The sequence below is a fragment of the Rattus rattus genome, chromosome 3 (assembly GCF_011064425.1).
Source record: "Rattus rattus isolate New Zealand chromosome 3, Rrattus_CSIRO_v1, whole genome shotgun sequence".
NCBI classification, from domain to species: domain Eukaryota; kingdom Metazoa; phylum Chordata; class Mammalia; order Rodentia; family Muridae; genus Rattus; species Rattus rattus.
The window spans coordinates 53,048,668-53,120,540 of NC_046156.1; the positions used below are offsets into that span (position 1 = coordinate 53,048,668).

The following is a 71,873-nucleotide window of genomic DNA, read 5'->3' on the forward strand; positions in this document are numbered from 1 at the left end:
ATAACATTCGAAATGTATATAAGAAATACTCAAGTTAATAAAAAAAAAAAGTGATGTATTTGGGGTCAGATTGTAGTGATTGATCTTTATTGGCATCTTATCTGGAGTTGAAATCACCTAGGAGACACATCTCCAGGTGTGAGTTTTAAAGTGCTTTCCAAAGGTGTTAAAATGAAGAAGGGTCATCCTGAACACAGGGTCACCATCCCACAAGCTAGGGGTCTGGACTGAATAAAGGAGAAAAGGAGAAAGATGCTGGTCTTAGTGAGGGTTCCTATTGCTGGGAAGAGACACCATGGCCACAACAACCCTGTAAAGGAAAGCATTTAATCGCACCTGGCTTATGGTTCAAAGGTTTAGTTCATTGTCGTCAGTACGTCTTTAGTTTACTGCATGGTGGCAAGCAGGCAGACTTGGTGCTGGAGAGGAAGCTGAGGGTTGCACCTCTTGATCTAAAGGCAGCAGAAAGTAACAGTGACACTTCTGAGACCTCAAATCTCACCACCACCACCCCCATAACACACTTCCTCCAACAAAGCCACACACCTGCTCCAAGAAGTCCACTCGCAATAATAGTGCCAGGCCCGGTAAGCCTAGGGGGCCATTTTCTTTCAAACTGCCACACTGCTGAACACAGCACTCTGTTTCCCGATGATGTAACCACCGTGCTGGCTCCTGCCAACACACCTTCCCTGCCGTGATGCACTGCACCCTCTAATTAAGAGCCAAACAAACCCTCCCTCCCTTTAGCTGCTCCTGTCTGGTAGGAGGAAAGCAAGTGATACACATTCTCAACTTTAAAACCCTCTAGTCTTTTAAAACTTCTTTCCAGGTAATCAGGTCCTTTAATAATGACAGCCACTCACAGAGGAAGGAGGCAGGGAGGTGGGAGAGGAGATCCAACAGCACAGTGTCTCCCACTCCCATTCCATTTTGGGCCCCCACATCCTCCATAGAAGTGAGATATGCACAAGTCTTATTAATGGGTCTCTGGGCAACAAAGAACGAGGCCAAAGAGGCTAAATATCGCGACAGTGACCAGCAGCAAGGAGACTCTAGGCTGAGGCTAAGGCGAGATAAGGTCAGGTGGCAGCTGGGGAGCAGACTGTACCTCAGATTGACATGAAAGCAACATGCAAAACGCTCAGATGTGTGTTAGACACAATGTGCTTTCCAAAACATTCATTCTTGCTCATTCTAGCGACTTATAGACAGATGACAGATAGGTAGATGATAGGCAGGCGGTAGGTAGGTATATAGACACATAGATAATACATAGGTGGTTGTGATTATATTTTCCTTTGTTATATAGATAGCTATCTTTCTTTTCACTTGAGGTGACATTTTTTCATTTGAGGTGCAGTCTGGACTACATCTCCTGGTAGAGCCTGTGACACAGACCAAAACGATGAAAGCCGCCCATCCTAGCCACAATCACCAGTAGAAGCATAAATGTATAAAACACTGGGCAAAAGACATACCTATAATCTGAGCACTTCTGAAATAGAAGCAGATGACTTGGAGTTAAAGACAAGCCTGGGCTACATAACAAGATCCATGCTAGCCTGGGCTACACAGCAAGGTCCATGCTAGCCTGGGCTACATAACAAGGTCCATGCTAGCCTGGGCTACATAGTGAAACCCTATCTGAAACAGGCAAAAGAAAAAGAATGAACAGGGACTAAGTCCAGCCAAAGATACCTTTTGTCTTTTGAGACTTTTCTCAGTCTTAAAAATATTGTGTGATCCTTCCCATTGAATGTGGCAGGTCATGAAATGGGACCCATAGTGACTGTCGCCTGTGGAGAAAGAAAGTGTGACAGAGAACAGAATCCCACACACAGGAGACAGAGTCTCAAGCCTCACAAAGAGAAACTTGACCTTGGTAAATTTTTGGGAAGCTAGATCAAGCCACATCTGAAGTCAGATTTCACAGGCTTTTCCATTGCACGAGCCAACATAAATGTCTTTTCCTTTGGCCAGTTTGGCCGGAGCTTGCTGTCCCTTACATCTGGAGGAGGTCTGATCACGATATAAGATAATGACTTCAGTTATTTTATTTGGGAAGCATGAGTCCCGATTATGGTGTAAGATAGTGGTTTGAGTTATTTTATTTGGAACGCGTAAACGCAGGAAAACAGGACTTTTCGGGGTCAGCGAGCTACACAAGTCTAACTCAAGGTCCTGGGTATTCCAGGTCCCAAATTGAGATGGGGGTGGTTTTGCTGTAATAGGAATGGGCATGAAATATTCACTTCAAGAGTGAAAAGAAAAACAGAGTGCACCGTGGCCAAAAGAAAGGGGGACACGTAACATCCGATCTCTTTCCAAAGAAACAGAAATCCTGGCCACTTTGTTCAGGACAGATGGGGTCCTCATAGGACCCAACAGAAGCAGTGAAGCAGGGACTGGGGGCATAGATGCTTCTAGCGTGTGCTTGCTCCAAAGGGCACTTACCAGGGAATTGCCTAGAAATGGCGGTCCAGCCAACAGCCACAACCGGACCATTCCTTTCCCTACAAATATGTCTCCCTTTGTGAGCAACAAGGACCCATTCAGCCAACTGTGCGGTGCTTCAGCTGAAATAACAGACGTAGGAAACGCCTAATTGGCTTTCATCAAATCAAAACTATGGAGCAGCGTGGTCCAACCGAAGCGCTCTCTCTGGCTGGAGAGTGGAAATTACTTTCTGCTTAATGTCAGGCTGTGTGTGGAGAAGAGAGAAGTAAAGAGAAAAGGAGAGGAAGACCAAAACCTTTGGACCATCTTTAACCCCTTGGTAAGGCCATTGCCCAGCAGGACAGAAAGGGATTTGGCCTAGGCATGGGAAGAGGAAGGATGGCGGAGGCAAAAAGGCAAGAGTGGGCTGAGAATACAGTGTCATTGGTACGGTGCCTGTCTGGCAAGCATGAGGAACTATGTTCAACCTGGTGGCTTCTAATTCCTCTGTTGAGGAGAGAGACCAAAGGTTCCCTAGGACCCACCACCCAGCCAGTCTAGCCTAACTGATCAGTTCCACCATCAGCAAAAGTCCAGTCTCAAAGGAAGCAGACCATGTACCAGAGGATATCACCTGAGGTTACCCTTTCTCCTATACACTCACAAAACAAAGGAGATATTGGTTAAAAAGAAAGTTAAAGTCAGCCAGCTTAAATCCCAGTGCTCAGGAGGAAGAGGCCGGTGGATGTCTTTTGAGTTCAAGGCCAGATTGGTCTACATAGTGAGTTCCAGTACAGCCAGGGCTATGTAGAAAGCCTCTTTCTCAAGAAACAAAACAAGACGGGGTTGGGGATTTGGCTCAGTGGTAGAGCGCTTGCCTAGGAAGCGCAAGGTCCTGGGTTCGGTCCCCAGCCCCAAAAAAAAAAAAAAAAAAAAAAAAAAAAAAAAAAAAAAAAGAAACAAACAAGACAAAATCATGGTCAACTAATACCATCTCCTACCCATCTAACAGGACAAAAATTACATTTAGAAATAATAATTGGGGTGGTGCAAACCTTTAATCTCAGTACTCAGAAGACAGAGGCAGGCTGCTCTCTGTGAGTTTGAGGCTAGCCCAGTCTATAGTGCAAGTTCTTGGTCAGCCAGGGCTGTAGTGAGACTCTGTCAAAAGAAATGGGACAGAGAAATCGATGGCACTTTACTGTTCGTTGCTCTGTGATGATGACGTTGTTTAACAATTTCAAAGATGATGGTGAAGAGAGGAATATGTGACTCACTCCAAGACACAAAGCATTATTCAAGAGCTCTGTGACTAATGAGTGTTTGGAGCATGAGAGGAGGAGTTAAAAATAATTTGAATTCTTGGGAACCTCACTGGATGGTTTCAGAACCCTGTAATTTATCAATTTCCAGGAATTTCCCCTCTAACATTTCTTTCAGGTCCTGTGAGGTTTGAATTCTGCACCCTGGCACATCAACCTCGGGGCAACATGTGGGTTTCACATAGAATGAATCAAGGGAGATGATCAGAGCCCTCTGTGTGCTTTTTCTGACAGCAATATTGAGTGAACTCTCAGGGTCCCATAGACTTCCATCTGACTTTCTCATTACCATCAAGAAAAACACACGACCCTAATTATCTGGTCCTCAGAAAAGACTTTAGTAAGTGATGCAAAAGTCCTCTAAGTTACATTGGCCTAGTCTAGGGACTCATTTCTGTCACCCACCAGCGCTGTAGTAAAAGATTGAGAGACCGGGCTCCAAGACTCTGGACAAGCTACTTAGCTATTCTTTTCTGAAAGCACTGAAATCTGTTACCTTATCAGCAAAATGGACTTCAGAGATTTCTTGTGGAGATAACCAATACATTGTACCCAGTGGGAAGTCGACACTTAGTAACTGGTCCACAGTGTTTTCATTGTTAGCGCGTGACCTTGATCCAGGCAGCCTCTCTGAACTTGCTCCTTCTCTTGAAAAGCTAGAAGTGGTAATAATTACCTGTCCGATGGTTATGAGAATTATATATGTGAAGATTACAAAGTGTATATGCAAAGTGTCTGGCTCGGTGTCTCAAAGGTAGTAAGCATTCAATATTAGGTTTCTTTCTTCCTCCTCTGAGACCTACCTCCACTGCCATCCAGGATAATGATTTAGTGGCTCCATCATAACCACACTGGTCCCACGTTCAGCTAAAAACCAATCTGTTCCTGGAGGTGGCTCTTTGAGCTGCCTGCCAGTTTTTAGAATCCCCTACCTGATGGGCTTTCTGCCTACACCCATAAAAGGAAAAGCTCCCAGTGCACCAACGAGACTGCCTGGAAAGAAACAGACAATTGCAGGACTCACCAGTCAACACTAGAGGGCGCAATAAGCTCAGGAAAGCAGTGAGAGCCACACCCAAAAATCTAGGAATTTGCCTGATTCCCCGGCCGCTCGGGTTCAAGCAAGAAGATTAAGAGTTGCTCAGAAAGGCCTTCGTGGGGGACGGGGGGGCACAAAAGATGCGAGGGAAATGGAGTGAGCAGGGATGAAACACCTTCCCTTCAGCTTTGGCCTGGCCCCAGACTAGAGAGCTTCTGGCCTCTGGTCTTTGAGAGTGGGTAGGACACAGCACACTTCGCAGTTCCTCCAGCTATTTCATCTGGCTCACCCAGCATCGCCCAGTGTGCCCTGGGTCACAGCTAAAAGACTACTCCAGAATATAAGAATCCAGTGTGTTTAGTTGTTAGAGCAGAGACCCACAGGGAGAAAGAGCTTCAGAAAGGTCTCCGGGTGGTTTACAAAATCCCATGTGGAGGGGTTGGGGATTTGGCTCAGTGGTAGAGCGCTTGCCTAGGAAGCGCAAGGTCCTGGGTTCGATTCCCCAGCCCCGGGAAAAAAAAAAAAAAAAATCCCATGTGGAAATTGATGAACTTCTTTAATGTATGCATCTTACTGATTCACAGCCTGGAGTTTGAGACAGAGGCGGTCGTTTTAGAAGTGAGGACACTGAGGGACCCACGCTTTGGGCAGTTGTCCTTTAACTTCTAGTATTATTATTATTATTATTATTATTATTATTATTATTATTATTATTATTGCATTAGTGTTTTGCCTGCATGTACATGTATGATGGTGACAGATCCCCTGGAACTGGAGCTACAGAGAGTCACTGTGCTTCATCATCACTCGCTGTTTGCTCTGCTCTTGTTTCTCTTGTTTTGTTTTTATGTGGTGCTTGGTATCTAACCAAGGGCCTTGTCCCCCCCCTCCCCCATTTTAAAATTAAATCAAACTCACACAACTGCAAGAGAGCTACTCAGCCCCAAGCATTCCATACATCGTTTTAAATTTTTTATTTTATTTTACTTTTTATGTCTATGAATAGTTTACCTTCGTGTATGTCTGTGCATTGCATGCATGTCTGGTGTCTTGGGAGGCCAGAAGATGGTGGAACTGAAACTTTGAAACTGATGCTGTGAGTTAAAACGTGGGTGCTAGGATTGGGATCCTAGTCCTTTGGAGAAGTCGGTGTTCTCAGCTACTGAGCCGTCTCTCCAAATCCCATAAATCAAAAGAATTTTCATTATGTTTATTCATGTATTTATGTGTGTGCATGTATTGCAGTGACTTGAGCATAGAAGTTTAAAAATGGGATGGAGAGATGGGTCAGTGGTTAAGAGCTGGCTGCTCTTCCAGAGGACCCAGGTACCCCAGGTTCAAATCCCAGCACCACAGGACAGCTCACAATTGTGTAACTCCGGTTCCAGGGGATCTGGCACCCTCGCATATATGTAGATGTGGGCTCCAATGCACATAAAAGTTGTAAAAAAAAAAAAGGGGCTGGAGAGATGGCTCAGTGGTTAAGGGCACCGACTGCTCTTCCAGAGGTCCTGAGTTCAAATCCCAGCAACCACATGGTGGCTCACAACCATCTGTAATGAGATTTAATGCCCTCTTCTGGTGTGTTTGAAGACAGCTACAGTGTACTTATATATAATGAATAAATAAAGCTTTAAAAAGAAGTTGTAAAAAGAAGTTAAAGGACAGTGTGTAGACATTCATTCTGCCTTTCTCCCACATGGGTTCCAAGAACAGAGCTGAAGTCATAAGGCGGCAGGTGCCTTAAACCAGCCATCTTGCTGGCCCACAAACCAAAAAGATATTGCTGCACTCTCTATTGTCCCAGCCCACTGAGCATGGTGGAGGGGAGAGACAACATAGCAATTATGAGGGTGTACTCTGTACTTATCCAGTCTAACCTCCTTTACTCTACCATCGCCTCCCAAACACTTAGAACGTCTACCTTCACAGCTCTCCCATTTCAGAAAACCTTGACCCAGTTCCTCAATTGTGGATCTCTTTGTGCTCAATTTCCAAATCTGGAAAAATGGGAATAATAATATAATATTCTTCCTAGGGCACAGATGCTTTATGTAAATTAACTCTACAGTACTGGGATATAATTTAATATTTAGTTGGCATAATATATATTATAAGCCATTATATCATACATAAATATATGTCAGAAGACATACTCTCACGCGCGCATGCACACACACACACACACACACACACACACACACAGTGGCTTTACAATCACAGCCTGCAATGATATTCAGGAATCTTTCTATTTCTTTTGTGCCATTTACCACAGTGGAGTTAGAATTAAGTGGAGAAATTGTCGACTAGATTTGTACTAAGCTGATCCTCTTAAGAATTACTGTCTACCCAGACCCTCCGAATGTGGACTAGTTTGGAAATAGGGTCTTTGTGAATGTCATGAGTTAAGATGAAGATAAGTCAAGCACAGGGCCCACGCTTATTAATCCAGCTACTTGTGATTTCCAGGCCAGCATGTCTACAGAGACTCCAACAGTCACAGGACTCTCTAAATCCCGTATATCTAGTGTCTTTATGAAAGAGGACATATAGAAACACCGGGACAAAAGGGAAGGCAGCTAGGTTGTGATAGAGGCAGACAGAAGTTGGGGTGATGACTGGAGCCACAAATCAGGAGTCGCTCATGGAATGGGTGTCTCACAGCCCCCTGAGGAACACAACCTGTCAACAGCTTTCAGACCTCTGGCCTCCAGACAGAGAGAACATGTTGTGTTGTTCTAAGCCGCCCACTTGGCAGTGATTCGTTAACAACAGTTTATGACAGAGCAGTGATCAGCCCCGGATTTTCTTCATTTCCAGTCTAACCTCTTTTACTCTCTCATTGCCTTCCAAGCCAGCAACAAACACTTAGGACATCTACCTACGACATTTGCCAATTGAAGCGGGGGAAAAAAAACTCAACCCAAGCTGTAATCTTCTAGTACTTAAATGACATAAAGTTATTGCCGGACACATGAGAACCATTTAGTAAATATTAATGAACAAGTTGATAATACCAAATACCAAAACACAGCGGACTGTGTTTGCCTATTCAAGACATCATGAGCCTATTTCCACGCTCTATGTGCCAAGGACCCTAAACTTACAAGTTTTCTACATTAAATCACACAGTTCCAGAACCCACTGCCACTATTGAAGGCTGAAGGTTATGAAAGGCTCGGAAGCCCTGCCTGTTCACACTACCTCACGGGTGATAAGTTGAAAGCCATCTTAACATTCTCTGAGTCTTACAAGGCAAGGATGATCTCATCCTGTTGAGCCTTTCTACACTTGCTCAGGAACTGGCTTAAAGGAACCGGGAGAGTTGGGAACTGCTCAGTGCTGTAAAGGATGTGGGTCACATGGTACTGTTTCCATTAGGTCAGCTTTGGAGTAGAATGGGTGGTGGTAGATTAATAGCTACAAAGGGAGGGAGAGGAAGGCTGGGCGAGCTGATTCATTGGAGCAAACCTTGGAGTGAGTCAGAATCCAGCAGAAAAATAGCCTGTTGTCCCACATCTGCCTCATTGTCTGGCAATGAGACACTTCCTCCCTGCATGCCCACAGGCAAAGCAAAGGAAGGAGGAAATGGATTCTTTTCAACCCCCCGCGGTACTATCCCTGTACCTAATCCTGTGTCTTTCAATCGTTTTGGACATTGTGTTCTATTCTGAGAGGTCTCCTGTAGCCCGTGGTGGTCTGCAACACTGTGTAGCCAAGAAGGATCTTGAATTCCTGGCTCTCCTCTGCCTCCACCTCCCAGATGATGGGATTTACAGGTGTGCACACCCTATCCAACCAGACTGTCTTTCTGAATACAGAGCGCGATATCTTTGCAAAATTCTTCTTGCTCTAGGTCACTGTTCCCAAAGCACCTGGGCTGTACTGGAGCATCTCCGCATGCTGTCTTCAAGCCAGCAATGGCTAGGGGAGGGTACAGAGTTATTGGCTTCGCTCTGCTGCTGCGTTAATCACTATCTTTCCTCTGAACAGGTCCCCCGTGGGAACGGGTGGCCGGCTAGCAGACTATGGCACAGATTGGAGTTAGTCTTGTAATCTTTCTTTTCCAGTTATTAACTCTATAACCTTCTGCTGGATCTCTTGGTTTCTTTGAATATCTCCTCGTCATAATCACTCATGGTGATGTCCACTATACAGGGTATGACAGCACTGACACGGATATCATATGGATGAACATAACACTGTGTTGACAGGAAATACTGTTTTACTTCCTCTAAACCATGATTACTCAGGCTGGGCATCTCTCTACCCAGACTGTAAACTGCACCTGTCTCGAGGACTGTGTTTGCCTAGGGCAGTGGTTCTCAACCTTCCTAGTGCTGCTGTCCTTTAATATAGTTTCTCACGTTGTGGTGCCCACTCAACCATAATTTCGCTGCTACTCACAGCTGTAATTTTGCTGTTATAAATTGTAATGTAGGTATTTTGTTTACAGATAAAGGTTATCCGAGGGGTCGTAACCCACAGGTTGAGAACCACAGGCAGAGGGAGTATTAAATTCCTAATATTCTCCTGCTGATAATTGTGAGGATTAGGAATAATGTATTCAGAGTAGTATGTTACTTGTGCACTTAAATACTTGTTTTCTTTTTCTTATATGTACTTGTTACAAATTCTTTTTTTTTTTAAAGATTTATTTATTTGTTTTATGTATATGGGTACACTGTAGCTGTCTTCAGACACACCAGAAGAGGGCATTAGACCCCATATTACAGATGGTTGCGGGCCACCATGTGGTTGCTGGGAATTGAACTCAGGACCTCTGGAAGAGCAGACAGGGTTCTTAACCACTGAGCCATCTCTCCGGCCCTACAAATTCTTTAAAACAATGTGGTCAATCACTTGTGAGCTGAAGTACAGGCTACGGTAGAGTGCGTTCTCTTCCCTCCAGGTTATCCGGTCTTGTTTTTATCACTAAGATCTGCATTCCTGTGTTCACAAGGACAGGCATTCCCCCTCATCCAACTGTTTTGTTTTGGCTTCGTTAAAAACGCATTCCCCACGGTATGACGGGGCCCAAACATATAAAAGAGGGCCCCACATACATGAAAGGCAAGCACAGTGTGGGAAAACTGCGCGTACGTTTGCAATTATTTGGCTTCGCCCTGAAAGGCAGGTCGGCAGGGGTTATGCCCTCCTCTACCGGGTGCTGTCCTGTTTGTTCAACCCCAGAGTCTCCCTTTGTGTACCTAGTGTGATGTGTTAAAGAAGATGGTCGTGTGCCCTTGCTTTCCAGCACCACACCCAAAAGTCAGTGCAGAGAGAGAGAGAGAGAGAGAGAGAGAGAGAGAGAGAGAGAGAGAGAGAGAGAAGCAAAGAAGACACGTTACTAGGTTTTCAACAACTAATTCTAAAACAAACGCTAAAACTCACTTCTTTTATTCACATTTTGGATAAACCCCCAATTAAGCCACCACAAGGTGTTCTCAGGATCCTGAAAAGTTGAAGAGCCCAGGCGGAGAGCAGAGCGAACTCAGACTCCAGCCGACCAGAGGTGGTACTTCCTCCCGGAAGTGACGCCAGTTCAATCCCAGCCTGGCTCTCCCAAACAAAAGGGATCTTGCAGCCCCAGGAGGAGCCGGGATGACTTTGGAGAAGCCCAGCCTTCAGGCGGCGAGGATTGGCTGCAGAGCCGCAAGGGCAAGACTATGATTGGCTATGGTATCTGCCGGTCACTGCCGCCGGCGGATGAGGGGGCGGGTCCTGGGAGGCTGGGGATGGGGAGCGGGCGGCGGAGGCGGCGGCGGGGAAGGATCCCGGAGCGCCGAGGCCAGGTACGGAGCGCGGGGTCCGGGCTCTGCGGTGCTGGGTGGCCGGGTCTCCGAGAGAGCCTCCTGGCCCGGAGCGTGTATGGCTTTCAGCAGCAGTCCCTGTCGGGGTAGGGATGGTCCCTTAGGGGGCGGGGCCGCCGCCTCCAGATCCCGGGATTCCCCGAGGAGGCGTCGCGGCATCCTCCAGGGTCCTCGCGACTGTTCATTGTCTCTCGCCAGCCTCCGCCCCTTAGCAGGGGTCTCCCCCTGACCTGTCTCACTCCATGTCGCCTTTTGCCCAGCCCTAGCCTCGGAGAGGGACTGGTGGGTGCAGTTTCTAAGCTGCAGCCCCCACCCCTATATTGGACCCCCGCAAGTCCAGGCATCCCTTCCCACACCTGCCCCTGCTGGCAAGCCTGGGTCCAGAACTAGGGTGCTGTATACGATCTAAAAAGAAAAAAACAACAACAAAAAAAAAAAAGCGTTGTTCTTATGAGGGATGGGCGAGGGGGAGGGAAAAAAAGACGAGACCCAGACAGACACCTCCAACAGCCAAAGCGGCCTTCTCCCCTCTTTAGCTTTTCCCATCCCCCAGCCTCTGATTGCTCCTACGGTCCCCCCAGATCCTGTGTTGTCTTGTTGAGTGTTGAGAGTTCCCCGGCTTAAATCATGTATTACCTTCTTCCCTTCGCCCTTTGTACCTTCCTCGCCCTTTATTTTTCTTGTGGGAGAAGCCAGCTTTTGGGGGATTTTTAGGTTTGAGTTGCCTTTCAGTTTTGCTTTCTACCCGGTTTCTTCCCTGAGAACTTAATAGGAAAGCATCCGCATATTTCATAGCAAGGTGGGTGTGTTAGCTTTCAGCAGAGTTAGCCTTGTGTGGGTAGGAATGCAGTGTGTATTGTTTGACAGTCAGTTATTAATACCATATTTTCAAATGAAACGGTGTGGAGGAGTCAGTAAATGCCTTTGCAGTAGGAATCCCCATCTCTCAGTTTGTAGTGGGCTGGTCCGTTGCTCCGGGAGACTGCAGTTAACCTTGAAGGTGTACGGCAGGTTGAAACAAAAGACAGGAAGTATTTGAACAAAATTCAGGTTCAGTTGGCTAGGTTTATAATTAATCTGGTCCTGTGGCCTCTGAGTACTGTCTCACCCCTGTTTTATAATGGGATTTTATCCTCAAAGAAAACGTATCTACATGTGATATGATATGTCTAGTGTGCCCGCATCATCAACCAAAATTTAAAGCATTAAAATAAAAGGTAGTTTTCAATTTCAGAAACAAGAGCCTTGTGAATTCTGTTTTCATGTCTCTGTAGACCCTGTAAGGATCCACTAAAGTCTTCAGCATTTTAGCAGTTGAAAGGTACAAATGACTGTCCTGATGTTAATGTCATCGAATCTCTAACCACTAGCTGTGGCTAGCAGTACCACCTATTAATTTTTCTATATTTTTGGCATTTTAAATTTTGATCTTGAGTTCACTTTACTGTTGGTTATTTATAGCCGACAGATGTGAGGTGCAGAGTTGCAGTCACAGAGGGCGATTGTAGTGGCTGTTGTCTGTAGCCTTCCTGAGTAGACTTCCTGAAGGTAATTAGTTTTGAATAGTCAGGTTCCAGAGCCACTCTAGGGCTCTGTGATTGTTTCCAGACACCTAGAGAAAGGAAGCACAAAGAAGAAACTGTATACAGGGTCTCTCCTGCAAACACAAAGTTTATTGCCATAGGAAGGAGAGATCCATTATCCCAGAAATAGCATCAGGGGTTTAAAAAAAAAACTAGAAGTAAAATAGAAAACCCCCAAAAGATGTATCTTATTACATGAGTGGAGAACAGGAAATAAATCCAGGTAGGAGACGTCGGGAAACCTAAGGAGTAGTGATTTCCAGGACCCTGACAAACAGAGGAAAAGCAGAATAAAGCCACTGATGTTTTGGCACAATAAACAAGAGCTGCTTAATATACCTTTGATCTGGAGGGCTGGTTTTGTTTTGTTTCATCAAGAGTGCTACTGTGTCTCCTTATGCTTCTGAAAACTGTGTAGCCCAGGGTGGCTTCCCCTCCTGTTGGGATTACAGCGTGTACTATGATGTTCAACTCTGATAGAATTCTTTCCGATAACCTTTTCACTGTCATTTTTGGTCATGTTAGATGAAAAAAGCATTGTGTGCAGACAGTTTGTGTGTGTAGGTTTAGTGCATTTCATTAAATTATTCTTTGACTGCATAAAGTTCTTGTAGCTTCCACGGTGCCTAATAGGAACACTGAATTTAGTTTAAAGCTCTCACATAAGAGTCAAACTAGACAGATAACAAACTGATAAAGTATGGCACATCTTGTTAAACCATCTTCTTGTCTTTGTGTAATTTGATTTTTCCTTATCTGACATGATAGGAAATTGCAATATCTGAAGTGGCTAAAATATTGACTTTCCTATGAGAAAATATCTCTGGTTAGGTACTATATATATGTTTACTGTCATGAATTCTGAGCCAGACTTACAAACATGATCAATTGTAGTTATTTTAAAGATATATATGTATAAGAATCTGACCTAGTGGAGGTGGGGTGAGTTCTGGAGAACACTCTAGGAACTGTTGGTTAATTTTTATTGTAGTTTCTGAGTATTTGATTTGACCCTAGTGTGCTGGCTAGTTTTATGTCAACTTCACACACGCTAGAGGCATCTGGGAAGAGGGAAACTTCAGTTGAGAAAATGTCCCTATCTGATTGGCCTGTGGGCAAGCCAGTAGGGCATGTTCTTGATTAGTGGTGGTTGTTGAGAGTGCCCAGCCCACTCTGGGCGGTGCTCCCCTTAGGCTTGAGTCTGAGTGCTATAAGAAAGCTGGCTGAGCAAGCCAGTAAGTGGTGTTCCTGATCCTCCATGGCTTCTGCCTCATTTTCTCAGTCCAGGTTCCTACCTTGAGTTCCTGCCTCAGTGCTGGAGTGTGACCTAAGAGTTGTAAGATGAAATAAACCCTTTCTTTCCTCCCTAAGTTGCTTTGGATTGTGGTATTTTATTATATCAGTAGAAACCCTAACTAAGACAACTGGTCTCCTTTAAGGTTTTTGGGAGGCTTTGTTTTGTGCTTCCCTCTTAACCTTGTGCTGGGTGGGGCTTGAACTTCAAACCTTCCACCTGAGCCATACCCTCCAACCCCCATTTCTGTGCTTTGGTTTACCCTAGTGGTATTAACAGTGCACAGGACATCACGGGTCCCTAACAGTAATCATTCAGACTCTCGTGGGGAGTGCCATATCCTTGGTTTGTTACAGATCTGTTCAGAATCTGATCAGAATCACATGGATGAGGCTACCAGTTAGTTTTCTTACAAGAGTTCAGCTCTCGGTTGTTCTTTGGTGTTTCTTAGAGGCTGCCATTGCACTGTTTAGTGCTGTGAGGTGAAGAGAGGCTATTTCTAGTTCAAAGCCCCTCAGTTGTGAGCTAGAAACAGAAGACTTTTCTAGTTTTAAACATTGTTTGAACCTACTGTGTGCACATTTGTATAGTCTACTAAGCAAGGTGCGTCCTAGGAAACAGTCATCAACAGCCATTGACGTTGTTATTAGCACTTGGCGTGTGGGTTATGGAAGTTCATGTGCACACCCCTTTCTGCTCTCTGGAGGTGAGGCAAGAGACTCTCCTTCCAGACCACCCTCGTCCAAATGAAAGAGAGAAAGAAGAAAAAAGTCTACTTTAGCAAAAGTGAAGTAGTGTTTGTTGGTTGGTTTTGTTTTAGATTTGTCTGTAAATAGCTATGGTTTAGGCTGGAGAGACACTCAGTGTTGCTCTTACAGAGGACCCAGCTTCAGTCTTAGGACCCACATGGAGGCTCGTAGCCATCCTTAACTGCAGTTCCAGAGGTTCCAACCTTCTGACTTCTACTAGCACTTAGGTACACTGTAGGCAAACCACTCATATACATAATAAAATAAGACAAATCTGAATAGCTGAGGTCCCTAAATGGAGGGAAACAGTTGCATAGGTCATCATATAGCACATCTGAGTCAATGATTTTTTTTTTGATAACATGTAGTTGTGCATTCAGATCTCATTTGCGCGTGTGTGTGTGTGTGTGTGTGTGTGTGTGTGTGTGTAAAAAGGCAAGAGATTCAAATTACCAGTTGTTCCACTCCAAATGCTGCCATCCTGCAACTTAAGAATGGTTTTGTGTGTTCTGTGCTTGCTATATTATCTTCTATAAGACTTAAGACATTTTTGACGATAATTTTGATTTAAAGCATTTTTTCTTACTTTTGAAGACTACCTTCCCTACTAGTGTAAAAGAAAGGAATAAGTTGAAAACCAATCAAGAATGGACGGGGAAGAAATAAGGATGGGGAATTGAGAATGGATGTGGAGGGCGGCAAGGGTTTGGGGACTGAAGACAAGGACTTCATGTCGTAGCTTTGGAGTAAAGAAGGCAAAGTCTATCCAAACTCAGTGTATCAAGTGCATCGATGCATTCCATCTCAACATGTCTTTGCTGCTAAAAGGATCCCGACTTTACAGCCACAAAGAAGACAACCCCTAAGTGTTCATACATTTAATAGGAACGAGAAAGGAAAATTAGTGAACACAAAAACTTAGACTCCTGACTCAGAGCCTAGTGAGCATTTAGATGCGTGGGACCATGTGTGGAGTCCAGGAGACCGGGTAGGGGTGCCGAGGATATATTGCTCTAACAAGGCACAAGGGACTAGGGAGTTGGCTCTGTTAGTCGGTGCTGATTGCATAAGTGTGAAGACCAGAGTTTTGCTCTGCAGCACCCTCACAAACAGCCAGTGCAGCTGCAAGCCTGTGGGCTCAGCACTAGGGAACCAGAGACCAGAGGATCCCTGGGGCATGTGACCAGCTAGCCTTGCCAGCCAGGAAGTTCCAGATTCCATGACAGACTGTCTCAAATATGAGGCGAAGGGTGATTTAGGAGATACCTGCTGCTGGCCTTTGGCCTCCACATGCACACACGTTTGCACACATCCAAACATGTCTCTCATACACACAGAGACAGACACATCAGAAAAGGAAAAAGGTGATAGGGATTACAGACACTAAGAAAAGGAGGACATAGAAAATTATGGGGAAGTGGGAGGAGAGTGCAGGCTGTGAGGGACGATGTGCCTTTATTTATTTATTTATTTGTTTGTTTGTTTATTTATTTATTTTACACTGTAGCTGTCTTCAGACACACCAGAATAGGTCATCTGATCACAGATGGCTGTGAGACACCATGTGGTTGCTGGGATTTGAACTCAGGACCTTTGGAAGAGCAATCAGTGCTCTTAACCACTGAGCTCCAGCCTCTGATGTGCCTTTTTCTTTCCTTTTTTTTTTCTTTCTTTTCTTTTTTTTTTTTTTTTTTTTTTTTTTTTTTTTTTTTTTTTTAAACTGAGCCTGGGTCTCACTAAATAATTGCCCAAGCTTGAACTCACTCTGTAGTCCAGACAACCCTTGAAATTGAGATCCTCCTGCCTCAGACTCCCAGGTAGCTGGGATCATGGGTCTGTGCTACCAGGCCAGGCTGTAGTCTGTTTTAAGTGGTCTAGTGTTAAAGGGTACAACTCCAGGCCTGTACATCAGCCTTACCCCATGTCTGTAGATGGGAGACACCAAAGTAGTTGTTTCTAAGATCCCACGTCCTGAGCCCTTGGCTCTCAGCATGCTTGCTAGCTGACTCCCACAGGTTCCTCTTGGGGGTACTTAGTTCTTACTCAGCCTGTCTCATCTCGAAGTCATCATTTCCCACTAAAGCCAGTTCCTGTTCTAACATCCCTGTTTCTATTGACCACATTGTCATTTGTCACTGAGTCTCCAAACCTCTGCTGAGTTTGGATTATTTCCCCTATTTACCCCCTAAATGGAATCAGTCTCCAAGTTACTGTAAGTAAATTCCTCCCACTTCCTCCTCCTCTTTCTGCCAGACAGAATAGCTGTTCACAGAATTCTGAATCTTGTGAAGCAGCTAAGTAGATGTGTAAATGGATAAATTGATAGACTAGAGTGGGATAGCGGCTCCTGAGTTCGGAGCTGTGTTCATTTCTGTTGCATGTCTGATGTCAGCATTAGCTGTGTATTTTTAGTAACCCTATTGCAAGTTAAAAGTTGTAACTTGATGAAAAGCTGTAAAAAATTTTCATTAGAAGCGGAGACATACTTTTGCCTTTCATTTTTGTTGCAAAAGGCACAAAGGGCTGATCCAGGCAGAAGAGTATCCTTATCCATAAAGCGGCTTTTTAGGGAACCGGAGATGCCATCTTGCCCTTGGATCAGGTCAACCCGCTGGGTTGGGATCAAGAGGGAATAATTTGTTTGACTTGTAAGTCAGACATATGAGTGTAGACAGCGATGCTCCATGGGAAAGGAGCATGAACAACAAATGATGGAAATCCGCCTTGGGTGGACTCAGATGGATGCTCCTCGGGGATGCAATGTCACGCAGTGTATAGTGGTGATCTACAGCTCAGGCGTCAGTGTCCCAGGAGACTGGTTCCCCTGAGGGACCTGGAGCAGAGGACATTTCTGTTTGTTGGAAGTATGCAGGTGACAACAAACTGTTAAAGCTATACTTAAGTTAGAGCAGTGTTTCTCAGCCTGTGGGCTTAACCCTTTGGGGGTCAAACTACCCTTTCACAGGGGCTGCCTAAGACCATTGAAAAACAGATATTTATATTACAATTCATAACTACCAAAATTATAGTTATGAAGTAGCAACGAAATCATTTTATGGCTGGGGGTCACCACGACATGAAGAATTATGTTTAAGGGTCACAGTATTAGGAACGTTGAGAACCACTGCCTTAGGCTTGTGTGCAGGTTTTTGCAGATCAGGACAAAGGCTGTAGCATAGTTTAGACCCAGATCGTCCTGGCTCTTCGGTTAGTCCTCTAGACTGGGATTTCATCTTTGCAGTCCCTATGGAGCCAGTGCCTTCATCCAGCGTAGCAGTCGAAGGGTTTTTCCATTCAGGCAGCCTCAAGAATTGTGACCCATGAAGCATTTTACTGGAAATAAAACCAGCCTACACATCCATTGTTCCCTTGCTCTGGTTTTGTTTCAGAAAAGCAGAGTTTTCTGGGACTCAGTGGGTAAGATTAAAAGATAGACAGCTATGTTAGGCTTCAATCTGATTTCATTTAAACTAACTATCAGGTACCAAATTAGCTCAAACTTCTGATAATCTGGTGTTTAAAGATATACGTCATCTCCTAACATTTCAATGAAAAATGTTTTTAAAAACTATTACTAATTTTCATTCATACCCATTCCAGAAGCTAAAACTATGTGGTTCTTCTGGTGTGGTCTTATGTTGGTAATAGTGAAAGGGTGTAGTCAGATACTCAGGTAGACAGACAGGGTTGTCTTTCTGAAGCTAAGTCTTACTGGGTAGTCCTGGCTTGCCTTGAACCTGTGGTAATCTTCTGCCTCAGGCTCCTGAGTGCTGGGATTACAGATATACCCCACTGTGCCTGGTTAACAGAGCTGTTTCTTCAGTAGTTCTGCCTGGAATTCTTATACAGAGGAAGAAATACTTGCTTGTTTATGGGCATAAGGCTGCTTCCAGTGCTCTTCAGTACACATGTAAATCTTGCTGACAACATATGAGAGAGAATGAGAGGGAGATGAATAGATACATACACAGAAGACCCCAAGGACCCCACCAAACCAGAGCTTGATCACAGTATCTGAAACAGCAAGTTAGACTAGATTTTAGAAATGAGAGGTGGAGCCAGCAGAATGGCTCAGTGGTTAGGGACATTTCCTGCCAAGTCTGATGGCCTGTATTCAGTCCTGGGTACCACATGATAAAAGGAGAGAACCAGCTCTGGCAAGTCGTCTTCTGAACTCTATACAAAAACTATGGCATGTGCACACATGCACACACACAAAGAAATGGGTGGGTGGGTGGATAGAAGGAAGGAATACAAATTTTAAGTGGTCGGTGCTTGACCTGGTTCTCGATAACTGTGCTCATGTAATCCTCATATGTAAAAGAAGCCAAACTAGATTATTTCTGAGGTCGTTCCATCGCCTAAGGCTGGTAAAGTGAGGTCCATGAGCAGTAATTTCCAAGGAAGCCTCTGGAGTCAAATTTTCTAGGTTCAAATTCAGTTTCTTCCACATACTAGCTACAGGACTGTTTAAGCAAGTCGTTCAGCCACTGTGCCTCTGCTTTGCCGTTATGATTGTGATACCGTATGTCAAGCACTTAGAAATGCCTGGCATATATCCCTGTTTAGCTCAATAAATGCTTATCTTTTTTTCCTTCTTGTTTGAAGTCTTAGAAAGTTATGCTGTAGAGGGCTGATGTGCTGGTGATGAATGTTTTGTTTTCACAATAAGCTTTTTTACTGTGAGCCTTCAGAGTCTGGGGTCCTTGAATCTGCCTTGCACTCAGTACCCCAGGGCTTCAGTGCTGACCTTGAAGAAGTATCTGCAGAGCTGGACCCTAGAGGTGCCCTCAGGGCTAGGTAAATAGATGTATTGGTCGTCAGCACCATTGTTATTCTCCCTTTGTGCATGAGTCAGATGTCTTTCAGGATAATTCACAGGGTCCTGAAATGCCCAATCTCTAAACTGTTTTTTCAAACCATTCTTTTTATTGTAATGCTGTTTACCGCATGGCTAGGGAAAAAGGTACAGCCATGGGAGGAAGGGTGCGATAACCGTACGTCCTCCCATGCTAGGGGAAGCTCAGATCTAGTTCTTCAGGTGTACTCTAAGAGGAGAAAGTGGGACTGGAGAGATGACTTAGCATTTAGGAGCCCCTCATGGCAGCACACAATCTGATGCCCTCTTCTGGTGTGCAGACACACATGCAGACAAAGCACCTGTGTACATAAAATATATAAATAACACCCCTCCCCCAATAAGAATAGAAAGCAGGGTCCAGTGACACAGTTGTAGCCCCAGCACTTGGGAGCAGAGCAGGAAGGTTGTAAGTTTGAAGTCAGCCTACTTTACATAGCAAGCTCCAGGTCAACCAGGACACAGGAAACAAACAGAAGTAAGTAGCCACCACAGTTTAAATGGGTGGTTTAAATAAAAAGATTATTTTTTCACATATTGTTATCTTTGGCTCAAAGCTTAGAGCATTGTTCTGATCAGATTCTCACCTTGTACTTTCCCTGACTGGTCTGTATTCTTATTTTCTCTCATAAGAACACCAGTCTTATTACCAAGTTTTTATTAAGCTTTTTTACATGTATTTTGATCATATTGTTTCCCTTTCCTACCTTCCACCATCTAACTTCTTGTTCATTCTCTCTTCTCTCCAAAAAAATAAGAATCACCTTGAAAAACAAAACAAAAATAAACTCAATAAGAAAAAAACAAAAACAACATGGAGTCCATTTTATATTGGCCAACTTCTCTTGGGCACTGGGCCTACCCTGTGATCTAACCACTGGGTTAGAGAAACCCGATTTAACTTGTCCCACCTGATATCCATTGCTAATAGGTGAGAAGGTTAGGAGTGAGTCCTTGTGAAGGAGTCTGACCTCTCAGTCCTGTGTCCACCCCCCTTTCTCCATGCTGAACTCTTGTCCTGTTGAACCGATGCAGGTTTTGAGGGCGCTCTCATAGTCCAATAGATCTTGAACTCATCAGTGCTGGATCCGGATGACCCTGTTTCCTTGGAGTCACTCACTCGCCACCTCTGGCCTTCCTACTTCCTCTCTCACACTAGATCCTCGAGCCTTGAGGGGAGAGGTTTGATAGACATCTCATTTATGACTGAGTACTCCCAAGTCTCTCACTCTGCACGTTGTGTGATGATCTCATTTTAACTTAATTGCCTCTGAAAAGTGGGGCCTGGGAGTTAGTTCAGGGGTAGAGCACTTGCCTAACAAGTTCAAGGCCCTGGGTTCAGTCACCAAAACTGCCAGGAAAGAAGATGGGTTAGGGCTCTGCATGTGTCCTCAGAGTCAGTCACATTCTGAAATTCTAGGAATTAAGATTCTACATGAACTTGGGTAAGGGCTCAGCCATTAACATATATGATAGAAATGTAAATAGTTTTGTAGTATCTTCAGCTGGGAAAAGCTTGATTTAAAGTATTGCTAATTAAATTTATATTACTTAATATTATAAAATTCCATAAAATGAAATTGTGTTTTGTACCTTGACTTTAGGATTTTTTTTTTTCCGGAGCTGAGGACCTTGCGCTTGCTAGGCAAGCACTCTACCACTGAGCTAAATCCTCAACCCTGACTTTAGGATTTTTTAAGAAATTAGTAGTAAAACGGGATTTCCCCCGAGTATTACCGTGCTGTGCAGCTGGCCTCTCCTGAACCCCCTTTGCCTTAGTCTCCCACCAGCACACTTGGCTAAAAACTACATTTTAAAATCAGAAAATCATTTTGTTACAGCATGTTGGCATGGTTTTCTTCCCTGGCCTGATCCATGAGACCATTTGGAGCAACACTGTCGCTGTCTTACCACAGACAGACAAGCAGCCCTGCTGAGCCCAGAAGTACCAGGGGATGGAGGGTGTTTAACTTTTTGAGATAGTCTAGTACTTTCCACCTCCTAAGGAGTCCCGGATTCATTTGCAACAGTGTGTCTGTCTCCATATTTAGACTTAGTGACTTTAAGCACAGTGGTCCCTGTTTATTTTCTTAATATCTCACGTATACTGGTTTTCTTTCATTTGACTTGGTCTGGTTTTGTTTTTGTTGTTGTTGTTTCTTAGTAAAGGCCTCATATAACCCAGACAGCCCTTGAATCCACTAGGTATTTATGTCCAGGCTGGCTTTGAACTTCTAATCCTCCTGCCTCCCACCTCAAGTGTTAGGATAATCGATGTGTACCAACATGCCCGGGTGTATACTGGGCCTTTAAGATCATGTCAACAGATGGCAAAATACCTATTTTGTGTACTATCTCTGAGTTTTAAGTTACTGACCCATATTGGTTTTATCCAGATTTATGTCAGGCTACATGTTTGGAGCAAATTCAGTTTATTTTTCTGGTCATATTTAATTACTGATTCTAAGACCTCACTGAATGGCCTGTGAGACAGTTTTAGCCCAAGTATGAGCTACTTAAGTTCAGTATCTGAGTGTGTAATAAAATGATCTCATAGTCAAATGACTGAATTTTTAAAATTGAGTTGACTTTTTAAATGGGATTTTTGTTTTTGTTTTTGAGGCTACCCTGTTAGGAACTAACACTCATCTAAACTGTTGAGTTTTGTTTTTTTTTCTCCATGTTCCTTATTACTGACTACTTCACTTGCACCTAGATACTCACACCCAGATACTAGACTCAAACACTTTACCTGCTCTCCGCCCTGCCCCGCCCTGCCCCACCCCACCCTGTAGAAACTGTTTGGGGTGTTTTCTTTTCTGCCACCTTGTCTCTGGTAAAAACACAGCCGTGCCTGCTGTCCTGCAGGATTAGTTCAGTTCCAGGGCACAGGCTTTGTTGAGAAACAAGAAGCACAATGAGGACCAGAGTGCAAGGAGCTTGGGTGTTAATTCAGAGACGGGAAGGCTGAGAACAAGTGAGTGGGCACAGCCACACATTTTCCAGGCTGAATCAGCCAGGTAGTTAGGGAGGTGCTGAGGCCGTGTGCTCGAGGGGAGGGGTGTGGCCTATGTGTATGTCCCTGCTTCATACCCGAACCTCTCCGATTGTTGCCACGCTTAGGCCAGGCATGGTAGATTACACCTGTAAGATCAGTACTTGAGGGATTGAAGCAGAGGGATAAATTAAAGGCCAGCCTGGACTACATAGCAAAATCTTTCTCAAAAAGAAAATAAAAAGAGGGCCTCTTGCACTCAGAAGGCAGAGGCAGGTGGATTTCTGAGTTCAAGACTATTCCAGGCCAGCCAAGACTGCATAGTAAAAGTGCCTCAAAAGATAGACAAAACGGGTGAAGGGGACAGGGAGACTCAGTCTCCTGCTGTCAGCTGGAGAGGTGGGGGAGGAGGCTGTGACTGACTAAATGGTGTGCTCGCTTGTCTGGAGTCACAGACCATGATGTGAAAAACTCCTCATGCTTAGCCTTTACATGGCCTCGGTGTTTCAGGGCCTTGGAATACATGTGGTATTTTTGTTGTATGTGTTTATATGTATTTTTATTAAGAAAACTGATCAGGCGATAATAATGTGTACTTCAATCCCAGCACTTGGGAGGGAGAGGCAGCCAGATCTCTGTGAGTTCAATGCCAGCCAAGGCTACACAGAGGAAAAAAAGAAAAGGAAAGAAACCTCTAAAGTTTAAAGCACTGTCAGCTGGCAGTGAGAACGTACCCAGACAGCTTGTTCACACGTGGTTTTTCCTTCAGATTTATGGACTGTAGCATTCCTTATACAGAAGTGTCTGCGTGTAAACTCTGTGGCCAACAGGGTCTTGGAGGGTTCTACTGGAAAGAGTAAGCTGGCATCTGGTTTTAAAGTCACTTAGTGGATGCTGTCAGTGGCGAGTAACAGCTCACTCAGAAAACAGGAGTCTAGCCTGCAGTGTGGAGTGTCGTGCCCGAACCTGGCAGCGATGGCTCTGATATTGATTGTGGATTAAGAGCAGCCTTTTCCTGAAAACCTTGAGCTGTATAGTTCTGCCCGTGTGCTGACAGAAATTGCTGGAATTGCTTGTTTAGTGGTTGGCCTGCATGCTGTTGGTCATTTACTCTTGACTGTGTGATGGACCCACACTTCCTCTCCTAAACTGGGAGATCCAGAGTTTAACTGTTGACTTGGTAAATAAATTGAAATACAGTTAAAGCCCCCACTTTCTTTTTTTCTTTTGTTTTTGCTATTTCATTCTTTGCAGTTTTCATACATGTATATTGTGTTCTGAGCAAGCCTTCCTCCCCACCCTTCGCCCCACTTTTTTCCCCATGCCTCCTTCTTTTCTCTGTCAATTTCACATCTTTCATGTTGTGTGTGGGGGGGGTTGTTTTTTATTATTATTTTAGCTTAATACTATTGGAAAAATATAAGCAAAAGTATTTGTTTATAAGCCAACATTTACCATGTAGACATGGGAAAAATAGAAGCTGGCAGTGCTTGGTCATCCTTACAAACAGTGGAGATGGGCACGTGTTGGTTTGTCTCTGAGGTTACCGGGAAGAGCAGACATTTCCTTACCCAGATGTGGCAGGTGGAACGTTCTAGTTCTGGTGTTCTGAGGTGCATCGTGGTGTTGTGGTGTTGTACATGAGTCATGTTGTCTATTGTAGACAGGCTTTTGGCAGTTCAGGGAGAGTAGTCCTTGAAATGGCACTGGACATCAGAAAAGATTTCCATATCTTGGAGGCTAAGGCAGGAGGATCATTTGAGTTTAAGGACATGCTGTGCTCTGTCTTAAAAAAAATGAAAAAGTTTCTCAGTAGCTACCACCCTCCCTAATTACCCCTGCAAAAGAGAAGTCAGAGTCCGGTGTTTCTTGTACATATTCAGCTTCAGCCCGAGGCCTGGGTGATCTTCCTGTTGTCATTAGCAATCTACTATCGGGCTTTACCAGCTGTGGACCTAGTTGACACCAATGAGGCTCACCCATTCTTCATTGTATGGTCACATGGACAATGAATTTCTTCTTGTTTTGCAGTGTTGAACACTTTTCCACCATGCCGACAACATTTTAAATATCTGTCAACTTTCTAAAAGTTTAACTGAAGGAAACCTCTAAGACTTTGTACCTGAGGACTAAAGTGCAGCCACCAATTATCAGGTCAGTGTCATCTCTACTCTCCCACAGGAACACCACTGCCATGCTAAACCATAATGCAGTTTGGATATGTCTGTAATTCAGACAAGATTTATTGTAAGTATTACAATGAGAATTGAGTATATTCAGTATAGGTTAGCAAAGAATTGCTAAGTTTTAATATCTATGAAGAAAGATTACTAGAATATGTTGGCCTTGAGTTACACAGCTGAGGCTTTCCTCTTCTTGTATACTGCTTGTATAGCATTATAAACAGTAAGAGAAATGAGTTGATATTATTAATAAAATGTCCCAGGTATTAAAGTTTGTGTGTAGAAGTGATTTTATAAAGTCTTAGGGGTAAGGTGTGTGTGTGTGTGTGTGTGTGTGTGTGTGTGTGTGTGTGTGTGTGTGTGTACACAGAGGCCAAAGGCTGCCTTTCTTTCTCTATTGTTCTTCACTGTATTTCCTGAGACACGGTGGCTCACTGAACCTGGTGCTCACTAGTTGGCTAGCTTAGCTCTAGAGGGCTCAGTGGGCTCTAGAGATCTGTCTGCCTTTCCCGCCCCTCTCCAGTCCTGACTGGGGTTACAGGTGCTTGCTGCCATACCCCACCCTTTTATGTGGGTGCTGAGGATCTGAAGTTGGGTTCTTATGCTTATACAACAAGCAGTTTACCCAGTGAGCTATCTTTCCAGCCCAAGAGCATTATTCTTCATAGCATTAATAAAAGAATGGATTTTTTTTGTGTAGGCTAGAGTGACTCTGAAGATGATAGGAACTTTATCCTTTGATGGAGATGTAACAGGTCAGAGACTTGATTTGGGTATAATCAAATTTGTACAGTAAGGGTAAACCCCAGGCCCTGCCAGGCTGGCACTGACTTCACCTCCAGGCTTTATGCTTATTTAGAGCAGAGCTAGGAGGGACTTTGGAGAGCACCTAATTTGTTTTCTTTTACCTGTCATGAAACAAAGGGCCAGAGCAGCTAAGTATGTGTTCCTCAAAACCATCTAACTGCTCCTGTCTAATGGAGGACCAGCATTCTGCACTCCTCAGTAACGCTCTGCTTTACTGAGATGGTACCGCTGCTTTTAGTCATACTTTTGAACCTCTAAACAAAAATGTTTGAAGACTCTAAACATGTTGGAGAAAAGAAAGGGAGTGAACAGCTGTCTTTAGCATGTGTCTGCCCTCTCGCCTTGGTGCTTATGTGTCCAGTTGCTTTTCTCGGCTCTATTGGTATTTGGGGAGTGCCTTTCCCATCTGCCCGTTATTGCTTAGCATCATGGGAGGAGCAAGGAAGAGCATAGTAGGACATCCCCTCTACCTCTGGTCTTGGTGGGGAATGAAAAAGTTAGAAACCAGCATGACTCACCAGGTGTTTGATCCCCATGCTTCCCTCCTGGTGCTGTGGCCTTTGGGTGTGGTCCTAGCTACAGAGGGGCAGTTTTCCTAACTCCTTCCTTGGAGTCACTATAGAAAATGAATGGAACTTATTAATTACTAAAGCAGGGAGCTGGAAGATAGAGATCTCAGTGGTTAAGAATGCTTGTTCCACAGCCTGATGTGATGGCTCATGCCTTTAATCCCAACACTCAAGAGGCAGAGGCAGGTGGATCTCTGTGAGTTGGAGGCCAGCCTAGTCTATAGAACTAATTCCAGGACGGAGAAACCCTGTCTTGAACCCACCCCCTTGCCCCGCCACCCAAAAAAGAAAAAGAGAGCGAGCACTAGTTGCTTTTATGGAACCTGAGTTTGGTTCTCTGCGTCCATGTAGGGTGGCTCACAACTCCAGCTTCAGGGGATCTAACACTCTCTTCTGGCCTCTATAGGCACCTGTATTCACGTGCACATACACGCTCACAGATGTACACACACACATAAATAAATGATAGAATCTTAACATATGTAATGACTGAATCAGGACCAGTGAGATGGCTCATTGGATAAAATTACTCGTCTAAGCCTGGTCACCTAAGTTCAATCCCTGGGACCTAATAAAGGAGAGAAGTGACTCCTGCAGGTTGTCATCTGCTCTCCACAGCACACCATGGCACACATTCCTCATTCCCACCCCTGCACAGAGCAACAAGTAGATAAGAAAAACAAATTTTAAAGTCATCGAGCCAGGCGAGTTACTGAGCTTCTACTTGGGATTTCAGCACAAGGGAGGCTAGGGCAGGAAGAGTGCTGTAAGTTCATGGCTAGTCTAGTCTGGACCACAGAGTAAGACCCTATCTCAGAAATAAACAAAACAAACAAGGAAGGAGGCTAGGCCTTAACAGCACTGGACATCTAAGTAAAGATTTCTGAAGCCCTGTCTTCCTGAAACGCCTCTGTAGGAGGAAGTCTCCCAGTCACTCAGATAGGAAGAGTCAAGCCTCGCTGTGGCTGCCAAGGCTGTGTTCTTTGTTGTTCCTGATACGGCTTTGAGGCGGGAGTGGCAGGCAGCTTTATTGAGTTTGTTGGGGGGTTCTAGTTGGGATTGTTTTCTTTCCTTTTCTTATTTTCATAGTAGTTTGTGGCACATCTTTAATATGACTCTGAGACCCACCAGAGGCGGGAATCCACTCTGGGGGAGTTCAGTTAGAGCCAAAGTTACATACAGTAAGGACATTTTACTGTGTGGTAAAAGATTTCCAGGTTCACACTAGAACACGCTCTGATGACACAATGACGTGTACATCTGTGTGTGTTCTCCTTTGTGCTTCAGTACAGCAGCCCTGGAGGAGTTGGTGGCCTCTTCAAGTGAAGGAGAGTATGTGAACTCATCATGTTTCCTTCATTTTGAAGAAAAACTGTGACAGTTGCAGTTTGGGAAGGAAAAATGGAAGGAAAATAGTATTTGTACCCCCTTGGAGGCGATAAACTCTAGAACTGTGCTCTCTGCCAGAGAGGCTTCTTAGGCACGTCTGCCTGTGTTCTGAGGCAGGAGACTGAGTAGGAGCCACGCTGTTTAACAGATCCTTGTAGAAATGTGAACTTGTTAGATAAATTGACTGAAAACAGCTCTTAGACCTGGTAAACACCAAGCAAAGCAGCCAAGTACAAAATCAGTATAGAAATCAGTCCCTTTCCTGCGTGCCGGCATCAGACACTGTGAAAAGGGACTCAGGAGAGCAGCCCTGTTCACAGCAGCTTCAAAAATAAGTAAGAATTAAAATGCCAAGGAGTGAGACCAACCAGGAAGTAAAAGCTTTCTACAGTGAGAACTTTAGAGCCCTGAAGAATAATTGGGGGAGTCTCTGGAAGATGGAAAGATCTTCTGTGTTCATGGGTCAGCAGAATTGATACAACAAAAATAACACTCATCAAAAGTAATCTACAGAATCAGTGCAATCCACATCAAAACTCCAGTAACATTCCTCATTATATAAATAGGAAAAGCAACCCAAAAACAAAGAATTACAGAAGACCTAGACCAAGCAACCCTGAGTGAAGAGTAATGCTGGGAGTTACAATACCTCCAGTTAAACTGTACTGTGTACCCATACCGCAGATCTGAAGTTACACTGTAGAGACACAGTAACAAAAGAAGCATGCTACTAGCTCCAAATGTGGCTCAGTGGAACAGGATAGAGCGCCTGGATATAATTCCACACAGCTCTGGCACTTAATGCCAAAGACATACATTGGAGAAAAGACATATTCCTCAGCAAATGGTGCTAAGCAGACTGGATAGTCTGTACAGAAATCAGTTGAGTGTGGTGGATTGAAGACCTCAATGTAAGACCTGAAACCATTGTGGGTGGGGGTGCATTTCAAGATATGGATGTTTCTGAAAAGGACTCTAGTTAGCTCAGGAAATAACTGGCAACTGGGATGGCATGAAATTCGAAAGTTTGTGCAGCAAAGGAAACAATCAAGGAAAGAGACAGCCAGGGAGCCAGATGAAAGCTTTACCAGTTATCCATGACTGGAGGATGAGGCTTTAATACAAGAGCCTGGGCTGCCAGGATGGCTCAGAGGGTAAAAGGAGAGCTTCCTCTCAAGCCTGGCACCCTGAGCTGGGTTAATGGAGTCCAAAGGGTGGAATGAGAACCAACCCCCACAGGTGGACCTCTGACCTCCATACGTATGCCATGGCACATAGGTGTGCACATAGATACAACACACACAGATAAACATATGTAAAGTAAGTAAAAATGACCAAAAAGTAAAACAACCTTGTCAGTAAATGAAGAAATGCAGATGGCCAGTAAACGTGAAAAAAAAAGAGTTGACATTCTTAGCTGACAGATAAATGCACTGAGATTTCATTGCCCCTTCCAGTAATAGGGCCAAATGTGATCACAGTGCATACCCGTGGTTCCAGAACTTCAGGGGCAGAAGCAGGAAGAGAGTGCAAATTCGAGGCCAGCCATACCTGTATGGAGACAGGGAAGGAAGAGGGTGGGCAGGGGAAAGGAGACAAGCCTAAGAAAGATAGCCTAAGAGTTAGACTCTGCAGGTGGTCCAGGGCACTGAGATATACTCTGCAGGTATGGAAGTCAGTATTACAGTTTCTCAGAAAACTAAAATTAACCCCTGCTCCACCACTCCTGGGTAAGCACCCAGAGGACTCCTGTTCATAATAGCCAGATAATAATGAGCTGAGATCTTTCTGCTAACATCTGAGGGGTAAAGAAAATGTGTATTTTGCAAAATGGCATTTTATCCATCCTTAAAGAAGAATAAATTTATTCCACTTGCAGAATAAATGAATGCAACTAGAGATCACCATATCAAGCACAATAAACAAAAAGTACAATACTTTTCTCACTTTTAGATTTTTCCATAGATACCTCAGACCACACCCATGTGACATGAGAGTAGAAGCTAGATTTGAGAGGAAGGGGACGAGTGTTGGGGGAGAAAGGAGAATGGCTGAAGAGGTGAATGTGGTCCAAGTATGTGATATAATTGAATGACGATGTCTTTAAGAAAGCCATCACTCTTGCCTAGCAAGCGCAAGGCCCTGGGTTCAGTCCCCAGCTTTGGAAAAAAAAAAAGAAGGAAAAAAAAAAAAAAAAGAAAGAAAGAAAGAAAGCCATCACTATGTACAAGTAGTACCTGCTGTGACCCTGGCCTTGGGAAGTAAAGGCCAAGGCTCATTAGAGGCTTAAAGCCAGCCTGATCTACACAGGAGGTTAGACCAGGCTATACTACTTAGACCATATCTCAGGAAAACAAAATAATGGTCATAAGTTAAGTTTGATGAAGTAGCCAGGCTAATTGAACTATCTAAACAATGTAGTTTAGCATTGCCTAGAAGCATATGAATAACTGGGCATGACTCACCCCTGGCACTCTGGAGCCTGAGGTAGCAGGGTTGAGAATTCAAGGTAAACAAAACTACTTAGTGAGTTTTAGGCCAGCCCATGCCATACAGCAGACTACAGGGCTGGAGAGATGGGTTGGTGGTTAAGAGCATTTGATGCTCTTGCAGGGTACCCAAACTCAGATCTATGCACCCACATCTAATGGTTCACAGCTGCTCTAACGCCAGCCCAGAGGGATCCAGTACCCTCTTCAGGCCTCCATGGGCCCTGTGCTCATGCACAAACCTGCACACAGAAACGTTTTTTAAAAACCTTTTTAAAAGATGAAGATAGATGTTTGTTTGCATATGCTTGTGTTTAAGTCTGTTACTGAAGCATGTGTAAACACTGTGATCCCTACTTTCTGTCAGAAACAATTTAGTTTCTGCTACCCTCTGAGCTGCTCCTACACTTTGAGCAAACATTTCCTTTGCTTGAACTTTATTCAACCAAAAGAAGAGCGATGCTAGAATGTTCTGTGTGCAGTTATCAAGTGTGGTTACCTAAAACTGGGCGATCTTTAGGGGATCCAGTAATTCTTTAGTGAAATGACGCCCAGTGGAAAACAATTCTACCTCATTTGCTAGCAGACAAAATTAGTTCCTGAACCTTTCTGAGACCCAGGTTGCAAACCAGCCTGGAAAAGGTAATGAATAATTGATCTTGGTGATGGAATCAATAATTTACAGTGGATTTTATTTTTTTCTTCCTGCTCAGTTTATGATTAACATCAGGAAACTTTGGTGTTGTTTTGAATTGCAGGTCTAAAGGGTATCATACAGTACATTTTGCTCTTGTATCTTGTCTTTTTCCTTCACTCTGATCAAGTTCCTCTTCTGTAGACTGATTTTTGCCTTTGTTTCAGGATGAATCTGGAAAAACTCAGCAAGCCTGAACTGCTGACACTGTTCAGTATTCTTGAAGGAGAACTCGAAGCAAGGGACCTTGTTATAGAAGCTTTAAAGGTATGGAGGGAGGAGAGGAGGGAAGCAAGGATTGACTGACTCTTACCCTGTGTTTTGAGTTATTTTCTGTGGTATTGGTGTAATTGTGTGGAGAATCTCAGGCTTAATGCGGTGGTGCACACCCTTACTTCTGGTGCTTGGGAGGAAGAGGCAGGCAGATTTATTGTGCTGACTAGAAAGGCCGACTTTATCAGATTTGTCTCAGGACTCCTTCCCATTTCTTGTCCTCATCTGGTAAGAATAGAAGACGTTTCAGGAAAGGGTTAAGCTCTGTCTAAACCCTCCTGGTACCTGCTGTTGCTCGGTCTTCCTCCCCCTCATCATCTGTCTTCATCCCCCCACCCCCCACCCTCAGAACTGATGGGGAGGTGACACCTATAACGGAGAGAATCAGAGCATGCCCCGAGTTCTGCTCTGACAGTTTCCCTAGCCTGAGAGGTCAGAGAACGGCACCTGCTGCATGTGTCACTCCGCCATTCACTCTCCCGTAAGCTTGATGTAGATGCTTGGTAAATATTTGTTGTAGTAATTTTTGTTGTTGAAGGTTAACTCAGGGCTGTGGCCACACTGAATGCATGTTCAGTCACTAAGCCACATCCCTAGCATCAAATATTTGTCGAACAAATAAAATGACTGCTGATGATGCATTGGCCTAAGACTGCCACAGTGCTTGAAGGAAGTGTTTGGAGTTGGTAAAGACTGCTCTCCACTCTGCCACAGGCAGCCGTGGCTGCTTGTTGATATGTTTCAGCCTCCAGCCGGTTTGGGTCTGCCACACACACGCATCTTTAAACATCTGCCGGGACCGACTTGTTCACAGCTGTGGTTAGAGTTGACCCAAGCATCTACAAGGTTCTTTGTTGTTGTGCTTTCGGATTTATCTGTATTTGTGTGCGTGAGTGTCTTACCTTCATGTTTGTATGTGTGCTGTGGGTATACTTGGTGCCTGTGAAGCCAGAGGAGGAAACCAGGTTCTCTGAAACTAGACTTACAGACTGCTTTTTCTTCACCAGACAAGGTTTTTCTGTGTAGCCATGGATGTCTTGGAACTCACTCTGTAGACCAGGCTAGCCCCTAACTCACAGAACTCTGCCCGCCTCTGCCTTCTGAGCACTGAGATTAAAGGTGTGGGTCACTCCCGCCCTGCTGACCACCTTGCTGTTCCTATGAAGCCATCTCTCCAGCCTCTGATGTTAAAAAGAAATCTCATTTAATTTGTGGGGTAGCGTTTGTTTGTTCGGTTGGTTGGTTCTGTAGCAATACCAAGATCTTACTGCCTTACAACACTTTTTCTTAACAACAAATACCTGTTGGAATTTTTGTACTCACCATGATATTCTTTGTTACTAGTTCATATTTCATACTTTAGTTGAAAGGCTTTGGTCTTTGGGGGGGCGGGTGTTTTTTCTTCTTAAGATATGGTTTGTTTTTTTTTTTTAATTATGTACTTGTGTGCATGAGCACATAAAAATGAGTGAAGGTTCTCTGGGAAGCCAGAAGCATTGGATCCCTCTCAGCTGCAATACAACTGTTGTGAGCTATCTGAAGTGGATGCTGGGAACCAGATTCGGGGCCTCTGCAAGATCAGTATGCCCAGTTAACCACCGACCATCTCTTTATCTCTCTAGGCCATTCCTTCCCACCCTTGCTTTTTGACACAGGGTTCCACTGGCCATCCTGGACCTCAGGCCTCCAAGGGATGTATCTGCCTCTGTCCCCCAAGTACTGAGCGTATAGTTGTGTTCCAGAAAGGAAAATCTCTTTTTCTACTTCCACTTAAGTTTTTGTTCTCTGAACAAAACCATATGGCTACCTGTTGCTTCTCAGTGAATATCAGGTCACATTGGCAGGTTTTGTTTCTTTAGGGTGAGATTATAAATGTCCTACAGTTTGTAAAGTGGATCTGACTGTAGAGCTGGGATTGTAAAAGAGCTTTATTCATTCTCTGAAATTGTTGCCACATGTCCCATGCACTGCCCCTCCTGTAGTCACCAGGTAGGGTGCTTCTCCTACTCATGGAAGCCGCCTTGTCCTGCTCTGTTGCAGCCAAAGCATGTTTGCAATGAGGCAATATCCAGTCTTCCCGTATGTGAACCTTAGCTGTTAAAGAGAACATGTATACTGTATTTTGTCCTAATTGAACCTTATATGTGTGAATTTTTGGTATTATAAGCGTGTGCCAAGGAAAAACAGTCTTCATGAAAGTCAAAAGTAAACCTACTTTCCTGATCAAGGGGACTATAAAAATCCCTCGATGGAAAAGGAGAATCATGTTGCTCAGAAGCCCAGGGTGGAACTACACAGTCCAGCAGGAAAGCCCCAGTTAAGTAATCCATGCAGACTGAAAATGGCTTGCTGAGTGCTCTGAGCCTGCTGCAGAGGACGACCACAGACTGAAAGCAGTAGCCATTTCCTCTGGAAACAGAACTGACTGTTAACCAACTTCAGAGCACATGCTTTGCTTTTCTCTTATGCTGGGCATAGTCTACATTTCACCCACATGTCTTCCTCTGATACAGAACCACTTAGCTGTATCAACATAGAATCTGTCTCAAAGCGAGATGGAAGATAGTCAAGGAAGACATCTGCCGCCATCATTAGCACACATGTGCACCCTCCCTCCTCCTCCCTCCCTCCTCCTTCCTCCCTCCCTCCCTCCCTCCTCCTCCTCCCTCCCCTCCCTCCCCTCCCTCCTCCCTTCCCCTCCCTCCCTCCCTCCTCCCTCCCTCCCTCCCTCCTCCTCCCTCCCTCCCCCTCCTTCCCTCCCTCCTCCCCCTCCTCCTCCTCCTCTTCCTCTTCCTCTTCCCCCTCTTTTTTTTTTCTCCCTCCTCTTCCGTCCTCTTCCCTCTCCTCTTCCTTCTTCTCCCCTCCCCTCCCTCCCCTCCCCTCCCCTCCCTCCCCCTCCCCTCCCTCCTCCCTCCCCCTCCCTCCTCCTCCTTCCCTCCCTCCCCCCTCCCCTCCCCCTCCCTCCTCCCTCCCTCCCTCCCTCCCTCCCTCCTCCCTCCCCTCCCTCCCCTCCCTCCTTCCTCCCCTCCCTCCCTCCTCCCTCCCTCCCCTCCCTCCTCCTCCCCTCCCTCCCTCCCCTCCCCCTCCCTCCCTCCCCTCCCTTCCTCCTCCCCTCCCTCCTCCCCTCCCCCTCCTCCCTCCTCCCCTCCTCCCTCCCCCCTCCCCTCCCTCCTTCTCCTCCCACCCTCCCCTCCCTCCCCTCCCTCCCTCCCTCCCCTTCCCCTCCCTCCTCCCTCCCTCCCTTCCTTCCTCCTTCCTCCCTTCCTCCCTCCCTTCCTCCCTTCCTCCCTCCCCTCCTCCCTCCCTCCTTCCTTCCTTCCTTCCTTCCTTTCTCTGATTGGTTTGGGGGCTTTGTTTTGTTTGACTTATTGTTGTTGTTTGAGACAGGATCTCACTGTGTAGTCCTGCCAGGCTCAGAGATCTGCCTGCCTCTGCCTCCTGGGTGCTGGGGTTAAAGGCGTGCACTACCACCACTCAGCTTCTCATTTTAATTTTTCATTTCTTATTGACTAATGACATTAAGTATTTAAATGTCATCAGTATTTAGTTCCTTAGATTTTGAGACACTCCCTCCTTCCTCCCCACCTGCCTCCCTCCCCTCCCTCCTTCCCCTCCTTCCCTCCCTCCTTCCTCCTTCCTTCCCTCCCTCCCTCCCCTCCTTACCCCCTCCCCCTCCCTCCTCTGCCTCCTTCAGCCTCCTGAGTTTGGGGGCGCTGCACTGCACTACATTCCTAGTAGCCTCCTGGGTGCTGGGTTAAAACAACGATGTTTTTGTTCACTATGTAGTCTGACGTTTACCTCCACCTCAGAAACCTAGTAGCGTCTTACAGGAGTCTGCTCAAGAAAATTACTGCTGGCATTCGGCCTTTTGCTATGTATTGTAGTGCTAAGTGTTGGGCCCCACGACCTGGTCGCCCCCAGAATGAGAGTCCTTACATAGACCAAGTGACCCTGTGTTCCTTGCCCCTAAGTTATTTTCGATTGGTGAATAAAGAGGCCAGCAGAGCAGCGGGTACTCTGAACCCCTGCGCCATCTGTCTCTAGCCCGAGAGAAATGTATAGCTTTTCCTTTAAAGACAATGTACTCATTACTGTGAGAGTGGCCATGCCACTCTGTGTGCGTGGAGGGCAGGACAACTTTGCGAGTTGGTTTATTCCTTCTGCCTGGACATGGGTTCTGAGAAATGCACTCAGGCCAGCAGACTTTCGTCATTGGACAGCAAGCACAGAAGAGACATAAGCAGGGTTTAGGTTCTAGAACCTGGGGGGTTGGAGAACCACTAGGGAGAGAAGAGAGGAGGAGGAAGAGAGAGCCGCTCTGGGTTAGGTGAGTCATGAAAACATGGCCCTGAGGGCTGGCCAATTTAAGAGCAGCCCAGATGAAACACAGTAAGTACTCACTCAGGTTATTGATAGGAAGGTAAATTCTAACAGCATAGAGGGTAGATATTTGCCTGGCTCTAGTGCTTCTTAAGCTGTATTGTAAATAATAAAAGTTGTGTGTTTTATCTGGAAACTGAATGATTAAAGGGGGGTAGAAACCCTGGATTGGGATTAAGATTTTCAACAATTACAATGGAATCAGAGTGGAGTACCTCCAAATTCGTCAGGAATGGTCTTTGTGTGCCCTGGGGGATAATGTCCACAGTGTGGTTTGTGGGAACAAAGCCATAACATGGAAAAATACTAAGTTGTAGCCTAGTAGGTGAAAACTCCCAAAGCCTCTCCATTCTCCCCATCAGCTTGTTCCCTGAAGATGAGGGTTGGTGGGAGCTCGTGGGAGGGACGTACGGATGGGATGCCCTGGTGGGGAAGAGCCACAAGTAGGGGAAAGGCCATTTGTATAGGGGAGTGTTCACAAACCGGATGTTTAGAATGAAAAGCTTGTATCTTAAGTGATAAAATACCTGAATTTCATTCCTGAAAATCTGGAACCTCATATATATCGGCTAGCTCATAAAGTATGTGGTGTCAGCTGTTCACCAGACAGCTTTCTGTGCCCTTCCATTCTTGCTGTGGATTGTGTGAGGGGTAATTACAGGTGCCAGTGAATTCCTCATTTGGCTGACAGCTTCTTGTGAACTCTGGGATCTGTGTGGTGGTGTTGGGGGGTGGGGGGCGGGGTGTTATGTCTTGGAGGAAGGGAGAGGGTTCTACTTGTGAAGTGGCAGTCCCTTCCAGAACAGGCAGTTGGGACAGAGCTGCAGCTTATAGCCTGCTCTGTACTTTTGTAGTCACTCAGCCTGAAACCAAGACAGATAGAAAAAGGAAGCAGCCTATTCCTGTTATTTTGACTTCCTGTCGTTGTGTCTCCTGGCATGTGCTGGCCTCGTGATTTAGGTTCAGTCAGAGGTTATTTCTAGCTGCTCCTATGGAAAGAAGCAAGGGAAACTATGAAAGTTTTAGTTTAGTGTAAAGTAAAATCTGTGGTCTGTCAGGTAGTGGATTCAGCCAGTTGTAGAAATAACGAGGGCTAGAGGAAGCAATTTTGTCAGCTTGCTGACAGTCCGTGTGGAAAAGAAACACTTACAGAATGTATTGGGAGTTTTATTAAATGGAAAAAACAGGGCTGCCACGGCTGACAGCTCTCAGCAGGTAAAAGCACTGGCTGCCCAGTGACGAAAGTCTGCTGGCCTGAGTGCAGTCCTCAGAACCCATGTCCAGGCAGAAGGAGTAAGCCAGCTTACAAAGTTGTCCTGCCCTCCACACACACAGAGTGGCATGGTCACTCTCACACAGTAATAAGTAAATGTTCTTGAAAGGTTCTCCCGGGGGTTGGAAGGCTCAGAGGTTCAGAATATCTGCTGCAGTTCCAGTGGACCTGAGGTCAGTTCCCAACACCCACATCAGGGGTAGCTTCCCTGTAACTCCAGCTCCAGAGATTGAGCATCCTCTTCTAGACACTCAGGCACCCATGTATGAGTGGTGTATACTCATGCAGACACACATGTACACATACATAGAAATAAGGGCTTCCTGCCCCACCGCCATCAGAGAGCAGCAGCCCTGTGCTACCCCATGGCCGTGGGCCTCAACAAAGGCCACAAAGTGACGAAAAACGTCTGCAAGCCAAGACACAGCCGGTACATCTCACTGTGGAATGTTCCCGGATGTAGGGTTTTCACTGCATGCCAAGCTGGCCTTGAAGCCACCATGCAGCCCATATCCAGGCTGACCTCGAGCTTGTAGCAGCCTCCCTGCCTCAGCCTCTCCAGTGAAGCCATTGGGTTTTATACATGTGCACCTAAATATATGTCATTGCTTAGAAGTGGCCCAGGAACAGCATTCAGGAGACTTTCTGAGAGGAAAGATAGATGAAATGGCCCAGGACATCTCAGACTCAGAAATAGTTGGATTGCAGTCAAGAAGGACTTCAGTTAACTAAACAGTGAGATGTGATGAGTGCTGGGGTGCATAGTTTGATAGGGCTGTGGCTTGAGCCCGGGGTCACGTGCATACTGGGCACGCCAACCGAGCATCTCCCCAGCCTTCCCTTTCTGGCTTCCTTGCATACTCATCAGTTCCAGGCCGTCTCTTGGTCCTCCGATTTCTTCCCTTACATTACTTCTTGCCCCTGGTGTAAGGCCTGTTTGGACCAGTCTCTTCTTTCTGTTCCTTTTAAACGAGGCTCCTCACGTTATGAGTGCCTGCCATCCTCCGTCTCCTTGGTACACTTGGTGTTTATTTCAGTGTTGTCTGTCTTCTGCCTCCTCTGCCTGTGTCTCCTGTTTACTTTTTACCTCTGTCACTCAACTTGAATTCTTCCTGCTGAAAGCACATGTAACTTCTAATGCCCACCACCCCTGTGCTGAGAGCGGACCCAGAACCTAGCCAACACGTAAGGCAAACTTTCCACCTCTGAGCCTCCAGCCCCTGATGATCCCTTCTAATTAAGTTACGTAAGCATCTGACTTTCGGTGGTGCAGGAGGGCGTGGGGCAGTCCTTGAGACAGGGCGCTGCTGTGTAGCTGACAGGCATCAAACAGACTTCATACCTCAGGCCATTTTATATATATATATATATATAAAATATATATATATATATATAAAATGCGTATAAGTTTTTCACCTGCTTATGTGTCTGTATACCACTTGCATGCATTCCTAGTGCCCGTGTAGATTAACAGACAGCATTGGATTCCCTTGGAACTGAAGTAACAGGCAGCCGTGAACCACCATGTGGTCGCTGAGAATTGAACCTGGGTCCTTGAGAAGAGCAGCCAGTGCTCTTACACACTGAGCCATTTTTCCAGCCCCTCATCTTGTTTTTTAAACTTTCTTTCTTTGGTGTCATTGGCATTCTTGTCTTAATATTCTCATCATTTTTTTTCTTCCACATGCCTCTTAACATGCCCTCCGTGGCTGTATGTGTTAATTCTGATAAGCATTGGACTTTACAAGGATCTTTCTATTTTGTATGTAAATCTGTGGTCCCTACCTCCGTGAAGTGTCAATTCCATGAGGAACCAGTACGTAATCTCCCCTAACTCTGGAAGCCCAGTGTCCAGAGCCTCTGTAGTACTCACAGCTCTGTGTCACATGAAGGATGAGTTGAGACCCTTTAAGCCTCACATGACTATCTCAGTTCTCAGAACTAGACAGCATGTATTGGTGCTCTTTAGAAGGGAGGCGTAACTGTAGCGTCCACTGTTGATACTTCCCATCGGGCCACGTCATTTGCATCTCTGGGAACAGCTTGTTCTTCAGACAGGAAGTCATGGCTTGGCGTCTGCTTTCCTATCTGCGTAAAGGATGCAAATGACTGCTCTTCACCCCTCTGCCACTGGCTGTGTTCGTGTAATGAAACAAATGTTCTCACTTTAATTTTTTTTAAATAAAAATTATTTTTATGTTATGTATATGGGTGTTTTCCCTACATGTATGTCTGTGCACCACACGCATGCAGTAGCAGTAGAGACCTGAAGAAGGCATCAGATCCTCTGGAACTGGCCTTACAAGCAGTTGTAAGCTGTCACGTGGGTGCTGGGAGTAGAATTCAGGTCCTCCGGAAGAGCAGTCGGTGCCCTTAATGACTGAGCCTTTTCTCCAGCCCCACCCCATTTTAACATTTTGTCTTAATATCCTTTCTTGTCAAGGTGAGATGGAGTCACCTCACTGCCCCACCCATGGATAATAATGGGAGCTCTGCCTTCCCGATCCCACCCTCACCCCCAAACCCAGGACCTTAAAAATGCTAGCTAGGCAAGACTCTCTCCCACTGAGGTTACTCTAGCCGTACAGTGTTAAATAGCAGTGTTCTTTGTCCCTACCTTCTGGGTACTTAAAGAAAATATATTTCCCACACCGTCCAGCTGAGGGCTTTAGGAGCATCTGTCTGATTTACAGATACTGACTTTCAGAATGCATTTACTTATCCTAGTTCTGTGGAGTTTGTATTTATTGCAACTTGTTTTTCTTCCTCCTTTGTTTTTTCTCTCTCTTTCTGTTGGGCCAGGGGTAGTTTGAGACAGTCTCTCACTTTGTAGCTCTCTGTCCTGGAGCCCTCTTTGTAGACTAGGCTATCCTTAAGCTCACAGAGATCCTTCCGCCTCTGCCTCCCCAGTACTGGGATCAAAGGTTTGCATCACCACTCCCAACTGAGGATTTGTTTTTCAGGGTTTGGGAGTTTTTGTATCTTGTAGAAAATGTTCATCATCATCTTTTTTTCCTCTATTTTCCAAATTTACACTACTTTAAATGTTTTTCTTTTTAAATTCATGTGTACATACACACACACAAATAAATCTAAAACAGAAAGTTAGTACAAACTAACTTCAGGCCAGGGTGTAGCATGCTAACCTTCCAGAGGACTCAGGGTTAATTCCCGACACCACATCAGGCAGCTCACGCCTACCTGTGACTCCAGTTCCAAGGTTTCGTATGAAGCCTCCCAGGACTTGCACTCGTGAGTACATACAAAGACACATATACATAATACAAATAAAGTAATCTTTGTAAAGTCCTTAGCTTTAGATGGGGCTCACATGTGCTATTGCTCAGTGGTGGGGTACACTTGGCACCCCAGTCAGCAGTAGACCTGGAAAAGGAGCTCTTTAAATGTGGCTAAGGAGAGCCCTCTTCTAGGGTGACTCTGAGGAGGGACAATGGAAGCTGTGCAACTGCAAAATGGGTCCTGACTGTAACTTACTTGTTTGTTTGCTTCTTTGTTTGTTTTGAGGCAGGGTCTCAATATGTATCATTATCTGGCTTGGAACTCATTAAAACCACCTGCCTCTGGCTCTCCGGTGCTGGATTAGGTATGTGCCAGCACACCTGGCTGTAGCTGTGATTTCTGAACCGACTCCTACAACATACACAAGTGCTCACACAGCTTAGCTGGTACCAGCCTGTACAGGTCAGAGGAAACTTTTGGGAGTCAGTTCTTTTTTTCTGGTGTGTAGGTCCCAGGGATCAAATCCAGGTTGTCATTGTCAGTCTTGGCTGCAAATACCCATACTCACTGAGCCCTGTGCTTTTTCAGTACACAGTGATTAAAAGCCTAAAGTTCATTTCTAGTAGATTTTCAGGTTCATAGCCTGTGTGTTAGTCCCATTATATAGCACTCCAGGAGTTTGGGGTCATGTGCTTCCCCACAATCACCACTACCTTACCTATTTCCTGTGTTTCATTAAGTCACTGATTGTACCATTTATCTGCCAGAACCCACCCACTTCCAGGGTTGGCCTTTTCCTTCCTATTCCCTGGGAGTTTAAAGTCTGTCTTAGAAAATTCCAATCAAATAAACTCACTTGGTGTCCTCTAAACATGAGAGATGCTGTTTAGAAACCATTAAGCAAGCAGAGGCTGCCTGCCCTTGCTCATGTTGAGTTTGTCCCAAAAGTGTAGATTTTCTTCTCCTTGAAGACGGAGAGCTATGTCTCACATGTTCAAGTCTGCCTTCCTCTGTCACCATCAACATCACAGCATATGCACTGCCCAGCAAAAATAAAGCACTAAATAATTGTATGCAAAGTTTCGTACTCCTGGATATTTTGGTTATTTGGGGGTTTTGTTTGTTTGTTTTGTATATTGATGTTTGATGTACAGCCAAATCTCTTCTAGTTTGTCGACTTTTGTAACATTTGTAAGTTTAAAATAAGATAGTAATACTGATACCTTTTTGTATTAGAATTTATATATTCCTTTTACCTTAAGTGGAAAAGCAGAGTCAGCAGTCAGTCTTTCTTCTGTTCCAGTGTCGTTTATAGTTGAGGCCTAATCCAAAGCAGACTTTGCTTTGTGACATAGGGGACACAACATACATGGGGTCACCTAGGAGGAACAAGCTTGAAATAACCTCTGCTTGCACCGAAAGAACTATTACCTACTGAGCTGTCTCTTCAGCCCTGAACTGAATCCTAATGTGTACTTCTTGACCATTTGGATTTTCTCTTTCGGTTTACGGTCAGTGTCTGGCTTTTGGTTTGGTTTGGTTTGGTTTGGTTTTTGCTTTTTTGGTTTGGTTGGTTGGCTGGTTAGTTTGGTTTGGTTTTTCAAGACAGTTTCTCTGTGTGGCCCTGGCTGTCATGGAACTCTCTCTGTTCACTCTACTGGCCCCAAACTCAAAGATCTCCCTGCCTTCTGCCTCCCATGTGCTGGGATTAAATGCGTTCACAACCACCACCCAGCCTCAGCATCTGTTTTTACACTTTCTTTGTGACCTAAGGGATGTGTGGTCACCTGGCAGGAAGGTAAAGAACTGGAGTTGTAGCCTCGCTGCTTACCGAGGAGGTCCTGGGTTCTAGGACCCATTCTGATGAGAGGTGGGAGTCGGGAAAGCCCTTGGCATGGTCAGTGGGAATGTAAAGAAAGTCTCTAACTCCCTCATTTTGTTGTGAACCTAAAACTACTGGGAAAGGAAAGGTGAAGGGTTTTGTTTTTGTTTTTTTGGTTTTTATGTACATTGAAATCCTTAATTTATGTTCAGGACTATTTGCTCTTTATCTGTGCTTTCTTTCCTGTTGAATTCCCATACACATTTTCTTCCCCACATCAAAAAGTAAGCAAGAGGGTCCAGGCCAGAAAGTACCGTAGCCCCATAGCCTCCTTCCTGGAGGGAAGGGATCTGACAGAAGGACAGACATACTCCACATTCCTTTGGTTTCTTCAGAAGCTGTTACAGACTTTGGAATTAGGGTGTTGATACCACTCCTTGCAGCTACACTTACAGCTACTTGGATTAAATCCACTCTCAGTCCTGAATAGAATTTAGGACGCTGTGGTCAAATAATAATAAATAATTGTCTAATCTTATGTCAATAATTGCCTTCATAAATATATGTGCCTGAAGACTACTTTGAAGGGAGTGTTTGAAGTTCATCCTACTTCAAAGGCAGTTGAAATACTATTTTTATTTGGGGGGACACATGCCACCGCACTCTTGTAGAAGTTAGAGGACAACTTACAGGATCGGTTCTCCCACAGTTCACGTCTCAAAGATCAAACTGAGGGCATTACGCTTGGCAGCAGTACCTTTTCCAGCTAAGCCATCTTGTGTGCCAAGTTACTGATTTGTTTTGCATTGCTTTAAGACAGGGTCTTGTGTAGCCCAGGCTGGCCCCAAACTTAATATTTAGCTAGAAATGACCTTGAACTTCTGATCCACCACCTTCACCTCACAAGTACTGAAACTGCAAACTTGCATCACCACACCCAGTCTTGTGCTATGCTGTGGATGAAACACAGGGCTCCATGCATGCTAGGCAAGCACTCTTACCAACTGAACTGTCCTAGACTAATTCTTTACCTTTAGATTCAGACCACTTCTCATCCAAAGAGTATAGTGACTGGTGTCCTGCCCGAGAGTGGGATATGCACACTCGTGTGTCATTACACATGTTACACCAGGAAGGCAGAAAAGGGAACGGCTTTATTTCTTTGGGGTGGGGGGATGACTCCTTGAAACAAAATCTTCTGTGTGGCTCATGTGACTCGGGCTGGCTGGGAACTCTCAGTTCTCCTGCCGCAGTCGGAGTGCCTGGCTCTTTTTGAAGACAGTGATAACACAGCTGGGGCTTTGGAGACTAGGCATGGCGTCTCCAAGGCTGGTCTGTGACGTTATTTTAAGCTTTCTTTACTGGTGGGTTTCCTCCAGCCTGCGAAGTGGAAATGAAGGAGTAATAGGTGACTGCTGCTCTAGCTGTTGATCATACCTCTGTTGTCAGTCTGTCTAGCAAGCCAGAGTTTTCCTTTTCTCTGAAATGAAAGACCAACGTCTTTTCTGACAATGTAGGAATTTCTGTTCAGCTGAAGTTTATATTGTCATTGAAGCAAAAATTCGGAAATAGGAAATTGATTGGTTTTAACTTTATTACCAAGTTTCTCCAAAGCTCAAACCCAAGATAACACCTGGCCCCTCAAGTACATTTTTAATAGCTACAAATATCTAAAATATTAACGATATTTTACCCTATAATGTAATGTTGGTGGCAGCATATCTCATTCCTTGACTGTGGCCAGCCTCAGTGAGCTCCCTCCTGATACTCATACCCTGTGTGGTCCCATTTGGAATGTTCCAAGGTTGGGCTGCACTCCTGAGATGGTCTTGTTACATGGACACTGTTCATGCACTGTGGGAAACCAACACTTAAGCCATGGTGACTAGCGATCGCAATCCAGAACTACCCAGCTAACCCTTGGTCCTAGGTTCCTGGCCATCAGGTGACACGTGAGGTAAAGTGAGTATCATTTAGGCTGAAGTCGTTGCTCGTTAGGCACCAGCCGCAGCCAGCACACACCCCATGAAAGTGATTTTCATTACATTTTAGAATTTTAGTTTTGCTTAGTACTGTTTTTTACAGTTAAACATGTAACCCTTAAGTTGGTTGAAAAATGAATGTCTCTCGTTTTCCTGGTGTTAGATATCATAAATACAACCTTGGAGCTGACCTTTTTTGTGTTTGACCCTGTGGTGGAATTGCTGTGTGACCAGAGCCTTTTAGTCTGTCCACAACGACTTTAGAGTTGTAGGTGAAGCTGTGTGTTGGTGTGGGTTGTGCTGGTGTGGGTTGTAATTAACCATGCAGATGACTATGGAGTCACTCTGAAGTATCAGAAGGCAGACAGTCTAACAACTGTTCTCAGGCTGAGTGGCCTCAGCAGAGAAGCTACTACTGCTTATGACTCTGATGCCTACTGGTCACACAGGATAATCACCATGTAGGTTTTTAAAGTTGAGTTCTAGGATTAGTTAACTCTACATTCAAACCTGACAAGCAGCTTCTTGGCAGAACTAGCATCGGGTCACCAATTGTTCCATGACCAGAGTCAATGTCCCAGCTTCTGCTCACCCATCCTAACTCTCCACAGTGTTTTGAAAAGAAAATGTCATTAACATAACATTTGAAAAGACTCCAGCTTACTCTCTTTCTTTCGGGCTACAAAACCAATCTCAGTGACAGTAACAGTCACTTACTACGCTAATGATGCAGACTTGCTTTTATAAGAAGGGCAGGAGCTATCGGAGACTCCAGGAAAGAGGCCAAGTGCAGTGGCTCCTGCCTGTCAGTCCCGCCAGAGTCCAAGGCCAGCCTCCTCCCCAGCCAAGGGCCTCCTCCATACTCCAGCCCACACAGGGATTTTTAAAGAGAAAGAAGGGCACTTCCACTTGAATGTCTGCATCTACTGCAAATATCCTCACGCTTCTCCAACCATCCATGATAGGATGGCTGCAGGTCAAACCAGAAGTCCAACAGAAACTGTGTTTGTTTTGAGGCAGGGTCTCACTGGATAGCCCAGATTGACCTCAGTTTAGGATCTCCTCATCCCAACCTCTCATGCAAAGTTGTGGGTTTGTGCCACCCATGGCCAGCATTGGGGGTTTCTTCATAGTTTGTTTGTTGTCACTTTTGTTTGTTAATTGTTTTGAGACAGGGTCTCAGAATGTTGCTCAGGCTTGTCTCAGGCTCACAGAGATCCACCTGCCTCTGCCTCCTGAGTGCTGGGGTATAAAAGCATAGGCTCCCATGCCCAGCCTGTGTAGAAACTGCTAATGCCATTGTTTACATACATGAGGTACTTGTTGCTCATACCATGTAATTCCTAAAGCTTTCCTGGACAGAGGTAAGATAAGGAAACTTTGGAGTATCTTTCCAAACATTTGTTGATCCTTAGATACCTGGGGGAGCAGAAAGGACTTAAGGAACGTGATCGGAGATTGTGAAGGGGGTAGAATTTGAAGGAGGTAGAAGGGGTTTTATCTGCGGCTGTCGTTATATGTACCTACCCACTCTTGACCCATCAGCAGTACACCAAATTCTCTCCGTACAGATCACTAGGAGTCCTGAACTGTCCTCTGTCCACACTGGCATCTTCGAATGCCTGCTGGCACCTCGTTTGTCTCTAAGTATATAAACCGATAAAGTCATCGGCTTAACACTTTAGGAATGCAAATGCCATACAGAAGAAAGATAAGATAAACCTGAAGGTAACACAGACAAGTGGAGGCAGTGGATTTGCTGCTTTAAGACTTGGGACTTTCAGAGCCATGCTAACTGGGTTTAAGTACCTCTTCTGACAGTCAGCTAAACGAGTAACTAGCCTCTTTCTGATGGTTTTCTCACTGCATGGTGGAGATAATTAGTGCTACCTTATAAGGCCATGAAATCACCCAAGTTGATATGGCCATACCTGCTCTGGACAATGTCTAATACTGGGTCAGTGTTTGTATTGCTGCGCGGCGCCACCTCCTGATGTCTCCTGATTTGTAGTCAGGTTTACAGTAATGCTACCACCTTTGGTATTGCAGCACATTCCTCTCTTTAATGGTTTTGGTTTCTTGTTTGTTTTTTCTTATCCTCAGGCCCAACACAGAGATACTTTCATTGAAGAACGCTATGGAAAATACAATATCAGTGACCCTCTAATGGCTCTTCAGAGAGATTTTGAAACACTGAAAGAGAAAAATGACAGTGAGAAGCAGCCAGTGTGCACAAACCCCCTCTCTATCCTCAAGGCAGTGATGAAGCAGTGCAAGAACATGCAGGAGCGCATGCTGTCCCAGCTGGCTGCTGCCGAGAGCCGGCACCGCAAGGTAGGCTTGCCCATAGGCAGACATGTGCTTCAGAAGTCCTCAGAGGACTCATGCCAGCCACCAGTGTTCATGGGCATTGGAGGGGCTGGGGAGCTTGTGAGTATCATAAAGACTCTTCGGTTACACAGGAGTCAGGGCACAAAGAGAAACAGATCATTGCGCAGGTCCAGACATTACTAAAGATGACATTTATTCGCGATGTGTCTCTCCAGAATACTTGGTGCTTTTTCTTTTTCCAAGTCTCGGTCTTCCAGACTCTAGCAGCAAGCTGGTGTTTAACCAAGCTTGTAGCTGAACATAGCATTCTCTGCTTATTTAAGTGATAAATAAAAAGATTAACAGGTATTTGGGGAAGAGAGAGAGAGTATAAACCCACCTGATAAACCCAAGCATGGAGATTGTTTCCATTCATTCTGACTTCTCATTTCATCACAAGGTGTAAGGTGCAAACGGCTTCTGGGATGGCTTGCTTTTAAGTTTTTTCTATACTGGATTGGGAGTGTGGGCCAGGCACTCTGGTACTGATAGCTCCAAGGTAGGAGGGCCAACCTGTGCTCGCTGCAGTCTCATGTTTGAGAATTCCAGCGTGTGCATTCATTCTCCAGCTTGTTCTTTGCCTGCAAGTGAGGTTTGGCAAGAATCTGCATTTTAAAAAGCTATCCATTTAAATTTAGACCTACAAGATAGGCAAACACAATGGCTTGTAGGAGACATTTTAGTCAGGAAAGTGACATCAGCAGACTTAGTAGACATTAGTTTGTTCTCATGGTTATGAGCTCTCTGCTAACGCCACATCTGGTGAGTTGACCCTGAGCTGGATCTTCTTGCCTGTCAGCCCTTGTTTCTCTTCACTGAGTCCAGAGGATAAGTCCTTAACCACCATAGGTCACACTCCATCCACAAGGCCCCAGAAATACCTGAAACATCAGAACTGTATGCATTTTTATGGAAGGTGGGTATTTTTTATACTTTTAGTCAAATTCCAAAAGTTGCCTATGGCCTAAAAGAGCCTAACCTAAATGTGTCATTTGTGGCAGCGTGTCTAACCCAGAATATGTCATCCAGAGCATCTGTGCAGCGTATCTAACCCAGTGTGTCATCTAGAGCAGTGTGTCTAACCCAGAATATGTCATCTAGAGCATCTGTGGCAGTGTGTCTAACCTAGTGTGTCATCTAGAGCATCTGTGCAGTGTGTCTAATCCAGTGTGTTTTCTAGAGCATCTGTGCAGTGTGTCTAACCAAGTGTGTCATCTAGAACATCTGTGCAGTGTGTCTAACCCAGTGTGTCTTCCAAAGCATCTGTGCAGTGTGTCTAATCCAGTGTGTCTTCTAGAGCATCTGTGCAGTGTGTCTAATCCAATGTGTTTTCTAGAGCATCTGTGGCAGTGTGTCTAACCCAGTGTGTCATCTAGAGCATCTGTGCCGTGTGTCTAACCCAGAATATGTCATCTAGAACATCTGTACAGTGTGTCTAACCCAGTGTGTCATCTAGAGCATCTGTGGCAGTGTGTCTAACCTAGTGTGTCATCTAGAGCATCTGTGCAGTGTGTCTAATCCAGTGTGTTTTCTAGAGCATCTGTGCAGTGTGTCTAACCAAGTGTGTCATCTAGAACATCTGTGCAGTGTGTCTAACCCAGTGTGTCTTCCAAAGCATCTGTGCAGTGTGTCTAATCCAGTGTGTCTTCTAGAGCATCTGTGCAGTGTGTCTAACCTAGTGTGTCATCTAGAGCATCTGTGCAGTGTGTCTAATCCAATGTGTTTTCTAGAGCATCTGTGGCAGTGTGTCTAACCCAGTGTGTCATCTAGAGCATCTGTGCAGTGTGTCTAACCCAGAATATGTCATCTAGAACATCTGTACAGTGTGTCTAACCCAGTGTGTCATCTAGAACATCTGTGGCAGTGTGTCTAACCCAGTGTGTCATCTAGAGCATCTGTGCAGCGTGTCTAACCCAGTGTGTCATCTAGAACATCTGTGCAGTGTATCTAACCCAGTGTGTCATCTAGAGCATCTGTGCAGCGTGTCTAACCCAGTGTGTCATCTAGAACATCTGTGCAGTGTGTCTAACCCAGTGTGTCATCTAGAGCATCTGTGGAAGTGTGTCTAACCCAGTGTGTCATCTAGAGCATCTGTGCAGTGTGTCTAACCCAGTGTGTCATCTAGAGCATCTGTGCAGTGTGTCTAACCCAGTGTGTCATCTAGAGCATCTGTGCAGTGTGTCTAACCCAGTGTGTCTTCTAGAACATCTGTGCAGCGTGTCTAACCCACAATATGTCATCTAGAACATCCTTGGCAGTGTGTCTAACCCAGTGTGTCATCTAGAGCATCTGTGCAGTGTGTCTAACCCAGAATATGTCATCTAGAGCATCTGTGCAGTGTGTCTAACCCAGTGTGTCTTCTAGAGCATCTGTGCAGTGTGTCTAACCCAGAATATGTCATCTAGAGCATCTGTGCAGTGTGTCTAACCCAGTGTGTCATCTAGAACATCTGTGCAGCGTGTCTAACCCACAATATATCATCTAGAACATCCTTGGCAGTGTGTCTAACCCAGTGTGTCATCTAGAACATCTGTGCAGCGTGTCTAACCCACAATATGTCATCTAGAACATCCTTGGCAGTGTGTCTAACCCAGTGTGTCATCTAGAGCATCTGTGCAGTGTGTCTAACCCAGTGTGTCATCTAGAACATCTGTGCAGTGTGTCTAACCCAGTGTGTCATCTAGAGCATCTGTGCAGTGTGTCTAACCCAGTGTGTCATCTAGAACATCTGTGCAGTGTGTCTAACCCAGTGTGTCATCTAGAACATCTGTGGCAGTGTGTCTAACCCAGTGTGTCATCTAGAGCATCTGTGCAGTGTGTCTAACCCAGTGTGTCATCTAGAACATCTGTGCAGTGTGTCTAACCTAGTGTGTCATCTAGAGCATCTGTGCAGTGTGTCTAACCCAGTGTGTCTTCTAGAGCATTAATGGCAATGTGGTGAAACACAGCCTAAGTTGGGGCAGTAACTAAGAAAATTTTCACCAGATCCTTTATGGTGGCAGTCTTATTTGCAGTTCATACAGAATTGACCTGTACTAAATGTTGTAGGTCATGTCCTAGGTGTCATGGAAGGTGTATTATAGTTTGCAGATCTAGGTAATTAGAGAGAGGAGAAAGTTAAAAATAATTGAAAATTCCTTAATACACTCTGTCTCAATTTGTTTTAAGTTCCATTAAATTTTGAGACTAAGTAATTTACCTGATTTGGTCTGTTGATTGGTTTCTGTGGCAGTCTCTTGCAGCCCAGGGTGACCTTAGGCTCGTGCTGTATCACCATTGATGACCTTTTGTACTTGGGAAGGTAGGCCTTACCATGCCAAAAAAAGTACCTCTCTGCTCTTGGGTGTTTTACCCAAGCTGGGCACTAAATTTGCCTGTAATGAGTTAGTACTTAAAGGTCCGTAAGTAGACTAAGCTTATTGTCCAAGTTTGCCAAAGACTCCTTGTATCTACCCTTTGCTGTGCTGTGGCTAATAACTAACCCCTGGTCCTCTCAGAAAGATCAGGCTCTCAACAGCAGATGATCTGGTCATGCTGCTTGCAGTGGAAGGAGAGTTCCTCAGGCACATACATCTTTTTCCCTTTTCTCAATGCCCCCAGTACTCAAAGGTAGCTTTACCTTTGTTGTTTGAAACATGGATTTGTGTGACACACACGCATACCACCACCACCACCACCATCACCACCCTCCTCAGCCTTTAAGTCATTGGGTAGCTGAAGATGACCTTTTGACTTTATCTCTCAAGCACTGGGATTGCAGATACTGCTTCCCCTGCCAAGTTTAAGGAAGAGTCTTTATCTAATCTTTTGAAAATCCAGACTCTGAACCAGATTTCCTGAAGCACCTGCTACTTCCAGGTTCCAGCTCTTTGGGAGCCTGCGGGGTGAGATGGCTCACTCCCTGGTACTGAAGCGCTGCCTCTCCCCAAGCTTGCTTGCCATTTCAGAATGTTCTTAAAACTCCTGTCTGGAGCCGGGAGAGACGGCTAAGCAGTGAACGGCACTGATTGCTCTTCCAAAGGACCCAGTTCAGCTCTAACACACGCACGTCAGGCAGCTCACAACCACCTGTAACTCTAGCTCCATAGAATCCAGTGCTTCTGGCCTCCGTGAGCTACTACGCTCATGTGGTACTCACACACTCTCAGGCATAAATAAGTACAATAAATCCTTTAAAAAACATTCTCCCCTACTTAAGTCTCTCATCTCTGAGACTCTGTAGTCTTTTTATTCCTTTCTGTAATCTTTTTTTTTTTTTTTTGGAGCTGGGGACCGAACCCAGGGCCTTGCGCTTCCTAGGCAAGCGCTCTACCACTGAGCTAAATCCCCAACCCCCCTTTCTGTAATCTTAAAGTGCTCTCAAACTAGACAATACATTTAACTAAAGGCTTTCTATTTAATTTAAAAACTAGATTTTTTTTTAGCGCAACAGGAAGTATACTAATACATCTTAATTTTAGTTTATATATACATGTATATGTATATAGAAACTTTTTTTTTTTATGCTAGATCTCCCTGTGTCTGTAGAGTTTTGACTGGCTTCAAACTCATTGTGTAGACAAGGCTAACCTCACTAGTCATGGAAATCCACCTGCCTCTGCCTTCTGAGTACTGAGATGACAGGCATGTGTCACCATGTTTGTTCTTTTGTTTTCATTTTAAACTTTAAAATGTGGTTTCGTGTTATAGAAAATTTCTTTCTTCATTCCTAAAATTGTTCTGAGACATCATGAGAGTTGGCCTTCGAGGTAACTGACAGCCCTGGAGGTCCAGGCTGAGCCACCTCTGAAACAGACGCTCCTGAATGATGCCTTCGCATGTTGGGTGCTGTGTGGTTTGGGCCCAACACATGGGAAATGTCCATTTCTGCTAGTATTCTCATAGAACTGGTAGATCCTTCAGCACCAGGATAGATGAAATAGGATAAATGTGCAGGTCGTTAAGTTCTCGTGAATAGTCACCAGGTAGGATCCTGATAGCTGAGCTTTCTGCACATAGAGCGAAGTCAGAGTCTTCTCAGCTAATCTGGCTGTGCAAACGTGTGTTAGTAGTTAAGAAGGCACTGGGTGTTCTGTTTGACTTGACCTTTAGTGTCGAGCTTGAGCTTTGCCTTCCATGACAGCATTGAGAGGAACACCTCAGCCTTGTGTGGTACCACCCACCCCACAGTGCTCACACCAGTAGATGGTCCCTAGTCCTACCAAACTACATATAATTTCCCAGAATTCTGTTGGTCCTCAAACCTTCCCAACCCCCACAGCTATTAGTTCTCTCATGTCTCTGTTTGCATTCTTCAGCACATGCTTCAACAAAGTAAATACTGTTTTCTAGCATATAGCTCACTTGTCTCTCACCCTGCTAGATAGCACATGCCTCCACAGCCTGGCTGGTTTCCTTTGTTTGCTTCTTTAACTGGAACCCTTAGATGTTGAGTGGTCTAAGTGTTGAGTTGATATTTGGAAGTAAATGCTTGAAAATCCTTTACAGGTGATCCTGGATCTTGAAGAAGAAAGACAGAGGCATGCACAAGATACCGCGGAAGGAGATGATGTCACCTACATGCTGGAGAAGGAGAGGGAGAGACTGACACAACAGGTAATCAGGAAGAGGGATCGTGACGACTCTGCCTAGAGTGACACTTAGGTTTACTTCAGTGTGCAGAATTACATTATAAGTCTTTTTAAAAAAGATAAAATGTTCCAGGTTTATCACATCTGTTTCCAAAATGTCTTTTTTTTTTTAAACATGGATAACTTGGGGTTGGAGAGATGGCCCAGTGGTTAAGAGCAAGCACTGCTCTTGCAGAGGACCCATGTTTGGTTCCTGACATCCATATCAGGTGTCTCACACCTGCCTGTAACTCCAACTCCAGGGCATCTAATGCCCTCCTCTTGTCTACAGTAACACATAGCCTATGCCACACACACACACACACACACACACACACACACTTACTCAAACTCACACATACTCATACACACACACAGACACACACTCACATATACACACTGAGACATACACACACACACACACACTCACACACACACACACACACACATACACACACACACACACTCAAACTCACACACACACTCACACACATACACACACACAGACACACACTCACACAGACACACACTCACATACTCACACACACACTTACTCAAACACACACACACAATCACACACATACACACACAATCACACACATACACACACACACTCACACACACTTACACATAGACATACACACACACAGGCATACATAATTTTAAAAATTAAACAAACATAGATCACCTGTGGAACTGTCATTCCTGTGCATCCTTTAGAGGTCTCTGAGTTTCAGGCTTTTTGTTGTTGCACAACCTGCAGTGACAGCATGGCCTGTCACAAACCAGTATGCCTGAAGCAGAGTGTTGAGGTTTGGTCTTGCGTGTATTTTAATGCTCATATTGGGTCCCTAAGATCTGGTTGTCCCAGAGATGAGACAATCTACATGTAGACCCCAGTGACTGTGTAATCTTGCCCCCAGGTTATATTTGATTGATGAATAACGATGCTGACAGACAATAGCCGGGCAGACGAGACATAGGCAGGGTTTACAGTTCCCAGGCTTGGGGGTCAGAGGAGAACCACGAGAAAAAGAAGACAGGAGAGGGATAGAGGAGAAGCCACCATGGCTTAGGTGAGCCATGAAAACGTGGCCCTGAGGACTAGCCAATTGGAGTTAAGAGCAGCACAGATGCATCACAGTAAGTAAATAAGTCGGAGTTACCAATAGGAAGTAAAGAAGTCGGAGTTACCAATAGGAAGTAAATACGTCGGAGTTACCAATAGGAAAGTAGACTCTAAAAGCACAGAGGGTAGATGTCTGCCCAGCTCTGGTGCTGACTAAGGCTTATCGTAAATACAAAAGGTGTGTGTGTTTTAGCCAGAAACTGAATGATAAAGGTGGGGTAGAAACCCCAGATTGGGATTAAATCATTTCCTCAACACAAAGATCACAGGACATGAACCAACTGTTCGTTTATTCTTGTACTATGTGGTGGTGATGGTACTGAACTGGTTTCCCCAGCTATGAGTATGTCTCGAATTGGGAATTCCTGATTAGAAGGGTTCGATCACCCTGTTCCCTCTCATCCAGAGTCTGTATGATAATGTTAGACAGTAAAACAGATCCAAGGATGGTGGTTCTGCCAGATGGAAGGAGGATTTCAATTTGAAAGTGAGTCTTAGACAACAGAAGCAGCATTACATTGTAGCTGTCTGTATTTCTTACTTTCTTTTTAAGGTCAGACAAAATGATTGCTGCAACTTTAAGTTTGATTTCCAACAGCATCCATGCGCAGATCCAGCTTACATGGTATTCTGTTATTTGTTTTGGCTGAGTCTACAGCCTCTCCGCATACCTAAAACACAACGGTGCGTCATATTCCCGCTGTGCACCCTCAGGCAGTTAGGAACTCAGATGCCTCCCAAGTCATCAAGAAAAGATTAAATCATAGTGTGTGGGGGTTCTGTGTGGGCTGTTCTCATACTTCAAAAATACTAATTAACCTAAGCACCATGGCGTACAAACTAATACCGGAGAGCAGCCAGTGAGCGCGCTCTGCGCCATCGTAATTTTCAGTGCATCCTGTTGTTTTCCTACTCTAATCAAGATGTGTGATGGCATTTTTTTTTCCTAGTTGGAATTTGAAAAGTCCCAAGTGAAGAAGTTTGAAAAAGAACAGAAGAAGCTATCTAGTCAGCTGGAGGAGGAGCGCTCCCGCCACAAGCAGCTCTCTTCCATGCTGGTGCTTGAGTGCAAGAAGGCCACCAGCAAGGCCGCCGAGGAGGGGCAGAAGGCTGGAGAGCTGAGTCTGAAGCTGGAGAAGGAGAAGAGCCGGGCGAGTAAACTGGAGGAGGAGTTGGCAGCCGAGAGGAAGCGGGGCCTGCAGACAGAGGCCCAGGTGGAGAAGCAGTTGTCTGAGTTTGATATCGAACGGGAGCAGCTGAGAGCCAAACTGAACCGAGAGGAGAACCGGACCCGAGCCCTGAAGGAAGAGATGGAGAGCTTGAAGAAGCTTGTGAAAGACCTAGAGGCAGCCCAGCAGCACAGCCACAGCAGTGAGCAGGGCCAGGAGCCAGTGACCACATCCAGAGGCACAGCCACAGAGCCTGCCATGCGAGTGTCTGTGTTTTGCCAAACAGAGAGCATTCAGACAGAAAGAAGCCACGGCAGCATCATGACCAAGCTGACAGACACTGGGCTTCCAGGTCCCAGCAGTGCTCCTTACTCATATGCAAAAGCTAATGGCCACTGTGACCCCGAGACACAGACTACCAGGGAGCTGACCTCAGACAGCAGCACAGAAAACCAAGGGCCTCCACGGGAGAAGTCGGCAGTACCGGCCCAGGAGAAACCGATGGAGAATGGTGGGTGTCCTGTAGGAACTGAGATTCCAGTCACAATGCCCAGTCATCTCCCTTCCAGTGGCAGCTCACTGTCTCCCAGCAGCACTGCCTCGTCCTCTCTGACATCATCTCCTTGCTCTTCACCAGTTCTAACCAAGCGTCTCTTGGGGTCATCAGTCAGCAGCCCAGGCTACCAGTCTTCCTACCAAGTAGGGATCAACCAGCGCTTCCATGCAGCTCGGCACAAATTTCAGTCCCAGGCAGATCAGGATCAGCAAGCCAGTGGTCTCCAGAGCCCTCCATCCAGGGACCTGTCCCCTACCCTATTAGACAACTCTGCTGCCAAGCAGCTGGCCCGAAACACTGTCACTCAGGTGCTCTCCAGGTTCACTAACCAAGGGCCAATTAAGCCAGTCTCTCCCAACAGTTCTCCTTTTGGGACAGACTACCGAAATCTGGCCAGCACTGCCAACCCTAGAGGGGACACCAGCCATTCACCTACTCCAGGGAAGGTGTCCAGCCCTCTGAGCCCCCTTTCTCCGGGAATCAAGTCCCCAACCATCCCCAGAGCTGAGAGAGGAAACCCTCCACCAATCCCACCCAAAAAACCTGGCCTCACTCCTTCACAGTCTGTCACCACTCCAGGGACCAAGACTCATTCCCAGGCATCCTCCTTGACCACCACCGAAGACCTTGCCAGCAGCTGCTCTCCCAGTGCCGTGGTGGCCAATGGCAAAGATGTTGAGATGCTTGTGCCCACCAGCAGCTAGTCCCCAGGAGTGATCTCACACTTGACATTCCACCAGACTCATCCAAGGGCCCAGAGTGAAGCCCCGGAGTCAGATCTGTTATTTATTTGATAGTAGCTACGGCCGTCTGTGTAGTACATTCAGTGTATTTACCTTTTTGTACTTTTTTAAGTAGAAACTGAGTACTTTGGGTTTTTATGACTCACCTCTTTGTACTAAGCTAGAGGGGGACTCAGACACCGTGCATCTCAAGTCGACAGTCACCAGCATGCTGCGATGGGAAAGCTGACTGAGGCAGGCCGTGCTCTGCTGTCAGTTTGGGAGCTAGAACTACTCAGCACTCATTTCAAAGTATGCAGAAGTGGTTTGTGCAGATTTTTATTCCAGATGAACATGTTTTAAAAGTGCCTGAAATCCACTGCCACATGAATGTGATTCTTCGGCAGAAACAAAAGACATAGCATTTCTTGCAGAAAATAAGATCCTCTGTGAATATGAATGTCAAAAACCAACACTGCTTTTAATCCTCTCTGTTTAATGCCAGCTTTGTGTTCTGAAACGAGGTTTGCATAAGTACAGTGGAATCCTTCTGAAGGGCGTGAACTCCATCAGGCTGAGCTCTGTAAAGCCCTTGAGAAACCCTCCAGAGCACTTAGCAGTTGGGGTGCTGATTTTCTCATGAAAAATCAAGTCATTCTCAGTTTCCTGCATCAGGTTTTGAACAGTGAAATCACATCTCCATTCAAAACCATCCTCAAGCATCGCCATGGGACCTTCTGGTTCTGTTGCTTTTACTTGACTAGGAAGTGACACGATGAACTCTTCATTCTGTGATCAGAAAGCAATAACTTAAAAGTCACTCTTTGTAATATTGTAAGTCAGAATTACAGAGTTTACCAAATTGTTACATTTATTCTCATGCTGCCAGCACTTCTATCTATGGAACCAAATTAACTTTTGCCCAAATGGAAGTATACCTATATCTGTATGATACATGCCCCCTTTACATGTTCACCATTCTCACACTTAAGCACATAACTGTTAGTGTGATTGTAGCTTTGGAGTTTGCAGTACAAGTAGAATCAGAATTGCATGTTAAGATTACCTACCAAAGCAGTTAGAGCCAGCCAGTCAACAGGAATTCATTAGACAGGGAAGTTTTCAATCCCAAATGAAGCTCACATCGTCAGCATGATAGGAAAGCACCACAAAAGTAGGCCTAGTGCCACAGAACTCAGCTGGCCAAGTGAGTGAGACGGCACAGTCCCTCACGTGCTGTCCACTCGGAGTAGAAGGGGCAGTGGCAAGCCACAGTGTCCTAGTCGTGTGTAATAGGGCCAACCCTTTGAGCCCCAGCTGCCACCATGCAAAAATTGCAGATCACAGTTACCAGTTCTCTAAACTTTTATGGAATTGAAATCCCCACAAGAAGATTCTCATTCAAAAATTGTTTTTTTTTTAAGTACCAGGAACTGACTTTAAATGTTTTCAAATGCTGCTAATTAGACAAACATGGCTACAGCTGATTTTAGCTTGCAAGCTACCACGCTGCAGCCTCTCCCTTCCTAGAACTTATGCTGTTTCCCTCATAGTGAGTTTGTATAGACAGAAGCCTCCCGGCCTCTCCACTGTGTCAGCCACATCTGACCAAGTCCACAGAACAGAACAGTCTTGCTCTTGGCAAGCAGAACTCCCGACTGATCAGCTCAGGACACTGGTTACAGTTTTGTATCCAGAGTGGGAGAGAGGCAGGCTTTGGTGTCTACATACATTGTTCTGGCCATCATCTACCCAGAAGCCCCTGGCCTTCTGTAACCTTTTATTGGGAAGGAGAATGGGTGATCATGTGTTTGAAAAACCAAAGGATTCAGTGGACCCATCCAGGTTAGATAACTCACAAGGAATTAGACATTGATTTTCTTCTTGAACCACAGAGCTGAAGACAAAATGTCTTCCTAATAATTTAGTTGTTAATAACCTTTAATTATATTTTTATTAGCCCATTGAGTCAGTGGGCAAGTCAACAGAAGAGTACACTGTTGTCTCTACAGCTCACAGTCTAAATGATTAAGGTCAGTGCATGCACATGAAAGTGTGGCTGATGTCCTAGGAAGTGACTACAGAAATGACGGAGACGTGGGAAACTAGAGCAGTCCTGCATTGAATTTATTCCTATTGCGAGCCAAACGGACCAGTGATGATCAAAAACCGAACCTTCCGGTCAGGAGCGACTGCAGTGCCTGAGTGTTCTTACCTCTCTTGCTTTAAGTGGTAATCTTAAAAGTTGCATTGTGCTCTTCCTCTGTTTGGAGATAGATATATATAGAGAGAGAAAGAGAGAAATACTATAAGGAAGTTTATTTCTTAGGGGGTGCACTGAACAATATTTCTTTTACAGCATAATACAGGGGTGGGGATATGCAAAAGGAATGTGTATTTTTGCTAGTTCCTATCTTCTGAGATAATAAGCACAATCCTGAAATGGATCCAATAATTCAGCTAGATGTTATAGATTAGTATTTCAGTTTGCAGTAGATTGTGTGTGCACTAAGTAAAAGTTCCATGATTCACAATTTGGGTGTTAACCATGTCAGAGAAGCTGTTACTGGTCAGCAGAATCTATGATGCGCTAGGTGTGACACAAACATTAACTAGCCATTAACATTTGTAAGGCCAAGTGTGCCATGCAGAAGTCTTCATTTTTATAGCAGACTGCATTAAAACAAGTTAAATCACACTGTCTGGGGAAAGTCTTGTCTACAAAACAAAGAACGCCGTAAAGCTCGGGTTTATTTTATTACAAAGGGGAGTGTGTGATACAAGGAACACTTGAAACACTCAGACTCAATGGCGGCATCCAGGTTAGAAGTCCCCAAAAATTAAGACGTTGGCTTTCTTGTGAAGCATAGAGCTGGGGGTAGGGTTCCAATAGTCTAGTCTTAAGTAACTTGTCATGTACTTTTACTCACTGGGACTCTAATACATGCATGCAGATATAGGGACATCCACTGGAGCATGTCTACCTGCCAGAAAACTGTCACTTCCTCTCTAGTAGCCGTCGGCTGCCATTAACACTCAGCCAGGGTAGGAGCTTGGGAGGCCATGCTGCAGTGTGGCTGGCTTAATCTGTGCAGGCAGCCACAGCTACTGAGTCCATGAGTACAGGTCCTGTCATGTCCAGAAGACAGATTTGTCTCCATCCTTTGGAACCTCTGGCTCTTAGACTCCCTCTGCCCCTCCCATGTTGTCCCCTGAGCCTTGGGAGAGGGGCGATACACACTTACGGCTGAGCTCTCCACTTGGGCGATTCACTGACCTTCACCAGTTGTCAGTTCCTGTGATAACCACTGACCCCCACACAAGGAAGCTTCTCTGAGAGGTGCTGAACGCTGCATTACTCTCTATATAAGGATACATATAGCACGTTGGCACTGTGTCCTCTTAGCAGATCACCCCTAGGGCCTATGAGCTCCCCAGCCATAGAACCCAGTGGGTTCTTGGCCAGATTTGCCCTGCCTTGCATGGAATTTTCTCCTTCGAGGGCAGGTCCTAAGTGCAACCAGAAAGCAACAGTTACCACTACATTTTCGCCACTGATGTACCACGGGCATATCTTGATGGACCAGTTACTAATAGTTTTATAACTCTTTGGGGGTTCTGGGCCTGTTGAAAATCTTACAAAGGCTATATATTGTAGTTTCAGAAAAGTAGATGTGCCTGTCTGCTAAAGGTAGTTGATGGTTTCACTGGAACCAGACCAGAAGCCACCAGTGACTCATGGGCTCCAGCTTCAGTGCCTGATCTTGCCTTGCCCTCTCATTTCACAAGTGACTAATGCTTCCCTTAAATTTACTAGTCCCTGCCTTTGCTGCTACTCCACATTTGCCATTGTAAGTTGTAGCCAGACGAAAGTACTTGAAAACCTTTGATGTACAGAAGATGTGCAAACAGTGTGGATGTTTACATATCTTAAGTAAGCTCATTAATGATCCATTCAACAAACACCAGCAATATCCAGTTTCCCATGACGGCCTCAGGCAACTGCTGCTGCTGCTGCTGTGTATGTGTGTGCGTGTGGGGGGAGGGTTAGTTTTTCTAATGTCTAGGTCTTCCTTGAAACAATCTCCAGTGTCCTGAAATGCTGGCTTTGGGTTGGGGTGTGGAGCTAGGCTGGCTCTGGTGACATGTGTGCCTAGCACACACTAAGCCCTGGGTCCCACCCACAGCTCTGGGGTGGGATGAGGCACATTTTCAAAAATGAATCAGGGAGGTAATGAGCAGTAGTTCACGGGAGTCATTTTTAATTTTTAACTACTATTTAAACTAGTTGAGAAAATTTGAGAGTCCATCTATCTATTTGCCTATCAATGGACACATCATTACCAAAAGCAGGAAACACCCTGGGTTGGGGTTCCTCAAACTTACTGTGCTTGTGTATAACCTGGGAAGCCTGCTAAGAATGATGGCCAGTGAGGTCTAAGGACTGCATTTCGGTAAAGTAGTGCTTCATATCCCCCTCTCGTTCTTTGTGACTTTTCTGCCCATTGTGTAAGGACATGTCTTAGCTTCTGAGAATCTTGCCAGAATGTCAGTTACATTTCGAGAAGGACCTGCGAGGTACCAGGCCCCAAGGGAACCAAGGGAATGCTCGGACATGAATACCACTCCTGATACTGATCCTCCTGTGACCTGTTATCTCTAGTGAGCTGATTGGTGATGGAGGACAAGAGATCGGTGCAACAGCTCCAGGTTAAGTGACAACCAGGATTACACATCTGTTGCTGAAAAACTCGGGTGCCCCAAATATGACCAAGGTCAGAACCCTGGTCAGAAGAGGAGGGAGGGTAGTCCAAGACTGAGGCTGGAGAAACGGCTTGTGATTAGGAACACTTGGTGCTATTGCCGAAGACTCGGGTTCATTTCCAAGCACACAGTGTGGCTAACAACCCTGTACCTCCATTTCCAAAGGTTCCAGTGCCCTCTCCTAACCTGTGCAGGCACTGCATGGATGTTACATACATGAGGGCAGAACCCTCATACACAGAAAAAATAACCTTAAAACCCTCTACAGGCTGAAAACAGGGTCTCCCTGCTCAGACTTGACTGACCTGGGGCTCACTCTGTAGACGAGGCTGGCCTCAAACCTTCTCTTGTGTTTTTGAAGATGTGTTAAAGTCTCATGGCTCACCACCAGCGTGATGGCACCTGTTCTACGTAGACTAAAACTGTGACGGACAATCAGTTCAGAACCAACAGTTTCACCTGTGGACTGCCTTCCCACGAAATCATTCCGCTTCATACAATCTGTTCCTCCTTAATAGTCACGCAGTTTCATTGGAAACACTGTTCATAAAAGCGCTCTTTAGTTGTGCAAGTTTGTACACACCTGCAATCTCTTAACTTGTGAGTTCTAGGTCACTTCATCTACTTAAAGAATTTGAGGCTAGCCTGGGCTTTTTGAGAACCTGTCTAGAGAAGAACTAGTTAAAAGTGCTTGCCACTCCTACAGAGGTCCAGGTCTTCCTGTAACTCCAGCACCAAGGGATCCCATGAGGCCTCTGAGGACATACCCATACACACTTGGGCACACGTGCACACACACAGAGGAACCTAACCTGCCCCACCCCCTCCAAATGATAATAATGAATGAGCAGACTCTGTAAAGACCCCCCTCAGCCCTGGGTCTCGTGGTCACTTTCCCTCTGCCCAAATGTGGGTCCTTTGTTTTCCTGCCAGCATCTGTAATAGCTTGCTAAACCTGCTTATTGTAGAGCTTGGGTCAGTCCCAGGAGTTTGGGTTTAGCTCCTTCAAAAGGCCTGGGCGGGTCTACGTAGTGAGTTCCAAGTCACCCAGATCTACACAGAGCTTTTTAAAAAGAGGGCAGAGCGGGATGCTGGGGAGATGGCTCAGCAGTTAAGAGCAGTGGCCGTTCCTTCAGAGACCTGGGTTCAATTCCCAGCACCACATGGTAGCTCGCAGCTTATCTGCACCCTCACTTCAGGGACCTGACACAGGTTTACATGCAGGCAAGATGCCAGTGCATGTAAAGAGAGCATCTAAAAAAGAAAGGCGGCCGGCTTAGCATGCATGAGCTCTTAGATACAACTCCCTGCACCATGCCACCCAAACGTCAAAGCTATAACAGGCTAAAGATCTTCATTGGCCCTGTTTAACAAGTGTAAGTTAGAATAAGTTATGGGAATACACCAGGCAAAGACTTTGTGGGATTACCAAGCTGAAGGGAGCAGGATGTAGTTTGGTCATTGCAAAGTTACTTGTAAGGTAAAACAAAGTCAGCTCAGCCTAAAGCTAAAAGAAGGAGCCACACTGTGTACTCAGCCAGACTAAGAACGTGGCTGTCCTCTGTGCTCCGCTGCAAGTCAGATAAGGTTATCTTGATGAGGGAGCTTCTGTATGAGTGCTTTTGATTTTTAACCTGGTCCCTAGGGGCCTGGGTTAGGAACCTAGTCCAAAACAGCCACGTGAAATCTTCATCAAAATGTTTTGCTCCCAAAGTATCTGTTTCCCAAATTCGGAGTGTGGTGGCCTATTACCCTATCAGAGGCAGGAAAATTGCCACAAATTCAAATCCTGCCTAGACTACATAGCAGATTCTGTCTTGGACAAAGCCATCACCATCACGTGACACAGAGGAACCCTACAGAGTCTCAGATGCTCACTGCTGATTCATTAGGCCAAGATGGGCCTCTAACCAAGGAACCACGATTGAACGAGGTCAGAAAACCCTGTCAGTCTCCACTCAAGTGCCTTATCAGACCTAACCAGAGCCTGGAGACTTGAGATAAAGGAAGCAAAAACAAAGGCCTTAATTAATTCCCCTCTAACAACAGGTTTCTGAAGGATCCAAGGAAAGCCAGAAACCAAAGTAGCTATTAAAGACACAAGTTTAAACCTGTTATAAGCCGGGAAGGTACTCTTGATTTAGCTGGAAAAACACAACACACACACACATACAAATTTACTTGATTCTAGGAGGACCTTGAGTCCTAGGCCAGTTAAGGCAACAGGGAGATCATCCAACTTTTAAAAGAAAAGATAAAAGGCATGTATTACTGGAAACGCTTTAGAAGGACGCCCCTAGTACTTCCCTGTAGCACAGCGCTCTTAGGAAGAGCTCTGCAGGTCTTCGGATGAGGGAGGGGATGAAAATGTTTACTAGGAGGCCAGTAAAGTCTCCTGTCTCCAAAGCAGTTGTCTGGGAGTTCTGCCTCATCTCCCCATGTTTGTTTTAGGGTTCAGCCTTGATTCACACAGCCCAGTCTCACTTGAGGAAGAATGACCAGCACCTGTGTGTAATTTCTACAAGGTCTGGGATCAGTTTAAGAAACTCAAATCCACGGCACAGTCCTGTGGCAGGGTGAAAAGGTGCTGTCTTTTGCAAAATGCATCACCCAGAAACGTTCTCTCTTGCCCATCTCCCTCCTTACTGTCTAAATCTCTAAACAAAAGAGGAATGAAAATGGTTGTAAAAGATCAAATGCACGCTCCTGGAACCTTGCAAGTGACTCCATCAGAGGATGGAAAAGTGAAGTCTGCCTCTCCATACCATGGCCATTGTTGCTGCCTGGAGGGTGTTTCCACATCCCTGGCAAAGGTCTGATACCAAGAAGACACTGAATTTTTTGTTTTGTTTTGTTTTTCAAGACAGGATTTCTCTGTGTAGCCCTGGCAGGCCGGGAACTCACTCTAGACCAGGCCGATCTGGAGCTCGGAGATAATCCCCCTGCCTCTGCTGGAGTTAGAGGCATGCACCACCACCATCGAGCAGAGTTTAATTTTTTTTTTTTTTTATTTTTGTTTGATGTGTGCTCCACAGCTGTGGGAGCCCAGAGAGGCAGTTGGATCCCCTGGAGATACAGTAATTGCGAACGGTCTGGTGTGAGTGCTGAACTCGGTCCTCTGAAAGAGCAGCAAGCATTCTTAGCTGCTGAGCCATCTTGGCAGCCCCTGAAATGGTAAGATAGGCCTTATCTTGGAAAGCCACCCACTTAGTCACACAGGCTGGCTGGGCTTCAAGTCAGTGGGCGAAAGTGCTCCTGCTAGCACATGTGAGGCTATGGGCTTAATCCCCTGCGCAGCACAATGAAGACTTCTCCCAGCTCAATATGAGCTAACTAGAATGTCCTAGTCACAGGGAGTGTTGGGTTAGGCTGTTGCCCTCATATAGGAACTACATTTACTAGGGAGGGGGAGAAAGCTTCTCCAAGGTATTTCTCTTATACTGAGCTCATACCAAGGACAGATTGGTGTGTGCGTGCTCTGTGTTCCTACTGTATATGCATGCATACTCTGTTCTCAACTAGCAGTTTCCCATCTTCAGCCTCCTAAATGCTGAGATCACAACTATGCTGACTCCAGTTTACTGTTTGTCTCCTTGTCCCAACTAAGGAAAACTCTGAAGGGTCATCTCAGCCTCAAAACCGTGTGAGGGCGGCGGTTGAGCTTAGAGGTAAAGTGCTTAGCCTAGCGTGCATGAAGTATTGGATTTGAACCTCAGCACACACTCAAAGGCCAATAAATAGTGCAACTGTCAAAAATGCATGAGGGTTGTCTGTGGCCTTCCTGATACCTAGCGACTCAGTTTCCCCCTCTACCCATCCCGCTCCACTTCCCTTTCTGCTTCCGGGTGTGACTAGCTTCCATGCAGATGACCTCTAGCCACGCCCACACTCTTCCTTTTGGTTCTGATTGAGTTCCGTAAAGGAGGGAATGTAGTTTTGAAAATATTTGTCAAGTAGCCAACTTGTGTTACTTCCTTTAGTCTACATAGCTACCGAGTATGGTCCTCCTACCTAACATACAGTAACTCACAAACCATAAATTGGCCAAAGATCCTACAGCAGAGCCGGGCTGAGGTGTAGTCACAGCTGCAATCAAGGTCTCGGGAAGGACTGCTGCTGGTTGAGAAATGCTACTAACCATTGCCCGATGTGTGGAGTTGTGATGTGTTTGGGTGGTGCTAGGGACCAAGATACGCTAGGTGGTTATTCCACCACTGAGCGCCATCCTCAGTCCTGCAGCTGGGATTCAAACCGATAGCCGTTTGGTTTCAAGGCCGCATCCCTTCCGCTGGCCACACTACCATCTTGAACAGGTCAGAGGGTTGCAACCCACAGCTGGAGCTCACTCCGCCTTCTGAAAGCCCTGGGGCCACCTGTGATAGCTCACACCTTTGACTCCAGCACTGGGGAGGCAGAGGCAGGCGGATCTCTGAGTTGGAGGCAAAAGTACTCTGCATATTGAGTTCCAGGACATCCAAGGCTACCCAAAGAAACTCTGTCTTGAAAACAAACAAGCAAACAAAAATGCCCCAGGATATTAAATCCCCGGCACCAAGAACAAGCAAAGCCAGCAATGCCTGTGGGGAGTTAGGACACTAGCTGACTGTCAGTCATGCTCCCAAGTGAGTCCACTGGTATTTTTCTTTTAAGCTCTTCAGCTGAGAACAGGACACAGGGAAAAACAAAAACAAGAAAACCTGGGTTTTAATGAGGACAAAGGGTAATTTGTGTACTCACATGGGATCAAACCAGAGAAACTTAGAAAACCTCTGGGTAGGTCTCCTGTGTTAAAAATGAGTCCTAGAAAGGTCAAGAGACTACCCAAGTTCAGTTCATGGCAGAGCCCACACAGTAAACTGTAGTCCCCACCCCCGCCCACCACTTCAGCCTCATCTTCTCCTGAGCTGACCTTGGACCAGCAGTTCCCAGTCTGACCCTGGCTACTCCCTCAGGCCTACCCTCTCTCCTCTCGCCTGCCTCTCCACAAAGCTTGGCTTTGATCTTGCTTACCTAGGCTGCCTCAGGCTGCCCACCACCCCGATTGCCACAAGAATCCTGTCCTCAAGTCTCTGAACAGGTTTGACAGCGGGGGTAAAGGCAGGAATGAGAAGCATGACAGGGCTTCTGCTCCCAGGCTGGCCCTCTGTGTGGCCTCAGGCCTGGGAAGCTCACAAGCAAGCTTGCTCCTCAGGTAGAGCGGGGAAGCCACAGAAACTAAGCATCTGTCTCCTCCCTGCTCAGTGTCTGACTTGCCACACCTGCCTGTGGGGAAGGGCGGCCAAAGGCTTAAGGAGAGATACCTTCCTCCGCCCCCTTTCTCCACCAGAACTCAGACCCTAAGCTCCTCCTTAAACTGCCTTTTGAATTCCTAAAACTCCCCATCTCTCTTAGCTGCTGTTTGCTCCCTCTCCTCTTCCCTGCCTGTCCCACCTAAATCACAGCCTTCCAGGACTGTTTGTACCTCAGGGCAGCTGGTGTCCTCAGGAAGCCCCTGACCAAAAGGCATCTGGGGAGGCAGGGTGGTTTGGAGGTGGTGGCAGGGCATAAACAGGCCCCTTCTCCATCCCTCCTCTCAGCCTGGTGAGTCAGCAGCACAGGGCCACACACAAGGCTCCCATTCAGGGCTCAGCTTCCTTCTGCTATAACTCAGATCTTGGCCTCTCTCCCTCCCTTATTCTCTATGTGGGCCTTATTCTCACCATGGGAAAGCTCTGCTCCCTGCCCCGGGCCTCCACGCCCCAACCCCCACCCCAACTCCCCAACACCACATCAGTCTACATTCCTCACTCTTGCTTTCTGGGGAGTAGGGTAATCCCAGCCGGCTGTGGACATAGAGGACCCAGAACAAAATAGAAATGATACATTCGTGAGTCCTCATTTGCATATCCAATAGAGATCTGTGGGCGTGCTGGCATAAGTCTGTGGTGCCAAGTTGAAGGACAGCCTGGGTTACATAGCAAGATACTGTATTGAAAGGAAATAAATACAGGTGAAAGCCAGTTGTTTGTTGTTGGTGGCTCTTATGTAACCTTGAGCTGGATCTAGAAACACACAGACACACACACACAGACACACACACACACACTAAGTGCTGCAGTTTACACTTTGGTGGTGGGGATGGTCTCACATAGTGACATCTTACAATAATGCACGTCTTGAGACATAGTAGGTGTCTCAGGTTGGGGTGGGGGCTGTCCAAGAGCCTAAATGGAGAGCAGGATCAGAGGGCTTAGAGATTTATAATTCACTCAGGCAGAAGGGAGAGGTATCTTGGGTGCAAAAGGAATTTGGACCCAAAAGACATTAAGAATAACAATATTGTCGTTCTCTATGGAACCCAGGGAAGTGACGACGATGTGAGCCACCTCTTCCAGTAGCTTGCCCTCTTCCCATCGGGGTTTCTGCCTAGTACACAGCAGCTAGTCTGTAGGTTATCTGCCCTTGTCCATTGGAGTTGCAGGGTAGGGAAGACAAACTTGCACGTCTGAACTAAACTTGCACGTCTGGATTAAAGGACGCTGGTTCTGATGCCACTGCTGAGCACAAATGCCAAGCAGGCTTCTTCAGGCTGGCAGCCTCACCCTGCTCCCAAAAGCTAGGTTGATCGCGCCCCCTGGTGTTCGGACGTGGACAACTTCCATGGGACGAGGTGCCGCTGCTCACCAACCTCAGCAACCTAGAGCGATGCGTTCTGCGGCCAGGAGGGGGCGCTGCACCAGAGCCGCCCGCAGGCAGTGCCGCGTGTCCTCTCCTCTCGCCTGTGCTCAACTTCCTTGTGGATGAGCCTCCTGCTAGGTTCCTTAAAAAAAAAAAAAGAAGAAGAAAAAAGACAATGACGATGATGACGATGGTAAAAGGGGAGAGAATGATAGGACCACCTCACAGGATTGCTATGTTTTGGTTTTGGGGTTTTGGGTTTTGGGTGCTGGGGATTAAGCCTAGAGTCTCACACTCACCAGAGTATAAACACTGGAACAGTGAGCTACATCCCTGGCCCTTTTACATGCTTTTAAGTTTGAGATAGGATCTCACTAAGTTATACATGCTGTCCTTGAATTTGTGATCCTTCTGCCTCAGCCTTTCATGGAACTGGGGTTACGGGCCTGCCTGCCCTATGAGCCTTGGTTTGCCTTGGGTCTTAAAGGAGCACGTTTAAAAAGGAAACAACTAGTTCTCAGCACAAATGAGCCCTCACCAAGTCTTGGATAGTGACCAACTCCTTACATATCCTTACTGCTAGAGGGGTCAGGTTGAGTATCACTATTTATTATCCACACACTGCATGATACCCCAGAAATGTCGTGTTGACATCCCAAACACAGAACTCCTAATGGAGTGAGGATTTTATTTTATTTTGCTTTGTTTCTGGTGCTAGGGGCTGAACCCATTATCACTGCTCTACCACTGAGCTAAATCCCCAACTCTCTGTTTTATTGTTTGTTTGGGAGACTAGGTCTCATTCTGTTACTCAAGCTGGACTCAAATTCATAGCCATCCTCCTGCTGCAGCCTCCCAAATGTAGGATTGCAAACTGGGATTACAGGCAATGTGCCACCATGCCTAGTGCGTTTCGTTTGTGTTTTGAGACAAGCTCTCACTCTAGCACAAACGGGCCTGGAACTTGCAATGATCCTCTTGTTCCACCTCCCAGGAGCTGGGGTTACAAGCATGAAACACCACACCCAGTTTCATGAGCCAAGCAAATGGCCAAGAGCCACCACTCTGGAAGGAACACAGAGACTCCATCCGTAGAGACGTCCACGACATAGTCACTATGAGGTGCCAGGCACTGCCATAGGCACTTGTAAGAATAAACTTTCCGCCCTTGGCTTTTGCTGGTAGTGTGTGAGACAAATGTAAAATATGGTACTCACTATTTAGACTGCAGGCGTGATAGGCTCACACCTGTCTACAAGGCAAGTTCCAGGCTACCTAGGGCTCCACGTGGAGACCCTTTCTCAAAAGGCAGCTGTGGTGCACGACTTTAATCCCAGCGCTTGGGAGGCAGAGGCAGGCAGATCTCTGTGAGTTCATGGCCAACCTGGTCTACAGAGTGAGTTTCAGAACAGCCAGGGCTACACTGAGAGATCACGTCTCAGAAACAAAACAAAACAAAACAAACAACAACAAAACAAATACAAAAGAAAAGAGGAAAGACAGCTGTGGCTGCAGGTATTCGGCCAGTGGGGTTAGCAAAGGTCTGGCAGAGGAAATGACATTTGTCCTGGCTTTGGAGGAGATGTGAACCAGGAGTAAAGAGCCCTAAGAATAGCAGTGCCAGGCGAAGTGCTGGGTGCAGTCCCAGCACCAAAGCTGAGCCGTACGTAAGCACCACACCAAGAGCCTGATAAGTGTGTGCCGCCTCGGGCGGAAGTGTGGACGGGGAGAACTCTGTGGGAGCCATGAACAGCGTACTCTGCCCGGGGAAGGAGTTTAGACTTCTGAGCCTCCGACAGCCAGAACTGAGGAGACACCCAGAATACAAGCTCCCTTCTGGTAAAGCTAAGTTAAGCTTCAAGCTCCTTCTGAACCCTAAAGGACCCAAGCTGCGTGGTCAGCACATGATTATAAAGTGCAAGGGCAAGCTCCACGGTTGCTTGATGCATCTTCCTTTCTGCTCCTCCCAACATTACTCTCGGCTCCGTGTGGGCTGGCCCTGGAGTGACGGTCGCACGCAGTTTTGGGATTGGCCTAAAGTTAAATTGAATAAGAAGCTATTTGTTATAACGGGAGGTGTATTTATTTATTATATATTTTGTTGTTTTGCTTTTGTTGTTGTTGTTGTCTGTCTGTCTGTCTGTCTGTCTCAAGAGCAGTGAGGCTGCTCGATGGGTAAAGGTGTTTGTTACCAAGCCAAACAAGCTGGGATCAGCCCCCAGAATCTACACGTTAGAAGGAGAAAACGGACTCTGAACTCCTTCCTGTGTGCACCATGCTACCTGCGCACATGTGCCCACACCATGAATACATACAGAACTGTGTATAAAAATGGTGCTAGAGGTATCATCTTATTTCAGGTTATAATTCAAAGCCACAGTGATAAAAACATCATGATGCCGGCATAAAAACAGACACACAGGGGTTGGGGATTTAGCTCAGTGGTAGAGCGCTTGCCTAGCAAGCGCAAGGCCCTGGGTTCGGTTCCCAGCTCCGAAAAAAAGAAGAAAGAAAGAAAGAAAAAAAAAAAACCAGACACACAGATCAATTAAAGCCCAGATGTTATGGCCACACAGCTATGGCCTCCTGAGTTTCCACAAATACACACTAAAGAAAGACAGTATCTTTAACAGGTGGTGCTGGGGGAAACGTAGAACAGTCAAACCACACCCTTACCTTTTACTTTGCCCAATAAAACAACTCCAAATGGGTCAAAGACCTGCATGTGAGACCTGAAACTCAGAAACTGAGGAAGAAGTAGAGAGAACTCTCAAAGTTATAGGCATGGGTGCTGACTCTCTGACTAGGACCCAGTCGTTCATTCTGGAAGTAAGGCCAACAGTCAATAAATAAGACCACATTGAAATTAAAAAGCTTTGTACAGCAAACAAAATAATTAATTAATATTTAATATTTTATTAAGGGATAGGTTGGAGACTAGGAAAAAATCTTTGCCAACTATATGTCTGTGAAAAGATTAATATGAAGAATTACAAGCAAAACGAAAGAGCTAGAAAGATGTTTCAATGATGAAGAGGCCCTGTTCTGCAGTGACGATGATCCACCGAACAAGTTAGGCACCCCCACAAATGCCTGTAACCTTAGCTTGCAGGGGGCCAGGGGGCGGAGACCAGAGAACCTCTGGGGCTTGCTTGCTCCCAGCTTACCTGAGACAGAAGCTCTAAGATCAGGGGGAGACCCTGTCTCAAAGAAATAGGCAGAGAGTGATGGAGGAAGACCCCAGTGCCATCTCTGTTCTCAGCTACACAGAGAGGTGTGCCTAAATACACACATGTCCGTGCACTCTCCCAGAAACACACAAATAAATACTCTTTCAAAACCTAAAGAATATACGCCTGATTGAAGAACATAATCTCAAAAAAAAATACAAATGACCAATAAATGTTTTTAAAACGGTTCAATATCCTTACTTTGCAAGGAAAACTTCCTGAGCTACCAAACTAAACTACAAACGAAAACTAGCAACCTAAAACTACGTTGAGATTCTGTTTCACCCCGATCAGAATGACCATCAATGAGAGGACAAATGACAACACATGCTGGGAAGAAAGGGGACCCTTATTCACTGCTGCTGGGAATGTGAGCTGGTCTGACTACCATGGGAATCCTTGAGCGCTCTCGACACGCCGGAAATAGAACCACCTCTATGACCTAGCTATTCTGTTCCTGGGCACACACCCAAAGGACTCCGTGTCCTACCACAGAGACACTCACCCATCCGTGCTGTTCTAGCCACGATAGCTAGGATGTGGAATCAGCCAGATGTCTGTCAACTGGTGAATGGGAAATAAAAATATGATACATATATATCCTTCTTTGTTTGTCAACTCCACACAGGCTAAAGTTGGCTGGGAAGAGATAATTAAGAAAATGCTCAAAGGGGCGGCGCAGATCTTCCTGGCTGCTGAGGCCGTGGAGAGCTCATAGGCAACACCCCGCCAGCAAGCTTGAGCCTGGGGACCACAGGTAAGACAAACTTTTCTGCTACAAACGACTTGCCTGGTGATCTCGGGTCACACAGAGGCGGAGTTCCTCTGGGGCCGGACACTTCCGGTGTTTGGCCAGAGTCCCGGACCAGCGGAGGATCCCTGCCTTCAGCAGCTCTCTGCTCCCAGGCCCCCTGGAGGGGAGTTCTCGCCGCCTGGTCGGGCGGGCACTCCTGAGGCAGCAGAGCGGAGGAGACCACCAACGCTGCCCACCCCTGCCCACATCCCTGGCCCAGGAGGAAACTGTATACGGCCTCTGGGTACCCGTAGAGGAGGGCCCAGGAGCAGCAGATCCACTGCGTCTGAGACACCGCACCTGAAGGGACCGACTGGATAAACAGTTCTCTGCACCCAAATCCCGTGGGAGGGAGAGCTAAACCTTCAGAGAGGCGGACACGCCTGGGAAACCAGAAGAGACTGCACGCTGCACACAGTACTGACCCCAGAGGAAAACAAAACCTATCTGGAACCCTGGTGCCGCGAAACCTCCCGGAAGGGGCGGCGAGATCTTCCTGGCTGCTGAGGCCGTGGAGAGCTCATAGGCAACACCCATGAGCAAACTTGAGCCTGGGGACCACAGGTAAGACAAACTTTTCAGCTACAAACGACTTGCCTGGTGAACTCAAGACACAGGCTCACAGGAACAGCTGAAGACCTGTAGAGAAGAAAAACTACGCGCCCGAAAGCAGAACACTCTGTCCCCATAACTGGCTGAAAGAAAACAGGAAAACAGGTCTACAGCACTCCTGAAACACAGGCTTATAAGACAGTCTAGCCACTGTCAGAAATAGCAGAACAAAGTAACACTAGAGATAATCTGATGGCGAGAGGCAAGCGCAGGAACCCAAGCAACAGAAACCAAGACTACATGGCATCATCGGGAGCCCAATTCTCCCACCAAAGCAAACACAGAATATCCAAACACACCAGAAAAGCAAGATCTAGTTTCAAAATCATATTTGATCATGATGTTGGAGGACTTCAAGAAAGACATGAAGAACTCCCTTAGAGAAACACAGGAAAACATAAACAAACAAGTAGAAGCCTACAGAGAGGAGACACAAAAATCCCTGAAAGAATTCCAGGAAAACACAATCAAACAGTTGAAGGAATTAAAAATGGAAATAGAAGCAATCAAGAAAGAACACATGGAAACAACCCTGGATATAGAAAACCAAAAGAAGAGACAAGGAGCTGTAGATACAAGCATCACCAACAGAATACAAGAGATGGAAGAGAGAATCTCAGGAGCAGAAGATTCCATAGAAATCATTGACTCAACTGTCAAAGATAATGTAAAGCGGAAAAGCTACTGGTCCAAAACATACAGGAAATCAGGACTCAATGAGAAGATCAAACCTAAGGATAATAGGTATAGAAGAGAGTGAAGACTCCCAGCTCAAAGGACCAGTAAATATCTTCAACAAAATCATAGAAGAAAACTTCCTAACCTAAAAAAGAGATACCCATAGGCATACAAGAAGCCTACAGAACTCCAAATAGATTGGACCAGAAAAACACCTCCGTCACATAATAGTCAAAACACCAAACGCACAAAATAAAGAAAAGAATATTAAAAGCAGTAAGGAAAAAGGTCAAGTAACATATAAAAAGGCAGACCTATCAGAATCACAACAGACTTTTCGCCAGAAACTATGAAGGCCAGAAGATCCTGGACTGATGTCATACAGACCCTA

General features: G+C 45.7%; 1 protein-coding gene across 1 annotated transcript; it reads left to right on the plus strand.

Moving 5' to 3' along the window:
- The first annotated feature begins 10,534 nt into the window (after positions 1-10,534).
- Positions 10,535-57,446, plus strand: Cttnbp2nl (CTTNBP2 N-terminal like). Its single transcript, XM_032897567.1, has 6 exons — positions 10,535-10,595; positions 24,124-24,246; positions 30,391-30,490; positions 45,297-45,527; positions 51,051-51,158; positions 53,252-57,446. Exons 3-6 carry the CDS (start codon positions 30,392-30,394, stop codon positions 54,728-54,730), a joined length of 1,917 nt encoding a protein of 638 aa, XP_032753458.1. The 5' UTR covers positions 10,535-10,595; positions 24,124-24,246; position 30,391; the 3' UTR covers positions 54,731-57,446.
- The last annotated feature ends 14,427 nt before the right edge of the window (positions 57,447-71,873 follow it).

Bases quoted from the DNA above. Each gene is read 5' to 3' on its own strand.
- Cttnbp2nl (XM_032897567.1), top strand. From the start codon at position 30,392: ATGAATCTGGAAAAACTCAGCAAGCCTGAACTGCTGACACTGTTCAGT. The intron at 30,491-45,296 runs GTATGGAGGGAG...TCTTATCCTCAG, and splicing joins TTGTTATAGAAGCTTTAAAG to GCCCAACACAGAGATACTTT. The intron at 45,528-51,050 runs GTAGGCTTGCCC...AATCCTTTACAG, and splicing joins CCGAGAGCCGGCACCGCAAG to GTGATCCTGGATCTTGAAGA.